Genomic DNA, 72089 nt, shown 5'->3' with positions numbered 1-72089 from the left:
AACCATCATTTGGGTAGGCAAATTTTCAGTGTGCTTTTTACCACTGCTTGTGGAGTCTTCAGAAAAATGTTTAGTACTTTTTATTATAAACTTCCTCTTATAGATGGAGAATCAAAGAAGGTAGGATTATGTCTAAAGTCTTACAATCTGAGACGTAGGATTAAAAAGATTTGTTGCTCTTTCTTTTATAACATATATCTCTAAAATGCCTTCTAATTCAGAAAATCTGTGAGTACAGATCTAAAAAAGCAGGAAGCCATGAAAAGGCAATTTGACACCATTCAGGGTTGTGTTATGAGAAAGAGAGAGGGCAGAGAGAGAGGAAGAAAACAAAAACACAAAAGAAAAAAATATAAACAATGTACAGAAGAATTATGACAAGAGGCATTTTCTTCACCCTGGCTTTTACTCAAAAAATTAGCCATTCCAATTTATCTTTTTCTGTAGAGAAGTAGAGGCACACGATGAAATTGTAATAAATGTTCAGGATGTTACAGATAAGGTAAAGATCTCAGACTAGTAAATGTTTTCAAAGATGAATAGCAGACGGGAAACTGTAAGCCAATGTAGATTTTATTATTTTTTAAAATTTCATAGCTGTTTTTACTAAAGTATTGTTGATGTACAATATTTTATGTTACAGTGTACAAGGCAGTGATTCACAAATTTTAAATATTATACTCTTTATAGTTATTATAAAATATTGGCTGTAATCCCTGTGTTGTAAATATATTCTTGTAACTTATTTTATATAATAGTTTGTACCTCTTATCCCCGACCTCTATATTGCCCTTCTCCCCTTCCCTCTCCCCAGTGGTGACCACTAGTTTACTGTCTATATCTGTGATTCAGTTTTGTTTATGTTATATTCAGCAGTTTGCTGTATTTTTTAGATTCCACATGCAAGCAATATCACATAGTATTTATCTTCCTCTGTCTGACTTATTTCACTTAGCATAATGTCCTCCAAGTTCATCCATGTCATTGCCAATGGCAAAACTTCATTCTTTTGAAAGGCTGAGTAGTGTTCTATTGTGTGTAGCTGTGTGTGTATCACGTCTTCTTTTATCCATTCATCTGTTGATGGACACTTAAGTTGCTTCCATATCTTAACAGTAGTAAATAAAAGTGCAATGAACACTGGGGTGCATGTATCTTTTCCAATTAGCATTTTTGTTCTCTTGGTATATATATATGCAGGAGTGGAAAAAGCTCATAAAAACTCAACATCAAAAAAAAAACCCAAATAACCAGGTTAAAAAATTTGGCAGAAGATCTGAATAGACATTTTTCCAAGGGAGGCATGCAGATGGCCAAAAGGCATATGAAAAGATGCTCAGCATCGTTAATCATTAAAGAATACAAATCAAAACCACAATGAGATATCACCCCACACTTGTCAGAATGGTTATCATCAAAAAGAACACAAATAGCAAATGCCAGCCAGGATGTGGATAAAAGAGAACCCTTCTAGAGTGTTGGTAGGAGTCTAAATTGATGCAGCCACTGTGAAAAACAGCATGGACATTTCTCAAAGAAACAGAAACAGAACTACAAGTGACTCAGCAATTTCACTCTTGGGTATGTATCTGAAAGAAACAAAAACACTAACTAAACAGTTTTAGAATCCTTCAAAAATTTGAGGCAATTGATTGCAAACACCTGATTTTACAAATGAGCAAATGGAGAAGAAAGAAGAAATGAACTTTTAGTACAAGTGGAGAACAAGAACTAGGTCCCAAGTCCTTGGCTTTCCTGTCTGTCATGGCATTAAAGTCATCTACCCATTGCTTGAGTTTAAGGAAAAGACACTCAACCTCTCTTGGCAGCACTGTGTGCCAGGCACTGTGCCAGACAGTTTTTAGGGCAATCCAGAGCAGCCCGCGTAATGCTCACCTTAGTCTTGTTGAATAAAAAAGTAAACACTACCTAATGTAGTTCTGAAAAAGGAAATCATATCTCACATATCTACTGGAGCTGTTTGATGAGCTTGGTAAACCTTGTGAACATGGAAAGCCAGTGGATATATACTTTATAAAAACTCCTGCTGTCTTTTGTCAATTTTCTAAAGGAAAGCTCCTTAAGCGTGGAAAGAACACAGGAAAAAACTTCATGAATCTTTTTGTAAAGTATTGGTAAAACACAAGAAACAAATCCTACATAAAAGATATGCTTTTCGAGGGAGATGGGAGGGGGGATCGGGATGGGGAATAAGTGTAAATCTATGGCTGATTCATATCAAATGTATGACAAAACCCACTGGAAAAAAAAAAATAAATTAAAAAAAAAATATGCTTTTCATATATGTTATGGCAACAACAAGAAAAAATCTCTAGGATATTGATACTGGAATGTATCATTTTTGTTTCAGAAGAATTATTTTGAAAATGGTGCAAAGTTTGCAGGTGGAACTAAACCTTTCCATGTAGTAATATGCCAAGCCAAGGTGAGTAAATTACAGGCTGTGAGACCAAGCAGATATCTAGCTTGTGAGTTTCAGTGTGACCTCGTGTGAGAAATGCATTTAGAAAAAAAAATAAAAACAGATGATTTTTGTATGATTATGGGTTCACTACCTGTTACAATCCAGAACAGGAATGTTGGAACTGCTGCATCCGTTGCCTTAAATATCTATTCCATGTGCTGCTGTCGCTGCCAAAAGACCAGCAATTTTCTGGGCATGATCTGAAAAGATGCTGGGAATGCACAGACAATATTATTATTTTGTGTACAAAATCATGATTTGGCCGCAGCTGGGATACTGTTTATAGCCCTGGTGTACTCAGCAAGAGATATATGTATGACAGAGCTGAAGGAAGTCCAGAGGAAAACCTGAAAACAATCATGGGAAAGAAAAGGAATTAGCATGAGGATGAACTAAAATAACTGTTTGTCTACAAATATAAAGATGATGATAATGTAACATATGCAATGAGATAAAGACAAACATTGAAATTCAAAGGTAGGTCTCCTCTCTCATACTAAGCTGGGAACTTGAATGAGACCGTGTCAAGGAAATAAAGGTATTGAAGAAAGCCATAATTCAAAAAGATCCATGCACTCCAATGTTCATAACAGCATTACTTATAATAACTAAGATATGGAAGCAACAGTGTCCATTGATAGATGAATGAGTGAAATGATATGGTATGTAAACACAATGAAATACTATGTGGTCACAAAAAAGAATGAAATAATGCCATTTGCATCAGCATGGATGGACCTAGAAATGATCATACTAAGTGAAATAAGTTATAGAAAGGCAAATATATGTGGAATCAAATTTAAAAAGATGAAACGAACTTATTTACAAAACAAAGATAGACTCAAGGACATAGAAAACAAACACAGTTATCAAAGGAGAAGGGGAGGGGGGATAATTTAGGGGCTTGAGATTAAAGTATACACAGTTATATTTAAAATAGGTAACCAACAAAGACCTACTGTATAGCATAGGAGCTATACTCAAAATCTTGTTAACAACCTATAATGGGAGACAATATTTAAAAAGAACATATATATTTTTATATATGTATAACAGACTCACTTTTCTATACATCTGAAACTAACACAGTATTTTAAATCAATTATATTTCAATAAAAAATGCTAAAATAATTTTTTTAAAAAAGGAAATAGAAGTACTAGCTTTGGCTCTGCTAACAACTAGCTATTTGACCTAGAGGAGTTTCTTTACTCTTTCTGGGCTTCACTCTATTCATCTCTAATCTTCATAAAGGGATTAGGAAAGATTAAATCCAATCTTGTGAAACAATTATTTATTGAGAAACTACTATGAACAGTCTGAGAGCCTGAAAGTTACAGGGCCCTAGATCTGCGATCTGCACCACTAAAAAACTCGCAGTCTAGTATGGAATAAGATTTGTTGTAATTGTTCTTTGTTTTTGTTTAAATACAGATTGGGATCTGTATTCACCACAGAGGAGCAACAAGCTGAGATGAAAGCCTTGAATAAAATGTATTATTTGCTCAGTCATATCTGACTCTTTGCAACTCCATGGAATGCAGTCTGCCAGGCTCCTCTGTCATGGGATTCTCCAGGCAAGAATACTGGAGTGGGTTGCCATTTCCTCTTCCAGGGAATCTTTCCGATCCAGAGACTAAATCCAGATCTCCTCCACTGAAGGCAGATTCTTTAGCATCTGAGCCACGAGGGAAGCCCACTCTACTTAAGAAAGCAATCCCTAAACTCAGGGGCCATGAAGAGCAAACAAGTCTTTGTTTCTGTTTGGAATATCAAATTCAGTGACTTCCACTTAGAAGGAACCTACTAAATAACTGAAATATAATTTAAAAGATGAGTAGAATTGTTTTCCTGTCAAAAATGGACTTGGAGAAATCATTTATGCTTGAGGGATTTGCATAAGCCAATGTGTAGAAGCAAGAAAGTGTAATCTTCATAGAAGGAAGAATGGCATGGTTTGGCTATTGTATAAAACATTGTGTGTGAGGGTTGATAGACTGGGAACACAGGTAGGAGCTGCTTGAATTCCCATTTCATGAATATATATAGGGAGACATTTAATGTTTATAATCATAAGATTAAAGTTGATTACATGATCACTTCATGGCAAATAGATGGGGAAAAAATGGAAACAGTGACAGACTGTATTTTCTCAGGCTCCAAAATGACAGTGGACAGTGAATGCAGCCATGAAATTAAAAGATGCCTGGCGCTTGGAAGAAAAGCTATGACAAACCTAGACAGCATATTAAAAAAGCGAAGACATTATTTTGCCGCCAAAGTTCCATATAGTCAAAGTTATGGTTTTTCCAGTAGTCATGTACAGATGTGAGAGTTGGATCATAAAGAAGTCTGAGCACTGAAGAACTGATGCTTTCAAAGTGTGGTGCTGGAGTTTATTTCAATAGCAAAGTTAATACTTATGAACCTCCCAAATTAAAATTGTGACATTTATCTATTCAATTTATTCACTCATTAATTCACCTGGGGAACATGTTAATACCAGGGAGCTTCTTGAACACCCTCCTCCCAACCTCGGGGATTCTGATTTAGAAGAACTGGGGTCGGGGGGAGCTTAGGATCTGCCTTTATAATAAGAACTAGTGATGATTTTCATGCAGAAAAAATATAGCCCACAGTTTTAGAAGCACTAGGTGAGTATGATTTTCATTTATAAGATGAAAAAAAATGAAATTACCTAATTCAGGGACCATTTCAATGACCAAATCAAATCTATAGCCTGGTTGATCTGATCAACTGTGCAGAAACTGGCCATTACCATGGCAAAGGGGAGGGGAACATTCAATAAAAAATGATTGATTCATTGTTCATGTTGAAGATGAATGCAGACACGGGTTTTGTTTCAAGTGATTTGGATGGAAACTAAAAGCTCTCTAAGCTCCAAGGAAATGTATGTTTTTATTTCTTTGGATAATTCAATTGCCATCACTGTTTTAATAAAATGGATATAAAACATAGATCTGATATTCTATCTTTGTTTCTCAATATAATCTTGTCCTAGCTTTGGTCTCATCGTCCCCCCCTCCCCATTCAGTAAAGTTGGAAAGAGATTGATTAATTCCTTGTTTTCTTTGTTGCCACACTCCCCTGCACTTCTTGATTGCTGCTGGGACAGGAACTAAGAAAATGACACCAGGACGAATGCTGCTGGGGCATTTCCAATCCATTGGAACTAGGAACTATTTGAAATCTTGCCAGACAGCTAGTCCTCAGGAGACAGGAACTCCCTCATTTAATAAAAATGACTTTTTTTTTTAACTTTATACAGAGACATCATGTTTTCAGCACTTGGTATTTAAAAATGAATCATTGCGATGATGTTTTTCAGATATTCAGATTATCTTGGAGTACCTCATTAAACAGAATAATCCTTCTACATACTCAGAAATTAGAAAGTTCTAGGTTCTAGACCCAGCTCTGCCCTAAATATAAGCAATCTAGAACAGAGTTTTAACAGTGATCCCTTGAGGGATCACAGGAGGTTCTACATAAAGAATATCAATGCTGGATAGAAACTGAGAGATTATTCGACCCAACATCTGAAGAATTTCATGCACAGAGGAACTTAGTGGGCTACAGTCCCTGGGGTCGCAAAGAGCCGGATACACCTGAGGGACTAACACACACACACACTTAGGCATACAGATGAGGCAGCTAAGGGACTGACCGCGGCAATTACTTCCCCAAGGTCACTTGGTTAATCGTGACTTTTGCTGGGACAAAGACACAGGCATCTTGACTCCTCAATCCTGTCCTGTTTTCACTGCACCTCACAACTTTAGGGGATCAACTAGGAAGCACAGCAAGTCCCATTTTAAAAATGAAGAAGCAAAGGCTCAAAGAAATGAACAATTTTGCTAGCAACACATATCTCACGCTAATATTAATGCAAAAGTAAACACTAATACCCTGCCAATGGAACAGTTCCCATATGTCAGGAGCACTGCCAAACACTCGACGTGCATTCCCTAATATTCCTGACCTGGTGGTCTTTCTTATTTACTGCTCAGTGCATTCGAAATGAATCTACCATCTCCTGTGAATGGCATAGTTATGTCTCAAGTTTCTTGGTTCTTGATAAAACAAGAACTCAAACTAACATCTTTTAAAATCAAGACTTGTGCTTAATTCACAATAGCATAATATATACTTCCCGAAATGGTTTAACCAAGAAACAGCTTTGGTTTGTGGTAGATGTTTCACATCATGGAGTCTGCCCCTTGTCTCTACTCTCTCTTACCATCCCTACACAGGAAGCCTTTAGGAATGATCAATGAACCCCACCTTTTTTTTGTTTTGGTCTTGCTGCATGTGGGATCTTAACTCCCCCACCAGGGATCACACCCACGCCCCCTGCAGTGGAAGCCCAGAGTCTTAACCACTGAACCACACGGGAAGTTCCCCCCACCCCCCTTTTTTTAATCCAAAGCATTTTCTTTCTCATGCTGAGTCCTTTGTGTTGTGTGTTATTTCTTCTAGAAGCAAAGTTTCCGAGAAAGACTGTCCCTCCATATTTTTTAAAATATCCACTCAGGGCTGCGTCTATGTGGACACATTAGTACTAGGAACAATGAGTGGGCCTGGAGAGGATTTGCAGATGCATCCAGAACACCTAGAAACTTTATTAGGATAACAGGTGGAATCTATTGACCAAATAGGGGGTTCAGAAACTTGGGGTTCTGAAACCACTAGAGTTAAGAAGCCTCTGCCTATTAATTTCCCCCCATGGCTCAGCTTCGGTATGTGAGGGGACTTAAATGAAGGATTTAACAACAGGACACTTAGAGGAATCCTCAGGAAAATTATTGGAAAATGTGGGATGTTTTGTTACCATTGACAGCGAAGCTTGGGAAGCATTTTTGAAAGTCTCCTGAGTCACCTACAGCAGTGACTATCAAACCTCTTGCCCCAAGGACCTCTTCGTTAATCCCAAACAACAACAACAACAACAAAAATGAGTTAAAATAGTCACATTACTTTACATCTTTGAAATATCTTTAATCTCTGACTTAAAACAGCTATAGTTTCAAATACACTTCTGCAATCAGTCTTATACGTAATACATTATTCTGGCTGAAGGATATGGGGAAAAAAACTGGATTGATTCAGATATGTAGTTAGAAAACAGATGAGTATTTTAAAAACCTTTTCATACAATTGAGGATATTTGTCTTCGATATTATTTTGAAACTCAGCAAGTAGATCCTTACAGATTTGTTGCAGTGTCGAATCTGAAACCATATCAGTAAACTTTTCATATTCTGCTACATCAAAATACATTGGTCTCTTGCACTTTGAGTGAATTTTTCACCCACACATGATTGTGAAGAAACGTGCATTAGTCATTTAAGAAAATATTGGTTCCTTGAATAATGCAGATCTTCCAAATGTTGACATATTTCATTATCCAATAATAAAAATGACTCATTCATTAATATCACTACCAATTTCATCAAGAAAGTCATTAAATATTGGAAAGTTGTCAAGGATACTGTAGCAGATACAAGTTTTCCAGAATGCTATTATTTTTGTTTGAATGCACAAATATTATTGGCAAAAAATACTGTCAGTTGTTTTCTCAGAAGTGACAGGCTTACTTCTTTCATTTTCAAGGAAATGTCTGCTAGATATCCAAGTTTCAATGACCATTACTTGTTGGTCAGTAGTTCCTTCTAGTATGAATGATGTTTCATGAAAGGAGTGACAAATTCAGTTTGCAACTCAGATCCCTTTGCCTGGAGACAACTGTCATATTTTGGTATGCATTTACATGTTTTTCATGAACTTTTCATTTGTCACACTTACTATATAAAAACATATACTCCAGGATTAAGATTTAGTATTTTTAATAATTTATATAAGTAAAATTTTTACTGCTTCTTCACGGATATTCTTAAACTGGCTTCCTCCTTTTTCCCTCCTCCTTCTTCCTCTTGTTTTTTTCTTCCTTTGTTATTTCCCTCCTTTCTCCTTCTTCCCTGCCATCCCTCCATGCCTTTCTCTCTTTCTTTTACAAGTGTGAGGTAGGGAAGAATAATGACTACTAGTCCAGTTTGGTGGCATTGCCCTGATTTATACTAAAGCACCAATAATTGGCCCAGAATTTCTTGTGTACCATCACTGGAAATGCAAAGACAGTAAAAAATAATACTTTATTGTTATTATGAAAATAGTTTGAACCCTACAGACTCCCTAAAAGTGCCCAGAAACAAGAGGTTTCCTTAGACCACAATTTTTTTTCATTATATAAAAAATAAAATCGTGGGCAAATGCAATAGGATTTATCCATGTTGCAGCATGTATACCTGTGGTGGATCCACGTCAATGTGTGGCAAAACCACTACAATATTGTAAAATAATTAGCCTCCAATTAAAATAAATAAATTTATATTAAAAAAAATAAGCACATTAAATGTAAAAAAAAAAAGTTTCTTCCTTTTTAAGGCACCATAAAATTCCATTATATGTATATACCATATTTTACTTACTCAATCAGAAGTTGGATTCAGCCTCTGTACCTTGACACTGAGCTAAATTTGATACAGAGTTTTAGGTGATGTAGCAAAGAATCCAGACAAAGGTCCTTATAGTCAAAGCTATGGTTTTTCCAGTAGTCATGTATGGATATGAGAGTTGGACCATAAAGAAGGCTGAGCACTGAGGAACTGATGCTTTCAAACTGTGGTGCTGGAGGATACTCTTGAGAGTCCCTTAGATGCCAAGAGATCAAACCAGTCAATCCTAAAGGAAATCAGTCCTGAATATTCATTGGAAGGACTGATGCTGAAGCTGTATTCAGGACTGAAGCTGAAGCTCCAATACTTTAGGCACCTGATGTGAAGAGCCGACTCATTGGAAAAGACCCTGATGCTGGGAAAGACTGGGGGCAGAAGAAAAAGCCGGATAACAGAGGATGGGATGGTTGGATGGCATCACTGACTCAATGGTCATGAATTTGAGCAAGCTCCAGGAGACAGTGGAGGACAGAGGAGCCTGGTTAACCGAAGTCCATGGGATCACAAAAAGTCAGACAAGACAGTGACTGAACGATAACAACCACAAAGAATAGCTTTATCGCTTTGTCAGGCAAAAGGGTCCACAGTGGGCTAATGACCTCAAAACTGTATGACCCAGCTTGGAGAGGGTAGTGAGAAATTTTATAGTAGTGGTTCAAAGAGGGTATGATCACGTCATGGCCATTCTTCTGATTGGATGGTGGTGAGGTTAAGTGGGAGACAGCATCATCAACCTTCTGGTTCCAACCGGTTTGGAGCCTATGCACTTGCAGGCAGCATACATCATTAACTCTTAACTTTTCCTATCTGGTGGGGGTTTCAGTACCTGCAAAACAACTCAAAGATATTGTTAAGTGTATCCCTGGATGGGGAACCAGGACCTTGCCCCAGGGCTGCACTATAGTTACTCTATTTGTTTCTCCCTTGTATCATATCCCCTCCCTTCCCTAATTAACAATTGCTTGACTTGGACCTCAGTTCAGTTCAGTCCCTCAGTCGTGTCTGACTCTTTGTGACCCCATGGACTGCAGCACGCCAGGCTTCCCAGTCCATCTCTAACTCCTGGAGTTTACTCAAACTCATGTCCATCATGTCGGTGATGCCATCCAACCATCTCATCCTCTGTTGTCCCCTTCTTCTCCTGTCCTCAATCTTTCCCAGCATCAGGGTCTTTTCCAGTGAGTCAGTTCTTCGCATCAGGTGGCCAAAGTATTGAAGTTTCAGCTTCAGCATCAGTCCTTCCAATGAATATTCAGGACTGATTTCCTTTAGGATAGACTGGTTGGGTCTCCTTGCCGTCCAAGGGACTCTCAAGGGTCTTCTCCAACACCACAGTTCAAAAGCATCAATTCTTCAGTGCTCAGCTTTCTTTATAGTCCAACTCTCACATCCATACATGACTACTGGAAAAACCATAGCTTTGACTAGATAGAACCTTTGTTGGCAAAGTAGTGTCTCTGCTTTTTAATATGCTATCTAGGTTGGTCATGACTTTTCTTCCAAGGAGCAAGCATCTTTTAATTTCATGGCTGCAGTCACCATCTGCAGTGATTTTAGAGCCCCAAAAAATAAAGTCTCTCACTGTTTCCACTGTTTTCCCATCTATCTGTTTGACGTGATGGACCGGATGCCATGATCTTAGTTTTCTGAATGTTGAGTTTGAAGCCAACTTTTTCACTCTCCTCTTTCACTTTCATCTAGAGGCTCTTTAGTTCTTCTTCACTTTCTGCCATAAGGGTGGTGTCATCTGCATATCTGAGGTTATTGATGTTTTTCTTGGCAATCTTGATTCCAGCTTGTTTCATCCAGCCCAGCATTTCACATGATGTACTCTGCATATAAGTTAAATAAGCAGCTGGACATTAGGGAAGGTCATAGAGGCTGCTTGAAGCCTATATCCTGTAATCAAAGACATGGGGGACACAGGAAGGCTTTCACGCCCAGGAACCTCACAGGGCCCTGCTTCACATCAAACCCGTTCATCCACTGATTGACACTTGAGTTGCTTCCACATTTTAGCTCCTGTGAATACTGCTGCAAAGTCGCTTCAGTGGCGTCTCTTTGTGACCCTGGAGACTGTAGCCCACCAGGCCCCTCTGTCCATGGGATTCTCCAGGTAAAGATGCTGGAGTGTTGCCATGCCTTCCTCCAGGGGACCTTCCCAATCCAGGGATTGAACCCTTGTCTCTTATGTCTCCTGCATTGGCAGGCAGGTTTTTTAACCACTAGTGCCACCTGGGAAGCCCCAGCTATTGTGAATAATGCTATTATAAACATAGATGCAAATTCTTTTTAAGATAGTGCTTTTAATTCTTTTGGGTATATACCCAGAAGTGAAATTTCTGGGTCACATGGTAATTCTATTTTTAATTTTTTGAGGAACTTTTGTACTGCTTTCCACAGCAGACATACCATTTTTCATTCCTACCAATGGTGCAAAAGGATTTCAATTTATCCACATCCATGTCAACACTTGCTATTTTCTCATTTGTTGGTAACAGCCATCCTAATGGGTGTGAGGTAGTATCTCATTACAGTTTTGATTTCTACTTGCTTAATGATTACTCATGTAGAGCATCTTTATATGTGCTTGGTAACTATTTGTTTTTCTTCTGAAAAAAGTCCATTCAAGTCTTTTGTTCATTTTTAGATCAGGTTGTTTTCTGTTATTGAGTTTTAAGATATCTCCAAATGTTCTAAATAAAAACCCTTTATCATGCATGTGATTTGCAAATATCCCCTCCCATTTTGTTTTGGTTTTTTATTCTGTTTATATTGTTTTTGATGCATAATTTTTTTGAAAATTCCAAATTGCCTATTTTTGTCAGTGCCGCCTGTACCTTTGGTGTCGTACCCAAGAAATCATTGCCAGGTGTGAAGCTTTTATCCTAGTCTTTCTTTTAAGATATTTACAGTTGGAACACTTAGGTCTTTCATTTATTTTGAGCTATTTTTTATATAAGATATACAGATTTAATTTCATTTTTTTATGTGTGGATATCCAGTGTTTCCCAGTACTATTTGTTGAAAAAACTGTCCTTTCTCCAGTGACTCCTCAGACCATATTTAAGAGTTGCTTAAGTACACCATCTATTCTTAAAATGTCTTCTTGGCAAATACATTACAATCATTTATTAACATTCTTCTTTTAATTCTAATAACTATCCTTAACATGCATCAATTGTAATAGTGCTTTCATTCTAGCGTGAATTAGTTCATAAGAGACCACTACTCCGCTACTTGTAGTAGTAAGTCCGCATGGGCTCTCCTTCCCACCTTGCCATTATTCAGCTGTAAGAAAATGACCGGCCATTTTTCCTCGCTGCACCTCAGTTTTCTCTTTTGCAAAATAAAAACTTGAGCAAGAACAATGACTTTCAAATGTTTCTCAAACAGCAGAACACCTTAAAACATGAGTCTTCCTTATAGTAAATTGACAAAAGTACAGGTGCTTTGATTGACAAAAGAGTGTAGCACCCAGCCCCTCTCTATCATGCAGTTGTTGAGAGATGTTTGTGAAATCTGAAGAGTCTTAAGAACACAGTTTAAAAAAACCAAAGGAGAGACGCAAGCCCGTCTCCCTTCTGGACAAAAGATATCATGGGTCTGTGATGTCAAGTACACTCCGCAAAAGCAATGAGAGCTTTAGAATAAGTGTAGAATTTTTGGTATATCAGGATATTGGGAGGTAGAATCTGTTTGGATGGAAGGAAATGGGAAAATCTGAGAAGCCAAAAGAGAAAATGTGATGCAACTAATTGTAAGCATAAGGGAGTGAAAATAAACAACTGAGGGGGAAAAGGCTGAAACAGGAGGGAAGTGGGCAGGGCACAGTCCTTAAGGAATAACCTAGCTGTCTGGATAGACATAAATTAGTTAGAACCAACTAGGTCCAAGATGGTAGAAGATTTGACTTCAGTAGACCTTGAACCTTGTTATACACTCACTGTAATGCTTTATCATCTAAATGACAGGCTCCATGACAATTCCACACTAACCACAAATAGCCAAAAAGTGGACAGTGGGCTAATCCCTGGAAATCTCTGCCACTCTCCAAAATAGTTCAAAAATAATCCTCCTACTCATTAGCCTATGGAATTACCCAGTCCATAAAAACTAACCACCCCATATTTCAGGGCCCCTCACCTTCTGAGATGGCCCACACTCTTTCTGTGGAGTGTTTCTCCCATGACCACTCTCACTTTCCAGATGACCTCATACCCTGAGGCTGCTCTCAGCGTTTGAGACTGACTGCATTTTGTCTGTGCAATGCATACCTCTCAAAATAAATCCACTTCTTACTTATCCCTTTGTCTCTCACTGAATTCTTTCTGTGACAAGACAAAGAACCTGAACTTCAGCAAGTACTGAGGACAGGCGTGCGATCTCAATTAAAGACAAGGGTTTCAAGTGTCAATCTGAGTTTTGGTTGAGTTCAAGTCCCAATCTGAGTTGTAAATTTCAAGATGCCTGAAGCAAGAAGGGAGGCAGATTGTGGATGAGAACATCTGCTTCATGGATTTGCCCGGGTCCACGTGACCTGGGAAGATACCCTTGATAAGTCAAGTAGAGATGTCATGGGATCATGGTGGTCTTCACAAAGGGGGAATCCCAAACCTAACTGAGGCTAATTTGAACTTTAACCCTTAGCCAAAGAGTCTGAGGTTGGATTAATCACACTTCTATTCAGCACCTGGTCAAACCCTGCCTCCCTTCAATCATTTAATTCTTGAGCACAGACAGCCTGGCTCTATCCTGTTCTCAACCCCACTTTCCTATGCCCTCAGCACATAGTCCATGTACAAACACAAATTTCTGTCTTTCTTTTTTCTTTCCACATCATGTAATCTACAAAGGAGACGGGTGTATGTGGATTTTAAAAAAGAGATTTGCTCAACTTTGAAGGCACTAACAAGAACCGGGGTAACACGTATGGAATAATTAAAGCTGCTATGATCTTCTGCGTTTCAAAAGCCTTTTAAATTCGTGTCATCTTTGGTCAACAGCTTTACAGTTCTAACAAGCAATTTTCACAAAGCGCTATTAAGGGCCGTAAACTTTATTTTCTTCTCTCTATTTCTCCCTAAAACATTGTTTTGGGTTGCACTGTGGTGAGGAAGTATGAAGACAGTGTATCTTTAAATAATAAAGAAACCATTTTAATATTCTCATAAAATCATCCCCTCTGCTCAGCGCTACAAACTTTAACAGCCCAGCAGCCAGAGAAGCAAGCAGGGCAAACAATACAAGAGTCATTATTGTAACTAAATTAGACCGTTTGTTTTCTTTCCCTCAAATCAAATTGTGTAGGAGCTGCTTTATTGCAAAACAGACATTAAAATTCCAGCAAGACCTCAGAGAGAAAGTAATTTCTATTTTATCAGTGCTGTAAAGCTGTCTTTATGTTCTGAAGCAGGAAATATTGCAAGGATATTTATAGCTTCGGCTCCAAAGCCAGTTTGAATAGAAATGTTACCGCGGTCGCTGGAGCTGTCATACTGCTCGTTGGAGCAGGGAATTTTAGTGAATTTGTGAATTACTGTTTCAGTCTTGACAAGTCTCTCAGTGAGGCCGGTGTGTGTCTGGTGCTGTTTGGTGGTTTGGGAGATAATGATTAAAGACTTGGATTTGCTTTAAGAGAAGATTTAAATGATATTCTACAGCTAATCAGTTTTGCTCATCAGGTCCTTCTAGCATAAAGACAAGGCTTTCAGACTTGGCCATCCTCAGCCTTGGGTGGCCCTGCAGTGAACTTTCCCCAGCCCCCTCCCCCTCCTCCCTCCCCCTCCCCCCATCTGCCCTTGACCTGCCCATAAGGTGTCCCTGCTCCCCTGTCTGTCTGAACCGTTTACCAAGATCTGACAGTTATTTACCATCCTGCTTCTCCCCTAGGTCTGCTAAAATGATTCATCATGGTATCTTGCATTTATCTTAAATCTTCCTGTGAAATGTGTCAGGATTCCACAAACGGTGATCCTCACCATCAAAGTGGAAGGGGCCTTAGCTGTTTTACGGGAGGACGCACTAAAGTCTAGACGTGGGGAGTCTTCTGACTAAGGTCACATGGTGCTCTGGAGAACAGATGGGCTGAGCGCTCAGTCCTCTCGTTTTAGCTCAAGTACTTCGCCACTGCCACTTCCATCTTGCACCAGTAAAAAGCAGTTTCATGACTGAGGTCTAAACAGACCAGCGTTTGAACAATTTCATCTGAGTGTGGGGCAATGAATAGAGACTTTTAATAGTTCTGGGGCCACCCCAGGCTACGAGGCAAGACAAAGCTCTGCTGTGCCGGAGAATATTGCTGCTCTAAAAGTCAGTGGCCGGGGGATGGGGAGCTCATGACTCACCCGGGTCTTGGGAATGAAACATACCATGGAAGCGTGCGGTGTTCTTCTAATAAAGCTGTGCAAAAAGTAATCATAAGAGCTATGCTTTTGGTTTGTGGGTCAAAGATTTGATTTACACCACATCGCTCATCACCTGACCACTGGGATCAATAGCAAAGTTAATTTCAAGTTAAGCCATCCCTCAGGGAGTTTTTTTCCCTAGAACCATATCCTAGAGAATCCCTTTGCTCTATGCGGCAAAATCTGTACTCTCTGCTCAGAATCTGCCATTTTGGTGAGAGCTGAAGATGCTTTTTTAGTCTCCCTAAATTGAGACAGAAATAGCAGCCTTGGGGACTGTCCCAGCTTCAATGGCTTGACCATTCTTATCCGGTTTTTCGATGCACCCACATCCTTGACTTGTCATTGACTCAGAGAACATGAGGGCTGCGAAAGGACTCTAGAGACCATCTGATGCAGTCCATCAATTAAGATCAATTAGAAGAGAAGTCTTTTTATTCAGACCTTGTGATCTTCCATCTGTACTTGCAGTGTCCAAAATAGTAGACAGTAGCCACATGTGGCTATTCAGCATTTGAATGAAGCCATTCCAAATTGAGATGTGTTGTAAGCGTGTAGACAATAAACCAGATTTCAAAGACCTGGTAGAAGGAAAAAAAAAAGAATCTAAAATATTTTATTACATTGATTTCAAATTTTTATATTAATTTCATGTTGAAATGATAATATATATTGGCTAAGACACATTAACATCTTTTTCTATTTCCTTTCTGAATGTGGCTACTAGAAAATTTTAAAGCACATATATGGACCACATTATATTTCTATTGGGTGATGCTGTGCATCTTTCCATCTTGAGTATAGGCTCATGATTAAAGCAATATGAGTACCTAGATGTTCAAACCCTTCCATGAAGATTCAGCTTGATTCTGGTCAGGCTTTCTTCCTATCAGCTGTTTGTTTCCATGTGTTTAAAAGCCCAAAGAATAAAGTCCTGCCCTATAGCATGGTGCTATGCAGAGTTATCATCTTCCTGTCAAAGTTTGGAGGGTTGGGGGTGGTTTTAAAGGTATCCCCTTTGATCTGTACTTCAAATTCTCAGGGCATGTGTGCTAAGTCACTTCAGTTGTGTCTGACTCTTTGTGACCCTGTGGACTGTAGCCCACTAAGATCCTCTGTCCATGGGATTCTCCAGGCAAGAATACTGGAGTGGTTTGCCCTGCCCTCCTCAAGGGGATCTTCCAGACCCAGGGATCGAACCCACGTCTCTTATGTCTCCTGCATTGGCAGGTGGGTTCTTTACTATTAGCGCCACCTAAGAAGCCCTCAAATTCTCAGTAGGATATCCCAAACTAGAAAGAATTATTGCTTTTTTCATATCTAATTCTAGATTTTTCTAATTTTCCACTCCTGATTGTTGGAATAAGCTTAATAAAAGATGCATTAAACATAGATTCTGTAATTACTCAGTTTTAAGAGGAGATCTCTACCATCAACCAAAGCCTATTTTCTATTAATATTTCCTTCTATTTCCCTTCAGATAGACCTCTTGTAATGGTTAAGTTGGTACCCACACATAGCCTGCATATAATTTAGATTTCCCTTTTTCCTTTCAAACTGAATTCTTTCTCCTTTTATAATTTAGATACATTTGTTATTGAAGTACTGCTAGATAGAGATATAATCCTTCCCCTTTCAAAATTGGCTATTTGGCCTTAATGACACCAGACTTTGTAGATAATTTGGCAAGGACACTGGCTTGAGCAGTATCTCTGGTTCTAAAAAATTAGAAATATACTTTTATTCAGACAGACTCATATCATGGGCCCATGGAAGTGATTCACAGACTTGTCTGCACTTAGAATCACCTGATGATGTTTCAAAGAGTCCAAAGTCCAGACTGTATCCAGGCCAATCACATCAGCCTCTGGTGGACAGACCATAGGCATCAAAAACTTCTCAGGTGATTCCAATGTGCAGACAAGTTTGGAAAGTCCAGGCTCATCAGACAGCCCAAACACCAAATATCTGCCAGAGTGCACACCCATTTAAATTGGATTAACGTTTTCTCTCCCGGAGGGTCACTGTGCCTCTTTTCTTAATAAGCCCACATCACTTATTTTTGTTGTTGTTATAACAATGGACAGAGTCTAAACTGGGAAAAAAAATAGAGCAGATAGTGTATGTAAATTAAAAGCACAACTTTTATCCACTGATTGCCAAGAGATGTTGTCTCTCGTGGTATCAGAAGATATAAACTGAGCAGAAATTTAAAAGAAGATGGAATATGAAAACGTCGTTATTTTTTATATGTGTGTGCTAAGCTTCTTCAACCATGTTCAACTCTTTGTGACCCTGTGGACTGTAGCACACCCAGGCTCCTCTGTCCATGGAATTCTCCAGGCAAGAACACGAGTGAGTTGCCATTTCCTTCTCCAGGGGATCTTCCCTACCCAGGAATCGAACCAATAGCTCTTACATCTCCCACTTTGCCAGGTGGGTTCTTTACCACTAGGCAACCTGGGAAGCCCTACTTTTTATATACAAGTTTCAAATTTCATTCCTTTGAGTTGGACTTCAAGTCACATTCCTTACCCAGATGGTACCTACGAACACCACAAGTTGAGATAAATTCCTTGAGATTCTGTTGGCCACATTTGTCTTCGTTCTTACTGAGGTGTTCTGAAGTCTCAGGTGGCATTCCAGAGGCGGTCATAATGCTGGAGTCAGGAGCAGCTGAAGAGAACCACTTCTGGGAGATTTCCTCCAGAAAGGACCTCTGTGCATAAGGAAGGGTTGATGGGGTAACCACCTTGAGGATATCATACCAGCACATGTACCTGAACAACTTGTCAAGGTCAGTAAGCCTGGTGGGGTTCTGGATTCCCACTTGTTTCAGCTGCCATTGAAATTGTCTGTACAAAGAAAGCAGAAACTGGATGACAATTAGAAATTATCTACAATACATATGTTAAATGAATGTGTTAGACCTCCCAACATACTCTAAAATAGTTCCTATTGGTGTTCTCTCAGGACATAGATCCCTGTTAGTTAAATACATATGGGAAGAGATGAGTCTAATGTTACATTAGGCTATCAGTCTCTGCTTTTCTGTAAATACCTGTTCTTCTTAAACAGAGAGCTTGAATCTTTTAAGGAGAATGCACTAAATGCCAATCAAATATACATATGAATGTATGTATCTAATATGCATTATACAATATATGTATTTACATTATATACATTAAATGATATATATTGCACACAATATAATTACATATATATATAATTGGCCCTAGTGTAGAAACCTACACTCTACTCAGGAACTGTGTTTCTTCTTTACTCTAACACAGTTACCACACACACAACACCTCTGATACCAGTTGTATGGGGTTTTTTCCCACACCATGTCACTCTCTGCAACACCAGCAAGGTCTACAATTTAATTCAATTGTACCTGGAGATAGCATCAGATTCCACCAGATTAGCGGCTCAGTCCCGTAAAACTGCCTCCCCCCATTTCCAATGCTATGCAAATCCAGATTGTTATCTGTGCTTCTGACCTTCATGCATGCTTAGTCGTTCAGTCGTGTCTGACTCTTTGTGACCCCATGGACGGTGGCCCGCCAGGCTCCTCTGTCCATGGGATTATCCCTGCAAAAGTACTGGAGTGGGCTGCCATTTCCTCCTCTGGGGGATCATTCTGACCTAGGGATCAAACGTGTCTCCTCTGGCTCCTGCATGGCAGGCAGATTCTTTACCACACAAGGAAAGCCCCGGGCTTCTTTCTGATCTACCAGCTGTTAATCAGAGGTTCCCATGCTCCTTCCTCCTCAGGTCCAATTAATGTGCTAGAAAAGTTCACTGAATTTGGGAAAAAACTTTACTTAATATTTACCAGTTTATTATAAAAGATGCAGGTGAACATCCAGACGGAGAGAGGCATAGGGGAACACGTGTGGGAAGAGGTGTTGTTTCTATGCTTTCTCAGGCGGCACCAATAGCCAAGTACCTCCAGGTGTTCACTGACCCAGAAGCTCTCCAATTCCCCTACTTTGGGGATCGCACAGAGAGCATCATGTAAGAATCATTGATTATTAACTCCATTTTATCCCCTCATGCTCTCTCTGAAGGATGTGAAGGGATGCTGAAAATTCCAAGTTTCTCTTCATGGCATGTTTTTTCTGGTGGCCAGCCTCCATGAAAGAGCCTACCCTCATTAGAACAAAAGACACTACTACCCCTCAGGAAAGTTCAAGGCAGTTTGAAACTCTGTACCAGGAACTGGGGTCAAAGGCCAAATATGAGAACAAAAGATGCTTCTAGTGCTATAAATGATCACTTAGGGAATTATAAAGGTTTTAGAAGTTCTGTGCCAAGAACTAGGGACAAAGATCAATATATATATTTTCCATTATCTCACAGCACTTAATGCCAATCAAATTTTAAGGAGCATGCATTAAGTGCCAATAAAATATACATATTTGATATGATATATAGAATATGTACAATATTAAGTGCCAATCAAATACACAGCATATCATCATATATTATATATAATTTATATAACTCGTGGGCTTCCCAAGTGGCTCAGCAATAAAGAATTCGCCTGCATTGCAGAAGCTGCAGGAGACACGGGTGGGATCACTGGATCAGGAAGATCCCCTGGAGGAGGGCACGGTAACCCACTCCAGTGTTCTTTCCTGGGGAATCTCTCAGAGAGAGAAGCCTGGAGGGCTACAGTCCATGGGGTTGAAAAGAGTTGGACATGACTCAAGCGACTTAGCGTGCACACATATTTAACTTTCATACAATATTATATATAATTTGGTCTTCATAATTACCCTACAAAGTGTATTTTATCTTGCTTGTTTTACAAATAAGCATTGAGGCTCAAAAGGATCAAGGAAATGAAGTTTCTGTGATTAGCAAGGCATACAATCAGAGTGTGAAGCCAAGTCTCTCTGATTCCTGGACTTATGCTCTTTTTACTAGGTTGTGCTATCTACCAAAAGTGTGCTATCTACCATCAGCTTAATGGGGCAGAATTGTGTGGATGGAGGCAAGACGATGCTGCTGCTGCTGCTAAGTCGCTTCAGTCGTGTCCGACTCTGTGCGACCCCATAGACGGCGGCCCACCAGGTCCCCCGTCCCTGGGATTCTCCAGGCAAGAACACTGGAGTGGGGTGCTACTGCCTTCTCCGCAAGACACAATAGCAGGGTAGGAATGGGGCTTTCCATGAAAAGATACTCAATGCTACTTATTTATTTTTTTATTTTCTACTTTTGGTTTGCAATTGTGCATCATCACCAAGGAAATAGAATCCGGATTCTGTTAGTTGTTTACACAGCTTTTTACAAGTGCTCTCCTGATTCATGATCTATCAGGCCTCTGAAAATTAACATATTTTCTCCTGAGGCACAGGAACCTCATGTTGGGACAGTGTGGGAAAATTTTTGAAAATTAAAAATGTTAGGTTGCACGTTGATGCACATACACTGAAACTGCTTAGGTGGTTGCCCGCCTAATCAGGGGTTGCATCATACCCCATACCCCTTCCAGACAGCTAAATTCTTAAGGCTCCCTCCTGCCCATTCATTCGATCAATGTGTGTGTGTCTGCGTGTGTGTGTGTTTAGTCACAAAGTCATGTAGAACTCTTTTGGAACCACATGGACTGTAGCTTGCCAGGCTCCTCTATTGATGGGATTTCCCAGGCAAAAATACTGGAGTGGGTTGCCATTTCCCTCTCCAGGGGATCTTCTCTATCCAGGGATCAAACCCGCATATGCTGCATTGCAGGCCGATTCTTTACCACTGACCCAGCAGGGAAGCTATATATATATATATATATATATATGTGTGTGTGTGTGTGTGTGTGTGTGTATTTTTAAATTTCTCCCATATGCCAGGTATTTCTCTTTTGTGCCATCCCCTTCTCTAGGGATGCAATGGTAAACAAAATGGTAAAAACTCCTTGTCTTTTCCATTTTCAGTCTTAACATTTAATAAGGGGAGAAGGGCCAGTTGAAAAGGCATACAAGTGAAGTAAAGACTATGCCAGACAGTGATAGGTGCTGTGGAGAAAAATAGAAGAGGGGTATAAGGAGCTGTGCGTGTGAAGACAGCACACAGTTTAGCTAGCTAAAGTGTGAAAGTGAAAGTGTTAGTCCTTCTGTGCTGTTCTCAGTCACTCAGTTGTCTTCGACTCTTTGCGACCCCCTGGACTGTAGCCCACCAGGCTCCTCTATCCCTGGGATTCTCCAGGCAAGAATACTGGAGTGAATAGCCATCCCCTTCTCCAGGAGATCTTCCCAACCCAGGGATCAAACTCAGATCTCCCACATTTCAGGAGGATTCTTTACCATCTGAACCACCAGGGAAGTCCTTTGCTAGCTAAGGATGACCTAAAAAAAATGAAGGAGCAAATGGTCAGATGTTTGGGGAAGTAAGTTCCAGGCAGAGGTAATAATACAAGTAAAGTCTTCAAGGTGGGTGTTTTAGGTTTAATGATGCCAGATCATGTAGAGTCTTGAATACTATTAAAAGGGCTCCACCTTTTATTCTGAGTAAACTGGTTGTGATCAGAAGAGTCACATGATTTACTATTTATGAGGTTACTTTGGCTGTTATATGAAGAATAGGCTCAACTCAGTTCAGTTCAGCCCAGTCACTCAGTCATGTCCAGTTCTTTGCAACCCCATGGACCACAACACGCCAGGCCTCCCAGTCCACCACCAAATCCTGGAGTTTACTCACTCATGTCCATTGAGTTGGTGATGCCATCCAACCATCTCATCCTCTGTCATCCCCTTCTCCTCACACCTTCAATCTTTCCCAGAATCAGGGTCTTTTCAAATGAGTCAGTTCTTCGCATCAGGTGGCCAAAGTATTGGTTTCAGCTTCAACATCAGTCCTTCCAATGAATATTCAGGACTGATCTCCTTTAGGATGGACTGGTTGGATATCCTGGCAGTCCAAGGGACTCTCAAGAGTCTTCCCCAACACCATAGTTCAAAGGTGTCAATTCTTTGGTGCTCAGCTTTCTTTATAGTCCAACTCTCACATCCATACATGACTACTGGTAAAACCATAGCCTTGACTAGATGGACCTTTGTTGGCAAAGTAATTTCTCTGCTTTTTAATATGCTGTCTAGGTTGGTCATAACTTTTCTCCCAAGGAGTAAGCGTCTTTTAATTTTATGGCTGCAGTCACCATCTTCAGTGATTTTGGAGCCCCCCAAAAATAAAATCTGCCACTATTTCCACTGTTTCTCCATCTATTTGCCATGAAGTGATGGGACTGGATGCCATGATCCTAGTTTTCTGAATGTTGGGTTTTATCCCAACTTTTTTACTCTCCTCTTCACTTTCATCAAGAGGCTAAAGAAGAATAGGCTAAAGGTGGGCAAATTCAGACTAAGAAAAGCTCTTGCAATAATCCAAAAGTGTTGGCAGTGAGTTGGGTTAAGAAGAGCTGTGGGAGTGGCAAGACATAGTCAATCATTTTCTGAAGATACAACCAGCAGGACCGGCTGACAGATTGGTCATGGACAAAGTGAGAGAGTATTAAAGATAGTCCTGTGGTTGGAGCCCTGAGCAACTGGAAGGGTCAAGTTGTTATTATCTATGATAGAAGACACAGCAAGTGCAACCAAGTTTGGGAACTATCAGGAGAGCAGTATTGAAAAGTTGCAATTTGAGGTGCTTTTTTGGACATTGGAGAGCTGTAGAGAGCTGAGGCAAGAGTTCTGCCAGAGATTTAAAATGTGGAGTTGTCCTGATGGCACCGGAAGCTGTGGTACTAGAGAAACACATCAAGAAAGTGAACAAGAAAGAGGAAAGTTACAAAGACTGAACTGTGCACACTCTGATGTTTGGAAGCCATTTGAATGAGTAGGAACTGACAGAGGCAACTGAGGAGGTTTGTGGATACAATTAAAAGGAAAACAAGAGGGAATACTGTCTTGGAAGTCAAGTGATGCTAGATGTTGCTGATTGGTCAAGTAAGATGCCTGCTGAAAATGGCTATGCTGGTTATGTTCATGACATTGAAGTGAGTCTGGAGACCTGGATTCAAACACTGACTTCATTGTTTATTGGTTTGTGACCTTGGGAAAGTCACACCTACAGGAAGCTCAATTTCCCCAACTATGGAAACTGATTATTATAAAGATGAAATAAGAAAGCTAAAAATGTGCAGTAGAATTAGAACCTAGCACACAGCGATTACACAACAAATATCAGTTGATTCTGAATCGAGTCTTATATATTTATAGTTCAGTTATTTGCTTATTTTGTTAATTGACTGATTTCTTATGCTTTTAACATGGCCTGCACAATCAAGTCACTGCTACCTGACTCCTGCTCCCCATCCAGTTTGAACTCCTAAGCACTCCTCCTAGGTTTAGTTCTGATACTACATTGTTCCCTCATTCTGTTGTAGCTAACTTGATTGCTCTGAATTTCCAAGTCACTCATTCAATACTATTTTTGACTACCTACAAATGAGCCCCTGTGCTAAACATTGGCCATGACCCCTTGCAGCTCCAGCCTTTCCAAGTCACCCATGAGTTCTCTCTGATAATGTCAGACTCCCATTCCTGGTTTCCAGAGGTTCAAATAAAACCCTGATTACCACTTACTAACCCTGAACTATTGAAGAAATTACTTAGTTTCTTGAGGTTCAGTTACCTTCTCGAAGAAGTATAAATATAAATTGCTATGCTGAGAGATAGGTGTTGTTCATATTGTGAAAAAATGATACCAAATATGTGAATGGTCTTAGTCTTTGTCACTTAATAGTCAGTTACATAGTAATAATAAGAATGTTAATTTCATCCCTCTGCCCACTCTATGCTACTACCTCCCAAGACGTGGTGTTAAGTTTCTGGCATTATCCAGATGAAACTCAGAGAGTGAAAGATGGTGCACAACAAATTCTCACACACTGTTTGAGACTTACACTGTTGGATTAGCTATCCAGCATTAGTTGCTCCATCGTGTCTGACTCTTTTTGACCCCATGAACTATAGCCCACCAGGCTCCTCTGTCCATGGGATTTTACAAGCCAGAATACTGGAGTGGGTCTCCATTTTCTTCTCCAGGAGATCTTCCCAACCCAGGGATCAACCCGCGTCTCCCACATTTCAGGCAGAATCTATACCATCTGAGCCACCAGGGAAGCCTGGATTAGCTATATCCATTGAGAAACAAATCCTTAGTTAATAGCTGTCTTAGTTATGAAAATAGCCTGTGTGCATGTGCAAACACACACACACACACATGTACACACACACATAAAAACAGGCAAACATCAATTTTGGTTGGTATATTGGAAAAAAACTTAGAAGAAAAATCAGATGATAATTCAAATAAGTTTTAGCTAGGACTCAAGTAAAAAATCCTGAGGCAAAACCCATACTTCATGCATAGTTTAGCCCTGTGTTTTCCTATCTCTGTTTCTATTTTCTCTCTTTACTCTTGACCTTGGCCAAAGAAAGCCACAAACTGAAATCCAGACCTATGCCTAGTCCTTACCTACTGTGTATACATGTCCCGAGGAGGACTTAAAGATAGCTTCAGAGTAAAGTTACGGGTCACCCAAAAAGATATACAGAGGAGAAAATAGTTTTATTTATTTTTTTTGCAGTGATGAAAAGTCATACTCTTGCCATGAAAAGACCTCAAATTTTATTAGAGTGCATTGTTATAAAGATATTTTAAGGAACTAAGAATAGATGATTTTTAAATAGCAAGATATTAATATTTTGAAAAATAAATCTTGTTTTTTTTTAATTAATGATACTGCTGAATTAATTCCTAATCAGGTTGACTACTTTTGATTGATTTGGTCTAAAAATGAACTTATGGAGACTTAATTACACTGTGAGATCAGGGTATGCTTATTGATTGTGCCTTTGACATGATTAGCTGCATTAGATTTTGATGTTCTCATCTCTCAAAGATCAAAACTAGGATTGGACTTTCTCTGAGGGCCATTAGTCATATGCTCATGGCACGTGCTCAATTTTTTTCATTATGTAATAGGTAGAGGAGACTATTAAAAAAGCATTAGCTTTATGCCACTCAGAAATCTATTTTAGAAATGTGTCTGATGGAAACAGACCATATCTCTCCCCCTAACCCAACAGATGCTTAATAGACATGGATGGAATTGAGAAGGGAGCATTTTTATGGAGTGTTTCACTCTTTACCATCCCCTGTTGTACAACAGTGGGGCTGGAGCCCCTTCACAGGTAATCCTAAATCCCACATCACCATCTTTGGTCTAAACGCTCTAGTCAGCCGCTAAAGACAAGGGCAAATACAGCTGTGGTATTTTTTGAGTCCAGGCTCCAGCCATGCGGCAGATCAAATCCCTGTGCCCTGCAGCCAGCTGGGGACTCCATCCATTTCAGTCAGCACAGCATCACTCATAACTAGAAGAACGCCACAGAAAATATGGGAGCCGGGCGGCAGTGACAAGGGGAATGAGATGCAGAGCAGTGCATGCTGGGAAGTCTTGGCCTTAATTAGAATGTGCATGTACAGTATTTATCTTTCACTCAAACCTATAAATAAGGCCGGCGCTTTGGCCATTACTGATGTCTGCCGTCATTTCACAAGGCCTCTGTTTTGATGGAGCACCAGCTGCTGCAAAATAATATTTCTTTCTTCTCTCATCTGCATCTACTTCTGATGGAAACCTCTCAGAGACTTTGAGAACTATGACTGGAGAGGAGGAAAGGGGTGGACATCAACTTCTGAGAATCTAAGTAAAAATTGCTCTTTGGGGACTCTTTGCTGTAATAAGAGACCATAAGATGTAGAAAGAAGCTTACAGGAAATAATCAACACTCCTGTCCCCAAAGAGGGCCTTCATTCTCAGCATCCCTGAAGGTATTTTTCCAACTCCTCCTTGAATTATTTTTAGGGATGAACCATTTACCATCTCCAAAGGCAGCCAACTCCAACTTTGGACACACTAAAATCTTTTTCTTACTACTGAATAAATCTACCTCTCTGCCATTTATCCCTATCGATCTGAATATGAACTCCCAGATGGAAACATCCTAAATGTCCAAGGCACTTACTCAGTTCTCCTATGTGATCTATATGAGTAATTATAAAACCAAACATAATTGTTTGGTTTCCTCTCTGACTGAAAATAAATTGTAAATTCATTAAGGGAAGAAGCTGGTCTGTTGTTGTTAAATTCAGTGTTTCGTAGTACATGTACACAGCAGGTCTTCAGTAAGTAATTAATAATAATTAAATCACTTTAATTAAGATAGAAAAGTCACCTTGGAACCTCACTTCCAAAGGTTCATGTCTTCTCATAATAAACACTTTTGTCTTCTAGTTTGGTTTTCTATGGGTGAGGATGTCAGGTAGGCATATGCTCACCATCACTCTTAATGAGTGGTTTTTCAGAAAGTTGTGGTTGGGGCCAAACACTAAACCACCTCTCCACTTTCCATGCCTGAGGAGATATCGTCAATTTCTCCTTGAAATACACTGCAGGTCATTTCTTGTCCAGCTAGGCTCCTGGACAATCATCTGCCATCCCTATCATACTCAAAAAGAAAATAAAAACTAGGTCAAACCAATGACGAGCTCTCACACCCAACCTCATTCCCAATGGGAATTTCATTACCTGTCTCAGCGTTTCCCTTCACAAATTGATGTGCCGTGAATGATACTCAGCCTGCTGTTAAACCCTAGAGGGTAGGAACCTTACTGGGCTGAGGGCTTAGACTTTCCTTTTCCCCTTTACTGCAGCCATGATAAAAATGCACCCCTTTGCTCAGAGAAGTGGGAATATAAGTATATTCCCCCAAAGGCTGGGGGAAAAGAATTATAGATTTCTCATGGAAAAACTACATATTTGACAAGGAAAGACAACTATTTATACAAAAAATAATTTATAGAAGAGAAAGCTGACATTGAATGCTTCAAGCTTTCAGATGATGTTACATGATTCTTCTGGGTGCTAAAATGCCAAACAAAGGTGCATAAGCTTTGGAAAGTCTTTCAAGGCAACTATGCAATACAAAGTCAGGAATCCTGGATCTGGAACAAAGTCAGGAGACCTGGGTATAATTATTTGCTATCTATGTGCTCTTGAGTGAAAATCTGAACCTTTTTCAAAATAGGGGATTTAATAATGATTCACAACAAATGAGTAGCAGCAAATTACGTCTTTACCTCCAGCAGTGTTCTAGCTGAGGTGTTGAAGCTGAGGAGATGAACCAACAGACCTATGTGTTTTTTCAGGAGGATGAGGAAGTCATACAATCATGGACACCACACAGTTTGAAGATGATACTTCAAACTGAAGTATTGTGAGACGGTGCAGAAGTCCTCGATGAACGTGAGGTTATGGAACAGTTGAGAAGAATAAAGAGTGATGCATCTTGCAAGGGTGAGTCTCAGAGCAAAAGGTACTTCTTAGAACACAGTGAAGGAGTAATTGCTTGGAGAAGAGAAGGCATCATTGAAAGGATGTTGAAAATCCCCAACAGAATAAGTACTGAATTGCCTGGAATGTGATATACTTCATGAATGGCAGAGCTGAAATTTGAACCCAGAGCCAGAACTCTTTACATCTACCCTAGACCCCAGTGTTCCTGAGTAATTGCCAGGATCCACTCAAAGTTAGGGAAAGAAGAAATGGGCTGTGGAGGAATTACAGATATAGAGGAGTTTATTTACTTTGAAACTGGGATTCAGTTTGGAAGAAAAGGCACCTGAAGTAGGACAAATTGGTAAGAAGGAAAAATACACAAAATTTCATAATGACAAGACTAGAATGGAAAAGTAGATAACCAGTGAGGCTGGAATTTGGTGGTAGTATTTAGCAATAGTATATGAAAGATGGTGGATTTGATTGGCACCAAAGCTTGGAATATCCACAATAGCGTCAATGTAAAGTCGGTCTTCTATTGACTCCGGCTTATCTTTGGTCCTAGTTCCAAATTGAACTCTAGTGAACATTTGCCAAGATGCTACAAAAAGATCCTTCCTGGATGCCTTAGAGAGAGGAACCTGGGGTCTTTGTAGCTGAACAGGACTCGGGTCCTTTCTGATGGTCTTGGTGGCCATCTGCTGAAGTCAGGTCATCATTGGGGCTCAATATTTGTTATCATCTGTGATGTTGGACACAAAGAAAAATATGGGATAGAACTTCAGAGAGATGGAAGAACCAGCCAAATGAACTTGTATGCTTTGCAGTCTGCTTGGGCTCTTGAAGCAGCAGTTTTCACTATGGCTTGCAGGATGATATCAGACAGAGCACAGAAGGCTATAAACTTTGGCTTTCCCCAAGGCAGGCTGATATTTTGAGGACAGATCACTCTATCCTGTGTGTTTCAGCGTGTTACATTGGGAGAAATGGGGTCAAAATAATGGAATAAAATGTGTGCATCCTGCCCTCCTTCTCCCCATTACAACATACAACCCCTCTCCTGCATATACATACCCAGTAAAACACGGATCCTTGTACTCCCTCTATGTCTGTGTAGATGAGATCAAAGGCATAGTTGGAGATGTTCCCATTTGTTGAACTTTGGATCATTTACTTTGGCATGGCTGTATCCTATAGTGGGTAGTAAATTGCAGATTTCTTATTTATTTACTTGTTTATATTATTGATTACTTGCTTTCTTGCTTGATTGCAATCCATTATAGGCTGAACACAGTTAAAAATTCAAAAGGCTACAGAGAAATTCACGGATGAAGCATTGATTATAAATTACCAAGTTGATGTCAGATATTTGAGTAAGATCCTCTAAAACTGATTGAAAAGTGGACCTTCCACAACCTCACTGTGAAAAATATATCCAACCTGCTTCTCTTGTTGGGCAGGGGGCGTGGGAAGGGAAAGGGTCTCAAGGAGAATAGAATCCCATCTAGAGTATCACTGGCCATAATAAGCCATTGAAACCAGGAGTGTTTGCAGAGAGACTTGAGATCAAGATGCAAAGGTCAGCAGGGATCAGAATTCTGGGAGGTGCCAACATGAAGCACCAGGTCTGGGCTGGTGCATCGAAGAGGACCTGGGTGAGTTCCAGAGATGAGAGGTCTTGTCAGACATCAGGGTCATTTAAAGATATCAAAACTAAGATGTTCATAAATACTTTAGATAATTAATAAGACTCATGTCGACAAATCCTATATTTTTAATGAGCTAAACCAAGTACTAAGCCCAGAAGGACAAGAACATCTCCAAAGGCATTAACCTGGAGTACCACACCATCCCAAAAGGCCACTCTGTGTTTAAAAACAAAAAACAAAAACAAAAACTAAGGAATTTAGAGGGGAATAAGATAAAACAAGAAGATAAAAACTTTGTAGGAACTTGATAGTTTACAAAGCATTTTCACACATAGTTTCTCCATGGGTCAGCGTGAGCCAGCGTGATTTACAGGCCTGGTAGAATAGGAATACAATGGGTTAAAGAGGTAAAAGGCCCAAGTTCTTAGCCCAACCTTGCATCTGTGTTGTTAGACCTATTTTCTCTTTTTATTTCAGTCTCTTTTTCTCTTCATTTCAACTAGGACTGCTCAACCTAGCACTACTGACAATTTGGACCAGATGATTCTTTGTTGTGCAAAGTAGAGTGCTCAGCAGTTTTTCTGTTCTCTACCTGCCAAAGTCGAGGAGCATACCCGCCCCCACCCCTCCACCAGCCTCGACAACCAAAAATGTCTGAACATTGTCAAATATTTCCTGAGGGCGAAATCACATTTGGTTGAAAACCACCAATATAAACAAACAAACAAAACAGAAACATCTCTGGTTGTCCTTGATGATCCCTGGGCTCACTTCCATCTTTTGCGAGAACTCTCTGTAGATCATGTAGCATTTTATGACTGCCCAGACTTTAGTTAAGGTCACTCATTACTTGCTAGATGCATAATAACAGCTAAGTCCCTTAATTTAGCTGAACCTCAGTTTCCTTGTCCGTGAAAAGGGAAGAATAATAAGATCATCTCCAAGGTTGTAGTGAGAAGATGATACGAGATAACAGGTAGAAGACTCAGAGAGACATGGATACAGGACCATTTATCATTGTTAGGTATCCTTTTTACTGTTACCATTATATGAGAAAGTGGTTGTCTTTGACTGTTTGCTATGTCATCCTCTCTCCCTTGTAGGAATAGGAAAATGAAGATGACAATTGCTTTCCCCTCGGGAGTTGTCAGTCCATTAGGAAACAGAGGCCTGTCTATGAATCACTGTAACACAGGGCATCAAAATGACTGCCAGCAATGAACTAGAAGTTGCTGCTGCTGGGTTGAAAGGCAGAGAAACAGATGCCAGGACCACACTGATATGTAGATGTGTGGTGCAGAGTCACCTGGGAAACTCTCAGGAGTTCTGGATGATGTATCTCAAGATCAAAGAGGTCTGGAGAGAGTCCAGGGAAGGGTACCAAAAATGATAGAAAGTATTAGGACTCTGCTGTCTTAGTCTGGGGAGGTAAAAGCAGAAAGAAGTCAGGATTAAAATCCACCAAAGTATGAAAAGTGGTTATTTATATTCAATGCTCCTTTAAATCATTAATAAAAATGGGTTGTTATATTGTGTGTTCTGTTGCTCAGTCATGTCCAATTCTTTGCAGCCCCATGAACGGTAGCCCACCAGGCTCTTTCTGTCCATAAAATTTTCCAGGTAAGAATATTGGGGTGGATTGCCATTTCCTACCCCAGGGGATCTTCTCAACCCAGAATCGAACTTGAGTCTCTTGCATCTCCTGCATTGGCAGGCAGATTTAATAAAAATGTGTAGAGCAGAAAAAATAGTACTGATGGCTCTATTTGCAGGGCAGGAACAGAGATGCAGATGTAAAGAATGGACTTGTGTACACAGCGGGGAAGGGAAGGGTGGGATAAATTGGAAGAATGGCATTGATATGCACACATTTCCATGTGTAGAATAGGGAGTGGGAAGCGGCAATACAGTACAGGGAGCTCGGCCTGGTACTCTGTGATGACCTAGAGGGGAAGGATGGGGTTGGGGGTGGGATGGAGGCTCAAGAGGGAGGAGATATATGTATATTTATAGCTGATTCACATAGTTGTATGACAGAAACTAATATAACAGCGTAAATCAATTATGCTTCAATTAAAATAAATAATTTAAAAATGTATAAAGTATCTGCACAAATCTTGGTTTTATAAACCTTGCTAGGGTTATAGAAATAAACAAGTGCAAATCTTTCCCTCAAGGAATTCCAATTTAGAGAGGGAAACAAGTCTGCAAGCAAGTATTTCCAAGATATCAACAGAATATCTAATGGCCTTATGACCAAACTATAGTGGGAAGTCAGAGGGAAGAGTCAGGGCCAGAGAAGCAAGCTTTACAGAGGACATGATTCTTGGTTAGTGCCTTAAAGGGTGAGCGGAATTTCCATAGAGAAGGAGGGCATCCAAGGGTGAGAGAAAGGGAATTCCAATAGCATGAACTTTGTGGATGTTGGAGCAGATGTCCTGGCAGCAGCCTGCTTGGACGGTTCCACAAGAGCAAGCTTCACTTTCTCTGTCCTTCCCACTTTGGTGATGAGTTTTTGCTCACATCTTCTGCATTCAGCTCCTAGATTTTCTCGCATGAGCACCCTGCTCAGCCTGTGCCCAAGTGGATATCAGCGGTTCAGAAAGCTGCCACCACCAGGGGCAACCCTGAGCCAACAGGAATATGTGGGTAACTGGTCACGCTTCCCTCTATGGGGTGGATATTTGCATGAGGCACTCTGCGTGCTTCTGGAGTGAACCACGGGGCAGAGCCTCATTGCCAACAGCAGCAGCCTAGACGACCCTCCTTCCCTGCCTCACTCTCCACAGCCCCCCACATCCATTTCCTTTGAAATATCCCCAAATAAACAGCTGGCACCCAAATTTTCATCTCTGACTCTCTATTTTGGAGCAGCTCAGACTAAGATATGGTCAAGAGTGTGACTAAGGAGAAACCATCATTTCTCACCACTTCTTGAATTTCTCAAGTTATAACCACAGTATACCATGGAACACTTTCGGTCAGAGAGACTTTTCTTCAGAGAGAGCTGAGCTAATTACTAGCTTTGTGATTGGCTATTTAATCAATATGAGACACAGTTTCTTTATCGACTTCTTATCTTCTAGAGCTGGGAAAATACGTGAAATGGTTATCTAATGTACTTAATCTAGATTGAACATGGGCATGAACATCCTCTTAAAAATCTATCATATCTGTTATAGTAAAGAAGTTTGATACTACCTTACACAGCGACTGATTTTTAACTTTAGCTTTGGCTTTATACAAACAGCAACTTAGAAAGTCCTCGATAGTTACCATACGACTTTGAATTTGGCCCAACTTATGACACGTTTGGCCAAAGAAAGGATATTTCCCCTTCAAAGCAGGCCTCTTAAGTTGTCAGTACTTGAATTCTTTTTGGAACTCATCTTTGGGCTAGACTTCTCAAAGTTGATTTGCATGACACATTGAGAAAACCAATCTTATTAGTTTATGGTCACAGCTCATTTTTGATCTAAAAGGCTCATAACCAGCTTGATCAAGCACATGAATCCCTCAGCTCAGCTCTTAATGATCTTTAACTGTTTCAAATCAAATTTTCTTTCAGTGGGAAAAAAGTTTCAACTATTGAGGAATTCAAAAGAACATATCATAACAGACAGCAGATAATTTCTAAAAGTCCCCCAAGATTTGGGGCATAGAAGCCATAGAATCATAATTTTAGAGCTAGCGGGAATTTGAGAGAGGACCAAAGCTCCTTCATTATAAATGAGAAAATAGAGAGTAGGATGGGGAAGTGATTTGAAAAGGGACACACTTTGTAATCAGTAGTTGACTCACAACTAGGAGCCTGATTACCTAGCTTTTAATCCAGCATTATTCTAGCTACACCATGAATTAGTAGCATAATAGAAAGATGGATAGTTTTTCAAAGTCAGTTCAGTTCAGTCACTCAGTCATGTCTGACTCTTGGCAAGCATGCTAGGCCTCCCTGTCCATCAACAACTCCTGGAGTTTACTCAAACTCATGTCCGTAGAGTTGGTGATGCCATCCAACCATCTCACCCTCTGTCGTCCTCTTCTCCTCCTGCCCTCAATCTTTCCCAGCATCAGGATCTTTTCCAATGAGTCAGTTGTTCGCATCAGGTGGCCAAAGTATTGGATCTTCAGCATCAGTCCTTCCAATGAATATTCTGGGTTGATTTCCTTTAGGATTGTGTGGTTTGATCTCCTTGCAGTCCAAGGGACTCACAGAAAGCTTCTCCAGCACCACAGTTCAAAAGCATCAATTCTTCGGTGCTCAACTTTCTTTATGGTTCAACTCTCACATCCATACATGACTACTGGAAAAACCATAGCTTTGGCTAGATGGACCTTTGTCAGCAAAGTAATGTCTCTGCTTTTTACTATGCTGTTTAGGTTGGTCATACTTTTCAGAGTAACTACACTAAAATGGATCATGCCAATTAGAATACATAAGTTCATAAGGTATTATGTATGGTTCTGAGTAAGAAAGGGGTTGAAGAAGAACTTAAACACATTTGTCACTGATAAAACCATATGAAGCTGTGAGCAAAGGAGATGAATGCCTTTGCTTTAGGGCTGGAATCACGGATGCTAACACTGTACTTGCCCCTAAGGATACAGATGGATAGTGGAATGCTGTGATAATTGGTTAAGGATTTATTGGAATATGGCAATTCCTTTTTTCTGTATCCTGGTATTTGTAATACACACACACACCCCCTCTTCTCTTCCCAGTAAGAAGCATTGTCTTCACTGTGATAGAGAGAAAAGGAACAGTAACTTTAGGTATTTAGTTTTAGATGAAGCTGTATGAAAGTAAAACTTTAGATTCTCACTCTCAGAAATAACTTCCTAAAGTTTAAACACACACACACACACACATATATATATACACAAATACATATTTTATTCAATCTCATTTTAAAAAAAACCTCTGTCCTAACTACAAAGGCATTGAAAAATAATTGATTATTTTAATTGTGATCCTTTAAGGTTGGTGAATTTAAGGTTCAATGGATGTGAACTTGGGCAAACTGTGGAAGATGGTGAGGGACAGTGAGGCCTGGCGTTCTGCAGTCGGACACGACTGAGCGACTGAACAACAAAAGGTTGGTGATACACAACTCATAAAACAAAGAGATGACTGTTATTTCTCATGGGGATTCTATAGGAAAATAAACGCCCTAGTAAAAAGTGGAGGTAAATAAGGTTAACTGCCAGGTGACGCCCTGGCGGTACAAATCTGGCCCTCTCTGTTCTACACTAATTGACCAGATTAAGTCAGTCATCATTTGGTTTTCATGCTTTCTTTGTTTCCATCACAGTCTTTTCTCTCAGGCCATAATTACTAGTTACCAAGGTCTCATTCAATTCAGTCCAAAATCACACCCACAGCTTAATTAAAAGCCGTACAGTTTAAAAAAAAAATTATATAATAACATAAATACACATTATAAAGTATACAATACTCATAACATGCTATAATGTATATATAACTATATATAAAATGTTATGATGCCAGACATCATAATAAGTTTTCAGGAATATAAAAATTGAAATGTCACCATCTGAGCATCTGACCTGGTACTGTTTAACTACAGCCGATTGTGAAGGCTTCAGGTATTCTGAAGAACAAGCTGTCATCGAGAAAGGATACACTTGCCTCCTCCAAAACTCCTCCTCCTCCAACCTCCCACTGTCTCTAAGCCATGAATTTCCGTGCCTAGTGGAGCCGTTTATGAAATAACTGTCTCTATTGATTTCTACATCCAATACAGGTATGCTTGCTCAGCTGCCCGTCTATTTACTGCCTCAGGCAGGACCATTGAAAAAACTAAAGAGGAGACGGGTGTGTGCATGTGTGTGTGTGCATGCCCGTGTGTGTGGAGGGTTGTACATGGAGGTGTATGTGTATAGAAGTGATATTGAAGGGAGGAATAAGGATTCCAATAATTCCTCTTCGGTAGGAAAGATGCAAATACAAAGCATGGCTTGTGGCATTTCCCCAAAATGCCAAGTGTGAGCTTTGCTCCCTGTTTAGGGGTTGTCAGGGAGCAAAGGCCACTGGCCTTCTGTTTGGAAGACCTTGCTCTCCCCAGGTGCCACCATTTGCCAAAGCTGTGACCCTGGCATAATTATCTGACCTCTCATCATTATTTTCCTCATGTATCAAAGTTAATGGCTTACCACCTGTCACTTTATAGGGAGATGCTCAGAATCATGTAGGGGAACTCCTTTGAAAGCGCCTCAGAAATTACAGAGCAATGTATAATTAAAGGCTTAGGTGTATTAGAACCTCTGATATGGAGGCCGTGGTCTGAGAAGGGGATCAAGGGAATCGTCACCTCCAGACTTTCAGAATCATCTGGTTCTCTGAGCTGTCTTTGACCTCTAGCATGAGTTTTAGGGTTATCTTCCATCCTTTTAGGTGACTGACTCTTGCAGACTATCTATTTTACAGTAGACTCTGGAAGCTCTCTACTTCTAGACAACTCCACAGACACCGTTTCTCCAAGAGGCTTTGAAGAATGATCTATGAAGGATGCTACAAAACATCTCAGGATCAATTGCTGTAATTATCCTCTGAATAATTTTTTGCCATTATTCAGGCAGTACATATTGTACATGAAAGGCTATGTTCAGCCAAACCAGAAGCTTGCTGGATCTGGGATTTACAGCTTACTGTGTAAGAAGATTTAGAAGGCAACCCCTAGGAAATCCATCTGGAGATTGTTGAGAGGATAAAGGAAAATATAAGTACTTTTAATCTTAATATTCTTTATGCTCTGCTCATTATGATTAGATATATCTTCTAGTTAAGCCCTTAACAAAAATAGAACTGGCAGTGAAAAGACTATTTATTTTCTTTCTATTGCTAAGGGAAAATAGCATGCATAAAAATAATAATAACAATATAAATGCTCCAATGCTTAGCTATTTAGAGAACCATCCAACGTAGCTCATTTACTAAGTTTAGAGAAAAAAGAAATCTCTCTCTAGACTAAACCTGAGTAATGAAAAAACACAAGTTGACTTATTGTCAATTCCCGTCTTTGGTAGGCACTCAAACACTCCCTTTCTTTCTAATATAAAAGAGAAAGAAAATCACTGAGTTTTCTGTTTCTGTCTCCTACAAGCTCTAAGTGTGGGGAAAAAAAAACACAACTGTCTGAAACAGGCAGGAACACAAGGCCTCTGAGAGAGATCATGAGAACTTCTTTTCCCATTAAGATTATTATTGAGGCAGGTTAAAGGGGAGAATAAAATCCAATATATTTGCTGTGCATTGGTCATTAATATAAACCAGCTTTGGCTCAGAGGAGACAGTAAACACAACTTTTCCAGACCTTCAGCACCTGGGTGATAGGCCATCAGTGGCTAGACAATAATGCATTTTAGTCGTAAATTTCTTCTGAGTCATGGTTGATGGTTCTCTCCCTGAAAACCATACAGGCTATCCAGGATCATATCAAGGCAAGTGTTAGCACATAACTAAGGTGCTCTCTGTTATTTTTGCAAACAGATCCAGGAAAAACAAAACTCCAGGTTATAAAAGCAATAACAAGAAATGATAAGTTTCTGTAATAGTACAATTCATTTCAAAGGTTCCATTAGTGTCCATAGGGGTTATTTAGTTGACAACACTGGTTTAGGCAAGGCTGCTAAAATGCCCTGAAATGAAATGGTTTCGTTACAGCAGCTGAGGATCATCACTCTGTAGCCAGAGATATACGTTCTGGGTTTGAATTCAGGTCGGTACCCTGCTATCCCTGGAAGAATGAATAATCTGGCTCCTAGACACACAGAAAGACTGAAGGTTTAAAATGCACAATCTCAACCTTTCCCAGTCCCTTTTCCAGAATCGCAATGGGTGAGATTAAGGATGATAACAGGGAAGGTTGAAAAATAAAGCAAAATGAAAGCCTATGACATGCCTACTGGTCTGAATAACCACTAACTTCAGCTGGATTCAAACATTTTGGTATACTCAGCTTCCCAACATGCTCACTTTTTCTCCTTACTTCCTGGGGGACTTGGGAAGGGAAAAAGAAAAAAGGGAAAGAGTGGTTCATAGTAGAATCATAACGTTGCCGAGTTTGAAAGAATCTTAGAAAAATCATTTAATTCAACCTGGTGAGATGACAGTCTAGGTGGGCTGAGTCTTTCTTACACACTCATGATGTCTGTTTAGTACAGGTCCAGTTTACTGTAGGAGCTTAAAACATATTGACTGATTGAAGGGGCCTTCTCATTTTGTAGATATGTAAATTCAGTGCCACAGAGGTTAAATGCCTTGCCCAAAGTCACAAGGCTAGATAGTGGCAGAGGGGAGACAACAGCTCAGATCTCTCAGTTCTTTGCAGAAAGAGAACACATCTTTAAAGGACCAAAGATTTTATATTGTTTCCACATGGCAGTCATAGTTGTCTACTATACAGAATTATCTTTCTAGTTCAGGGTATGTAGCTAAATCCTAGTAAGAAATTTTATCATCAAACTGGGAGATTCATGACTTCAGCCAAAATGGATAGTTCTGGAAGTACTTCCACGTTTCCTTATCTGGACTGTGTGTGTATGTGTCTGTGTGAGCATAATTGAGAAATTTCTGACAGTAAGACATTTCTTAGTAGATGAACATCAGATAATTCCATTGCCAGGTAGACTGTCATGCTTTCTTGACGTGAAAAGACTTGGGCATTTTGCTCAATCTTTCAAAGGGCCAGGGTGTTCCAAAGCATTAAATACATACCAGTGCTACCAAAGTGAGGGAAAAAAGGCCTAAAATCTGTGCATAATTGCACACATCAAGCTAATTACCCAGAAGCACTATTAGTTAATGAGATTAGCCAGGAGGCCCATCCAGCATGGATTAATCAAAGAATAATGCCAATGCACCTGCAGCAAAAAGGCACCTGATCTCTAACAAAAGAAGAGTTTGTCCATGTACAGAAACATGACTCCACACTTATTTTCTGTCATCCTTGTGTTTTCTTTTAAAACAAAAATTTCCTTGGGTTAATTCTCCAAAGAAGGCTACAGTGGACTATAAATCCCATAGCTCTGTCACTCTAGACAAAAACACTCAGCTGGTGATTCAATTTCTTCATTAAGAAATAGAAACACTCATAACCTATGCCCCTCTAATTCACAAGATTGTGGAAAGGTATTTGTGGAGCTATATACAACCTTAGCTCAAAGCAAAATCTTTGGTGCTTAAAATAGCAAAGTAGTCAAATGGCCCAATTATGAAATATCTAGCTGGCATTTCCCTTGTCTTTCATCAGGGAAAATGTTCACATCAAGGAGAACAGACGTTAGTGTACAAGATATAAATAACCTGCCTTCAAGAGAATGGCAAATAATTGAACAGGAAAAAATACAAATAGCATTTAAAAATATTTCACCTTACTCTCAAGGAACTGTAAAACAGTTCAAAACAGGAAAAAATATCTCACAACTGTTAATAGAAAAAGAATGTCATTCATTCAACCATTTGCCAGTCACCAATGTGCACTATGGGTTTCTCTGGTGGCTCAGACAGTAAAGAATCTGCCTGCAATGCAGGAGGCCTGGGTTCGATCCCTGGGTTGGGAAGATTCCACGGAGGAGGGCATGGCAACCCACTCCAGTATTCTTGCCTGCAGAATTTCCATGGGCAGAGGAGACTGGAGGGCTACAGTCCATGGGGTCACAAAGAGTCAGACATGACTGAGAGACTAAGAACAGCAATATGCGCTATAAAGATGCAGTGGTCATTGGTTCTTTATGTCCCCAAGTCACTATGTAACTTAAAAATTCTTTTATGCATAAAGCAAAGAAAAGCTAAAGAGCTTCTTGATGAAAGTGGAAGATGAGAGTAAAAAAGCTGACTTAAAAGTCAACATTCAAAAAACTAAGATCATGGCAACTGGTACCATCACTTCGTGGCAAATAGATGGGGAAACAATGGAAACAGTGACAGACTTTATGGTTGGGGGCTCCAAAATCACTGCAGATGGTGACTGCAGCCATGAAATTAAAAGATGTTTACTCCTTGGAAGAAAAGCTATGACCAACCTAGACAGCATATTAAAAAGCAGAGACATTACTTTGCCAACAAAGGCCTGTCAAGGATATGGTTTTTCCAGTAGTCATGTATAGAAGTGAGAGTTGGACTATAAAGAAAGCTGAGCACCAAAGAATTGATGCTTTTGAAATATGGTGTTGGAGAAGACTCTTGAGCGTCCCTTGGACTGCAAGGAGATCCAACCAGTCCATCCTAAAGGTGATCAGTCCTGGGTATTCATTGGAAGGACTGATGCTGAAGCTGAAACTCCAACCTTTTGGCCACCTGATGCGAAGAACTGACTCATTTGAAGAGACCCTGATTCTGGGAAAGATTGAAGGCGGGAGGAGAAGGGGGTGACAGAGGATGAGATGAATGGATGGCATCACCGCCTCAATGAACATGCGTTTGAGTAAACTCTGGGAGTTGGTGATGGACAGGGAGGCCTGTCATCCTGCAGTCCGTGGGACCGCAAAGAATCAGACACAACTGAGCAGCAGAGCGGCAATAAATCATCTATTCATTCAGCACATTTTTACTAAGTGCAAGTGTGAATCGGCCTCCGTTCTCAGTGCTGGGGGTGCGGCAGTGAAAAAGGAGACCAGCCATCACTGTATTTATGGAGTTTCTGTTCTAGTAAAGAGACCAATGTGGATACTGTTCTCCATGGAGAACATAGCTGAGAGAGAGGAGGCTCATTGTTGGGGTCATGCGCTGTGAAGAACCAAAATATCCTCCTGTCAGTCTTTCTTTAGGGTTAAAAAAAAGGAAAGCTTGGAAGTCTATAGGGATCAAAACAAATTTATACTTAAAGGAAGTGGTCAAATAAAAAGACAAGAGCAGCCAGCCAGTAATATTCTGAAGAAATGTGTGAGCCATCAAACTCCTGTCTCTCCTTCTGGTGTCTTTATATCCAGTCATCGTCCTTAAGTTATAGAAACTTCATCCATTTGGACCTGCAAACTGCTTTTTTCCCCAGTGGTATCTGTGCACACAGCTACCCCAACTCAGCTGCCCCGTGTTATAAACACAACATGTCTCCCCCATGATGCTACTCCTGACGGACAGAATTGCTGATCCCAGGCTAACTCCCATACTAATGCAGCAGGTCCTTGGATTCCATTTTCAGCAGGTTCCATCATACCAGAAATGACATCAGCCTCCTCCTCGGAAATAGGGAATAGTCATCTATTTTTTTTTAGATGTGGAAATCAGTCATGACGTTTAGGTATGCAATTGGACGGTGCCAGAGTCCATATCAAAATACTAGCTCCATATCAGAATACTAGTTACTACTTTTAAGTGAAAATGAATGCTCTCTTCCTCACACTATACAATTTTACGAGGAACTTAGATGGGCATCAGATACACCGATTATGCAGAAAAGAAGACGGGAAAATGGAAGAATCCTAAAGACAAACTTGGTTGATTTACATTTATGCCAAAGGCTAGACCTCTGTGAATTTGTCTGCCTCCCTTCCACTTTGCCACCATAGAAGATCCAATGATTTTCATAATCCTTTAACTTTATTCATTCTTTCTAATGAATAAGTCCTTAACTCATCCCAGTGAAATAAATGAAATAGTTACTATCAGCTTACTTGATGGTCCTTATTTATAATACAATGTCTTTTCTTAAAAGAAAAGTTCTTGAGCTAATACATTTATGTCGGGGATTTTTTTCTAACTAAATAAGATGAACCCATAGGTTGCACAGCCTTTCTGTACAGAATCTAAGTTTTGAGACACTCTGTGATGACGATTGCAAGCATTAACAAAGGTATTTTTTACCATTTCCTTTATCCTTCGGGTCTCCTCAGATATTTCACAAGGAAGAAACTGGCATGTATTTATTTCCATCAGTCTCTCAACCTCCTTGCGTGTCTCTAACATCTGCATTTACTGTACTTGAAGAAGAGGTTAAGAGATCAGAAATGTGGAAATTAACCTGCCAAGAATGTAAGGTAAATACAATCAGCGCTGGAATAAGGAAACAAAACAAAGTCAAACAACGAGAAAAGAACAGACCTCACTAAGGCTTTGTTTCTGCCTTGAAAAATCTGGAATTGCAGTTTGCAAATGTCTTCTACAAGGGCGGTAAAAACTTGTCAGAAATGTAAAACACCAGCCCTCTCCCCATAGCTGCTTTTAAAAATTGCTCTTTGATTGAATCCACAGGGAGCAGCAGAGCCAAGGCAATAGGCCTTACACAATGAAATACTTAAATACGACTGAGGAAGGTCTAGCATTTGAAGCTCTTGTAGAGCAGAATTTATTCACAGTGTTTTAAAAGGTGGAGAAAGAGGTGAGATGGTGGAGGAGGGGGAAGGGAAGGGGAGGGAAGAAGTGGGTTGGAAAGGTAGGGTTGGGGTACACAAGAGCAAAGAATGGACAAAAACATTTTTAAAATAAAATAAAATACCCTCAAGTCAGATTCCTTTATATAAACCTTTGGGGACCCAATAAAAAGCTGGGACTAAATGAAAGTGTTACCAAAGCAGATGGAGAATAACATCAGAAAATCAAATGACACATTTGAAAGGGCAAAACATCAATATTACCTAAAGAACTGATCAAATGTGTCATTTCGAAATGCACACCAAAGCAGCAAAATCATGAAATGCATTAAAACGGCGAACTGGGGAATGGAGAGTGGGCGCTTGGCTGTCTCCTGCCACGCAGAAAATCAGACGTTGTGTGCCAGAATACATGAATATAAAGGGAGCCAGGTTGTTTTTATACACGCTTAGAAATTGTCAAAGTAAATAAATAAATAAAAATGACGGCCATGCTTAAGAGATGCATTTGTTCCAGGCTAGGAGACTGCAGCAGGTTTCCTGGACAGACGTCCTGATGCTGCCTCATCAAGTGTTCTCTGCCTCTGAGCTACAGGAACTCCTTGGAGGCAGCTTCACAGGTGGGAGAAGCCCAGGTTAAATCCAGGAGCTCAGGACCAAGACTATTTTTTTTTTTTAAATCATGGGAGCTATTTGATGACTAACTTATCTGTAGGTGTCACCTAGCCCTACTAAACTTGTCTGCAGTAAACGTCTAATCATATTAACCAAAAGCACTGGTTTGGAGTTGCTAAACGCAAGCTCTGTATTGTCTAGATTAAGAAAATGCTTGTATGTTACATCAGCGGGCCAGCCACGTATCAGCAAGTGACATCACCGTCATCACACATGTTCTCTGAGAATTTTGAAAATGTTACCAGAAAGCTCCAATTTTAAGACCATCTGTGATGGCAACCACAAACACAAAACATAGGGTTTTGGGGTTTTTCTTCATTTACTTGACCCTATCCTTCAGGAATCAGGAAAATTTAGAAAAGTCTTTGTTGGATTCAGGCTGGGAAGAACTGGGGACAGGTCTCCAGCGTGTGCTTTTTTTGAGCGTGTGCTCTGTCCTCTGACCATAGTATTACCACATAGATAAGGGGAGGAACTTTAGCATTAAACTGACATGGCGTTAATCCTGGCTTAGTCACTTATAAGCTATGAGAATGTAAGCAATTTACTAAATCCCCCTGAGCCTCAGTTTCCCCATCTCTAAAAGAAAGATAATGATGGTAACTATTTCATGGAGGTTGTTGGAAGGATTAAGTAAAATAAAGCATGTAAAAGATTTAATAAGTGTCTGGCATAAACACTAAGTAGATGTAAGTTATTAAATTAGATCATAAGCTGAGGAACTAAAAGGGACATGTTCATTTATTATGAATCTCTTTATAAGGAATTAGTAAAAGCAGGTCCAGAAAGCTGAAATGACTTGCCAGAGCAACAATGCTGTAATGAGCTAGAGCTTTCAGTGCCTGCCACTTCCCTGTTTTATATGTTCACCTTTCACATTCATTCTTTGCCTTCACACAATTTCTGAGATGTGGAAGATATTTTTCCACACTATTCATTAGCTCGACCTTGAATTTCCTTCTTTTTCTTTTAAAAAATGTGCTCTTATTTAGTAAGAATAAACCAATACTCTTTAAGATGCTAATGGCTGATACTGGTGTTAAAAAACCCATACGCCTCCCTTCCAGGGATATTTCTGCTTCAGAAGACTCAGAATTCTGATGGAGAGGATCTCAAGCACTTCCTGGGCATGGAAGGAATGCAGACGTTTACTTCCCTGTGGAAGACCTTCCTGCACCCTCTTTAAATGAGGCTATAATGTCACCATAGACCTCAGCTTCAAGGGACACCACTAAGTTTTCTGAGAATGATGCCTTGATAGATGTGAAATGCAAAGTCCATGTGTAGCCCACATATAGGTCATGCAGGAGATAGTGAGACACCACCTCTCTGTCACTAGCTCTCAAGTTATGAAAGACTGAAGCAGTTGCCTTCAGAAATATTGAAATGAATTCAAGTTCCTAAGGTAGATCAGTGGAACAGAAGGGAACAATTTCACTATCTCAATATAAAGTAGACAGAAGATTTCTTTAAAATCCAGCACAGAAATTTGAATGTTTCTGATTTTCTGATAATAGAAAATTGGGGAAAGAAAGAGAAGAAAGAAAAATACCTGGAAACCCTAAAAGAAAACAATAATTCCTGTTGAAAGGAAGTGATTGACCTATATCTTTCAAATTGTAAGCTTCCCTACATCAGAAGTTGGTTGAGACACCAGAAGGCCAAGGATTCCATGGTCATTTTCATGAGGTTCTCTCGGACATCAGATCTGTAACTCAGGATGCTCCAGATTCATCCATATTGAGTAATGTCATCTTGATTAAGAAATCAAGACCAGAAGTCCAACAACAACTGAGACTATGTTGGGCCAGGATGACCAGGAGGCTGTACTTACAGGAAATGGGACTGTAGTCCTGTAGTGTGTTAGCTCTGCCCAAAAAAAGCTTCCCTGCAGAACTTGCTCCTTCCCTGATTTGATCAGCATTTCAGCAAGATCTTTCCTGACACTGCATCTAAAACAGTAATCCCACCCCATACCACCCCAAGACGCTTGTCACCCTCCCCTTTTCTTGCCCTCAGTACCATCTGACATAGTAAATCTCTACTTGTCTAGCAGTTAACTATTGCTCTGTGGTAGCTGGAAAGACATCTTCCCCAAAGATATTCACATCCTAACCCCTGGAATCTTCAAATATATCTTACATGGAAAAAATATCTTTGTAGATATGGTTAAATTAGGATTGTCAAGTTGAGAAGATTATCCTGAATTATCTGAATGAATCCTAAATAAAATCACATGAATAAAATGGAGGTAGAAGGATAATCTCACACACATTGAGCAGCTGAAGACACTGCAAAAAGAGATTTGAAGGTGGTGGCCTTGAAGATTAGAATGATATGGCTACAAGCCAAGGCATGCCAGCAGCCAGCAGAACCTGGAAGAGGTGAGGAAGCTGTTCTCTCGTAGGACCTGTGAATGAACAGTGTATGACCCTCCAGCACCTTAACTTTGGACTTCCAGCTTCCAGAACTATGGGAGAATAAATTTGTATTGTTTTTAAACCACTGGTTTGTAATAATTTATTTTATTAATAGCAATCATAGGAAACAATGTCTTCTTCTTCACCGGATTGTAATCCCCAAGAGGAAAAGGACTTTTTTCTCTTTGTTCTCTATTCCATCCTCTGTGCCTAAAATGGGTCTGGTACATACTAACCACTCAGCATTTACCTTTGATGATGGGCTTCCCTGGTGGCTCAGATGGTGAAGAATCTGTTCACAATATGGGAGACCCGGGTTCAATCCTTGGGTTGGGAAGAGCTACCTGGAGGAGGAAATGGCTATCCACTTCAGTATTCTTGCCTGGAGAACTCCATGGACAGAGGAGCCTGGTGGGCTACAGTCAGAGTTGGACGTGACTGAGCAATTAACACACACTTTACATTTGATGAATGAATGAGAAAAAGGTATTTGTATCTCATTTGGATCCTAAGTTTCAGTCTTTTTGCCCCTCAAAAATAAAACAACTTTGAAGAGTTGGCATTTAAGAGCCTAGTATTCACTTCGTAACTCAACAACTCACTCATGACATAACTAGGCCTACTTAAAAGAATCATTTCAGAAAGATTTTGCCCAATTAGTAAGTGGGACAGCTGGGTCTAGAAACCAGGACTTTGGCCCTCAGCCTAATAATCTCTCCAACCGTGCTCTGAAAGCCTCATTTAGACACAGGTTCTTCTGGAGAAATTCACAGAGCTGGGACTGAAGCAAGACAGTTTTCCAGAGGTAATGCACACTAACCAGTCTCACCTCTTCATCTATCATATCTCTAACACATTTCTACGGTAATAGTTAAGGCCAGCTGCTACCACCCAAGGCTGGTTCTACCAATAATAGATTATTATAATATATGTAGCTAATAGGGCTTTTTCTGTCATAATGTGGCAGGACTAGATGGATCTCTGTAATAAAAACTAAGAATCTCTTGCATTTATATATTGCTTTTTCTTTCTAAGTGCATCCACATCTGTTATGTCATTTTCTCATTCTGATACCTTTGGGAGAGACAGATCGGTTTGGGGTACAGCTCCTTTTATTCAGATATAGAAAAACTGGCAAGAGAGTATGGAGTGTTTCCAATGATCCTCCCTGGCAAGTGGGCATAATCTTGTCTTCCTAAGTCATGGGACCTTGTTAGGATCAAATATGTAAGGTGGGGTCCTAGAAAAGGATAGAGGCTTACACATACAATGGGATACTCTTCTGAACCAGCTCTTGGTTTAGAATAAAAAATTAAATTCTGGGACTCTTGTCTGGCAAATTACAATTACCTTTCCCCAAGCTCTATGTGTATCTCTCTTCTCTTCTTGGCATGTAAACTTTATGTTTCCACCAAAATCAGGATGTTAACTTACTAAGCTGATGTGAAAAGTATCAGTGAACTCTAGCTGTCAAACCACCATTAAAATGAGAAGAAGAACAAAAATCTCACTTTGATTAACTGTGCATACATGCTATGTCACTTCAGTCGTGTCCAGCTGTTTGCAATCCTAAGGACTGTAGCCAGCCAGGCTCCTCTGTCCATGGGATTTTTCCAGGCAAGAACACTGGACTGGGTCGCCATCCTCTAGTCCAGGGGATCTTCCTGGCCCAGGCACTCAACCTGAGTCTCTGGTGTTGTCTTTTCTGTTGTAGGTGGATTCTTTACCTCTGAGCTGAAGCAATCATAGAGAGAAAAATTAATATACTTACAGTCACCTAGTGTTTTCTCCATGTCTTCCATAATCTGCTCGGAGGAAGACAAGTACATGATGACAACCCAAGGTTGTTGATTATCTTGGGCCAAGACAATCAAAGCCAGATTTGAGGGAGATGGTTCATCCTATTTCTAAATAGTTCCTGAAACACGTTGATATTGTTAAGAGAAAATGTGGGAACCACGCCAATGGGAAAATCTTGGTTACCAAACTTACTAAGTGCAATTATTCCAAAATTATATTCCTGACTTCTTTTCTAGCACAAATTGAGCAATTTTAAAAAGGAACACAGAACGTTTACACCTTTTTAGAACAAAATAAGATGTCGCTCTTATAAGCCATTTATTCCTAATTGCACAATTGCTTTATCATGTAGCACTTGCTGAGAAAAGATTATAAGGCAAAGAATAGACTGATTTAAGGATTTTTATTTCCTTCCTCTCACAAAAAAAAAAAAAAAAAAAAAAAAAAAAAAAACACTAGCAATACAATTTCTTTTCTCTCTGGAATTCAAAAATGTTAAAGTATAGCAAACGTTCCTCATTTCTGGATAATAAAATAATGGTGTAATTAACAATTGGTTAGCACAGCATCACAAGAAATTGTTGAATCTACTTGTGAATAGAAGCAAAAGTCGTGCTATTTTAAGGAATTTTGGAATGGGAGTTAATTACTATCTAGCCTAAAAACGGAAATAGAATTCTTCCAAAGTGCATACTAATCTTAGGGGGCTCTTTTGGTGCTTAAAACTGCTACTCTGACTCTGGGACTGACAATACTGTACATGGAGCCAGTTACGTCTTGGAAACTCTTCTTCCAGGATCCAGGACTTGGCTTCTACTCTCAGGGACCTGCAATGACGCTCCTGCTGGCTCCTCCAGGCCACTGTCTGCGGGGCGTGCAGGCTGAAGAACAGAAGAGTGACCAGTCTAACTACGGGCCAGAGAGCACAGACTGGGCTGGAGAGGACTGGGCTCCATCTCTTCTGAGAACTGTCTGTGAAACCACACCCTTCCCCAGGCAGGACTCACACCCAGCCAAAACTCAGTTTGGGACTTGAATACCAACTCCTAATCCCTGACTTAGGAGGGGACTCGAATCCACTGCCTTTGCACTGAAACCTCTCACTGGGGTCAGAACTTACTGAAGCTCAGGTTCTTTTACCTTGTTGCAGAAATTAAGTGTGAGGCAAAGTGACAAGCAAGGAGTGAGCTGATTAGCATAGGATGCTTGTGAAGACACAAGCATCAAAGGAGCGCAGCCCGTGAAGAAAGAGAGCTACATGTTTATAACCAGAGAAAACGTGGGTTTGGGAGAAGACCACCCTTTTCCCTCATTTTTGGACAGAGGTCAAGGTTTATGTCATTAGTTTCTGCTTTGACACTATATGGTCTAACAGGAATAGTCATGGGGCTATTAAAATCATTTTTATATTAGCAAAAGGGGTGTGATATACACTACAATATGGTAATCTGTTTCAAGGTTTCAGTATAATGTCCCTTTTCACCTGTTTTTTTCCCCCCCTTTCACCTATATTCCTATCCTGGCTACATGCATAAATGCTATTCTTCAAGGACCATTAATTCCCTGACTTTGTGTAAGATTCAGACTCCACATCTATTGTTTTGTGTTTTAACTCTCAGGATTTGTGGCTTGAGTGTGCCTAGCACTTGAATGCACCTGGTCTTCCTTCAAGCTATTGTAGCTTGTAGTTCGTTATTGGATTCTTCTCTTGAGCGGTTATTAGCTTACATCAGTGGCTCAAACTCCCTTTTAAATCCCCTCTCTGTCCCTAATAGGATTTCTAAGCTAGCTGTTTAATTATCCTACTTTATTCGTATAATCTAGAGCCATCCCTCACCTGGACTATCGAACTAGCCCCTTGAATGGTCTCCTTATCTCCAGTCTCCTTTCTGCAGGTCCTTCCCACAGCAACTAAACAGGCCCTTCTAACATGCAAACCTGATTACTTCTAGATTGCCTGCATGCATGCTCGGTTGCTCGATTGTGTCCAGCTCTCTGAGACCCCATGGGTTGCAGCCCACCAAGCTCCTCTGCCCGTGGAATTTTCCAGGCAAGAATACTGGAGTGGGTTGCCATTTCCTCCTTCAGGTCATCTTTCTGACCCAGGGACCGAACCCCTGTCTCCTGAGTCTCCTGCATTGGTAGGCGGATTCTTTACCGTGGGGCCACCTGGGAAGCCCCTTGCTTTTTGATTAAAATCCCTTAAAAAGTTCACCTTTTCTTTAGGATCATATCCAAATGCCAGAGGATGGACATTCAAGAATCTTCTCCATTTTGCCCTCATCTGTCTTCCCAGATCCCCTGCTTCCATTCCTCACTGTTGCTCAAGCCACACAGATGACAGATTTGCGTGCCTCTAATCTCTCTGCCTGGGAACAGCTTCTTCTGTGAGCTATTCTGGCAAAGCCTACTCATTCTTCAATTCAGTGTCACCTTGGATTCTAAGTCGCCAAAAGGGTAGGTGCTACATCGTCCATCTTTGTGAACATCGCAGCATGTAACTTGCTTGGCTCACCAGATACATTGTAACTAATTGTGGGAAGAAAAGAACCTGCATTTCTTACAAGAGGAGCCAGCCTCCTTTATTTACCTGTATCGCTCTTTTACTTGATTTCCTGTTCCTTTAGGGTTCCCCCCCACCCCGCCCTTTCTTTTTCTATTTTCTTCAGCTGGCATCCGGGTGGGGGAGGATGGGAAGAGATTTGTAGTTGGCGAGCCTGTGGTGCAACCGTTGCCATATCTGCCTCTACTGGAATTTCTCCTTCATACCCTATTGAGTGCGTCTGTCTCGGAGGCCTGGGTTGTGACAGCTATTTAATAAACCACATCAACAGCACACAAGGCTTAAGACAGGAGGAGAGTGAGAACCTCACATTCCATTTCAACGTCGGCGATAACCTCTGAATTCCATGTTTTACCATTTTAATACAACTGTTATTATTTCTCCCATCTCCCCCCACCCCTGCCGTAGGAGTTTCCCTTCTTGCCTTTTGCTCTAGGGTTGGTTTTGTATAGTCAGCCTCTATCCATATGCATGAGTTTACAGCTGCGCTAACACTTCAGAAATCTGATCCGTCTCCCTTTCTCTTGCCCCATCCCTTCTCCACGCTTTGTAAAATCTTCCCTTGGCAGAGAAGAGGCCACATCTCTTCGCTGCTTCTGCCCTGCCTCTCCCCATTCAATTATGGAGATGCATTATAGTCGAGTGTGGAGGTGGTTATCTTTTCAAGGGCCTTATGTATTCCCATTCATTGGGAAGAGAGATGTGTGTGTGGTGGGGGGGGGGGGGGGGGCGGGTTGTGCAAGGGGGTGGTGCCTGCCATGATTAAACCTTCTGGAAAGCCAGCTTCTGATCCAGACCTTGCTTCCAGCTGTGCTAGTTCCAGGCAGTAAGAAAGGCATCTTCACATTTACAACAGAAGAGATGGGTAGCGAATCTTCAGGCACAGCATCACCCCCAAGAAGAGTTCCATTTTCCCCAGGCATGTAAAGGCAATCTTGCTGTCTCTCCTGGGGTGGGGTCGACAAAGCTGAACCCCACCAGCAAAGAGCGCGCGCAGGAGCACGTGCAGCTTGAGGAGACACCTGTTTCCGCCGCCCCACGTGACCCCTCGGTCATTCGTCATTTTCTGCAGCGCACAGCGGAACCGGCCGGGACAGAGAGCCAGACTGCTGGTGGAGGCCCGGCTCCAGGCAGGTGCTGGCATCCCATCCAAACAGGCTGAAATGAGGTTTCAAAACTACCTGTGAGCGAGAAAGATGAGGTGGAAAGTCGCTGATGCCAGCAAAAACACCACAGTGATAGCTGATCGGGGAAGGGAGCGCGGGCAGACGGAGCTCTTTAAAACGTTTAAAACGTGCTCTTCCTGAAGCCTGTGGCTCCCTTGTCTCCCTCAACTCTCTCTTTTATTAACTTCGCCTCTTTTATGAGTAGTTTAATAAAACTATTTTCTAGTCTGTGCGGGGAAGATCGTAAACACTCCTGCTTTAGAAAAATAATAAGATTCCTAGGATATCCAGAAGAGAGTGAGCAGCCGGGATGGGGGGGATGAACAGTCAGTGATACCGCCTAAGGGCTCCTGTTATCTGGAGGCCTGTGTAAGCCAGGCAGGAGGGTCCCTTCTGAAAACCCCACTGACATGCTGTGAAAGAAGGCATACTTTTTTAGGCCTGGGAAGGAAGGTAATCCTTTGTGACTCCTAATTTAATGTGTTTATATCCAGTGACTTATCATCTAATCCCTGGGCTTTGCCTGAGGTCACAAGAATCCTAGCTCATTCCCTGTGCAGAATGACGTTGGACAGGGAGAGGCAGTCTGGTCTGAAAGCCCACTCTCTGCTCTGAACTGGCAGACCACCCAGAGACCCTAAGACCCCTTGAGAGAGTTAATGAAGGAGTTGTTCTCTCTCCCTGACACCCAATATCTAGTTCATCAGCAAATCCTGTTGGCTCACTTTTAAATATATTCCAAATCAAATCACTTTTATTATCTCTTCTGTTATCACTCCAGTGTGTGTTAGTCTCTCAGTTGTGTCTGACTCTTTGTGACCTCATGGACTGTAGCCCACCAGGCTCCTCTGTCCATGGGATTCTCCAGGCAAAAACACTGGAGTGGGTTACCATGCCCTCCTCCAGGGAATCTTCCCAACCCAGGGACTGAACCTGGCTCTCCTGCATTGCAAGCAGATTCTTTATCTTCTGAGCCACCAAGGAAGCCCCAGGTGTGGTCCAAACCACCCTTATCTTTCATCCATACTGTAATAGGGAAGAACAAATCTAAACCCCTCCCACCCCCCCCACCCCCCCACCCCCCCACCCCCACATTGGACCTATTTCTTTTACTTTTAACACTTGCATTCTATTGCTTTTGCTTCCAGTTAAGAATATTGCCTATAGCCTAAGATACATAGAGTAGCCCATTCTCAAGGCTCTGACCTTTAAGGGTATAATGCTTTTCTATTCATACAGAGATAAAAGTCATAGAACAGAGAATAGCATTTGCCTTGTTGGAATTTTACAGGAACATCATGTTCTGACCTGCGTGGACTAGCTGCAAGAAAAAAGGATTCTGACACCAAGAGGTTTGCAACGACCAACCACACCTCCTTCCTTTTCAGTCTAAAAGAAGTCTGATTTCTGACTTGGGTAAGATGGTTCTTTGGGACATGAGTTCACCCGCTTCTCTGATGGCTGGCTTTCCAAATAGTCACTATTTCTTGCCGCAACAACTTGTCTCTTGATTTATCAGCCGATTGTGCAGCGAGCTGCGCCAGCTTGGACTGAGTAACGTTGGCCACAGGGGCCACAGCCTGATCTTTCTGCTTTGTGCCCCCCCCACCACGCCACCTTTCTGTTTATGCTCCACAGCAGAGCCCACGAGAGCTCATGGGGTCTCCCACAGCCACCACTGGATCCCAGGCCTCTCCTTTGCTTCCTGCATTTTCTACATAGGCCCTCTCATTCACCGTGAGTCAGCTGTCTTGGCCTCTTGGAGAGGTCTCTGCAGGAATGGCAGGACTGCCCCACCTCGGGGCTTTTGCCATCATCCATGCCTAAGCCTAGAACACTGCCCAGACATTTTCATCATCCGCTTCCTTTGAGTCTATCCGAGTCCCACCTCCTCGGCAATACTTTTCTTGATCACCCAGCTTAAATCTGCAATGACCATGCCAGCATTCTCTATCCACTGTATCTACTTTATTTTCTCTGTAGCATTTATCAAAGCCTAACACATAATATATTTAATCCATTCCCGGATCTGTCCATTGCATAAAGGCAGGATTTTTACCTGTTTTGTTCATTGTTGTATATCCTTAATGTCTAAAAGAGTGCCTAGCACATAATATGTGTTTAATATGTATTTTGGAGAATGGTTGTCATGTCTATTCTTTGGTTAAAATTCTGAAAAGTTGGGAGTAAAGGTTACCTCTGCATGCATTGATGGTGTGGGGCACAGAGATTTCCTGGGGCTCCAGGAACCAGCTCTCCCTGTGACATGGGTATGCGGTGATTGGGTCAGAGAGCTTTTCTGATCTCTCAGGAGTATGGGTCAACTGCTGACCCAGACCTTGGGAAGCTGGTTTTCAAGTTTAAAAGAAGAAAATAAAAAATGTACCTACTATAGTCCTATCATTCATGCTTAATGAAAAAATACCTCTCAATAGTTGGGGAGAAAGCTTTGTTTAACTCTGTGACACCATTCTGGAACAAAAAGCAGCTAACCAGCAAGAAACAGCATCACCGCCCTGGCTTTTCCACTCTCCTTTTTACTGCTGTGTTCTTGTCACTACAGGACCCTCAGCGTGGCCTTGCAGAGAGCAGTGAGGACAGAATCAGCTGCTGAAAGACATACGTGAAGCCATTCAGAAGGAGATTTTATAGCATGGATCCTCAAGGCTTTACTGGGAAAGCTCAGGAGTCAAAGACTTTGCATTAATTGTCCTGTCCTAGCTGCTTTTCCTTGATACTCACATTTTATCATTGGATAAAATGTCTAATCTCCTATTCTACCTTGTTGACCCAGCGATGAGCATCACAGCTCAAAGTCTAGAACCTGGACCTGCCCTTGACCTACATGACAGCTTCTCCACTTGCTGCTCTTTAAAATTGAAGAATAGAATTGACCAAACTCTATCCACACCAATACAAGATCTCAGCATCTGTTTCAACCTGGAGTTCCAGAGTCTACAGAGGACATAGGGATGGTATGGTATTGACTCTTAAGGGAAATGATTAGAATTAAGAGCTATCCAAACTGACAGCATCTAGAGATAGCTATGGTAACCAAAGAGAAGGTCTAGATGTAAATGGTCTAGAGGTGACAACTGAGCGAAAGGAAACAGAAATAAACACTAGGACTTGAAGGGTGACTTAAAAAACAGAAACCTGGAGCCTGAATCTCCTGCATCCTCTCTCTTGGAAGGTAAGGGATCTGTTAAAGGAACTAAGTATATTCAGACAGGAATAGGCAACACTTAGCTAAGTTTGGGACAAATTTAATGAGCGATATTGATGGACATGAGTTTGAGTAAATTCCAGGAGTTGGTGATGGACAGGGAGGCCTGGTATGCTGCGATTCATGGGGTCACAAAGAGTCGGACACAACTGAGTGACTAAACTGAACTGGACTGATAGGGTTGTCATTACTTAAAATTCTGAGAAACCTGTGTGTGGGTAAGAAGCAACAGTTAGAACATTACATGGAACAACAGACTGGTTCAACATTGGGAAAGGAGTATGTCAAGGCTGTATATTGTCACCCTGCTTTTTTACAGGGTGTAACCCTGCAGATTACATCATGCAACATGCCAGGCAGGATGAAGCACAGCTGGAATCAAGATTGCCAGGAACAATATCAACAACCTCAGAGATGCAGATGGTACCATTCTAAAGGCAGAAAGTGAAGAGGAACTAGAGAGCCTTTTGATGAGGGTGAAAGAGGAAAGTGAAAAAGCTGGCTTAAAATTTAACATTCAAAAAGCTAAGATCATGGCATCTGATCCTATCACTTCATGGCAAATACATGGGGGAAAAGTGGAAGCAGTGGCAGATTTTATTTTCTTGGGCTCCCAAATCAATGTGGATAGTGATTGAAGCCATGAAATTAAAAGATGATTGCTCCCCAGAAGGAAAGCTATGACAAACCTAGACAATGTGTTAAAAAGCAGAGACATCACTTTGCCAACTAAGGTCTGTACAGTCAAAGCTATGGTTTTTCCAGTAGTCATGTATGGGTGTGAGAGTTGGACTGTGAAGAAGACAGCGCACCAAAGAATTGATACTTTTAAACTGTGGTGCTGGAGAAGACTCTTGAGAGTCCGTTGGACTGCAAGGAGATCCAAACAATCCATCCTAAAGGAAATCAGTCCTGAATATTCATTGGAAGGACTGATGTTGAAGCTGAAGCTCCAATACTTTGTCCACCTGATGAGAAGAGCCAACTCATTGGAAAAGACCCTGATGCTGGAAAAGATTGAAGGCAAAAAAGAGAAGGGAGTGGCAGAGGATGAGATGACTAGATAGTATCACCAACTCAATGGACATGAGTTTGAGCGAAAAAAAAAAAAAATTCAAGACTAGCAATCATGTGGTAGACAAAGATTGGAATGAATGCATTTGGAAAATGGAGCTAACAGAATTTTAAAGCTACCACATTTTGCTATCATCCCTACTTTAACAACTGACTATTCTGCTGCTCTCATCAGATTTCAGTCTGTGCTCTGAGAGCTTTAGTGTTTACAAAACATGGTTATATACACCATTTCATCTTGTCTCTGTCTCTCTGGTTACCAATGGGATAAAAGAAAGGAATTATTTCAGTTGAATCCCAAAACATGACCTACTGGTCCCCATTCCATCTGCTTATGGATTGAGTTAAATATTTTTAGTGCAAATAAACAGATTCCCTGATTTGCAAAACACTTAGCCCTAACTTCTGGCCATAGGATAGAAATCTTCTGTTAAACAGCGAATTCCTGGGGGCAGGAAGCTGAAGCGTGTGACAAGGACATCCTGTTTATCCCTGTAACTCGAACTCTGCCTTCTCCTTCCCTGTCTGCTAACTCTCAGCTGATACTTAGGGAGCATATCCCAGGTCGTGCTTATCTTTCCTCTTCATAGAAGAGGAAGCTAATGAAGACTCCCCTGACTGAATTTTGTGTTTAAATTTCCCCAGGTGAGACTATAAGTAAAGAAACCATGAGTGGGATGAATAATAGTCTCAGGTGCATGCACCACGATTTGAAGGGATCTTAGAGGCTTTTCATGTGCTTGTCTACAGTCACGTGATGTTACATCTGCTTCCTGCATGCCTCCTCCTTTCCCAACCCACACCAAGACTTCCTGAAATGTTTCCCGCTCACACACGCGGCAGGAGAGTGTGCTCAGATCTCCACTGGCCTCCCAGCCCTGGAGACGCACACAGAGCCCTGCAGGAGAGCAGATGCCTTTGTCTGGCAGGAGCAGACTTCCTCATCCCTGCAACCGCCACACAGCGGCCCTAGGGCTCTTCCGCTCTTGCTTTCCCAGTCCCCCTTGCCAAGGTCCTCAGCTTTGCAGGCTGCTTCACTGCTGTTCCAGATGTGGATGCCCACTGTGAAATGCCAGCCTCTGTGTCAGAGGCTGCCTCCCCAAGCAAGGCTGAGCACCGCAGCAGTCGTGACAATGCCTCTCTCCTCCGTTGACGATCATCCTTTCTCAGCTGGGAATGTCGAGAGTACTTCTTGTCCTTCCTCTCCGAGAATCAGAGCTCATATCCCATAGTCTTATTGTGTGCTCAAGTCGCTCAGTCGTGTCCGACTCTTTGTGACCCCATGGACTGTAGCCCCTCAGACTCCTCTGTCCATGAGATTCTCCAGGCAAGAATACTGGAGTGGGTTGCCATTTCCTCCTCCAGGGGATCTTCCTGATCCAGGGATCGAACCTGTATCTCTTGTATCTCCTGTATTGACAGGCGGATTCTTTACCAGCTGAGCCACCTGGGAAGCCCAACCAATTGTCTATCTGGACTCAAACACAGCCCAAGGCATTGGGTGGAAGGAAGACACCAGCTCTCACTACCACATTGCCCACGCCCCTCATCTGTGACCCTGGAAACAGCTTTCTCCTTAACAGGTAAGGAGGAGTAGAATTTGCTACCCTAAAATGTCTCTTTGGTAGAATTATCTCGAACTGATTATTTTTAAGAAACTGCAGTTACAGAAAAAGACCTGGAAAATGGTTAAAAATTACTCTTTTGTAAGACATGTATGTTCATAAGGGAAATTCTTCTGTAAGGATGTCTCCTTGTCTGTACCAGAAGCAAAGAATGCTTCTAACCTTCTAGAAACTTTTACCCACAGAGAAGGCAATAACTTATATCTGCAAAACAACCTTATCCTGTTCACCATGCTGACATGGGTCAGTTCGGGGAGTTACTCAGTTTTCCTGGGGATGTCCCATGTACACAGGAGGAAAATGTGTCATTTGTCTTCTCTTTGTTTTTCTGTTTATCTGTCTTTTATTACAGGGGGATCTTAGCCATGACCCTAAAAGGAAGAAGGAGAAATTATTTTTCTACCTAACGCAGGCCTCTCCCTTCTCATTGAATCACTCACTGGAACTGCTGTCTGAGGAGTGACTGGCTCCATAAACCCAACCAAGGAACCAGTTGGCTGCAACATCCTCTCAGGCTTCTGACAGTGACCCGCAGTCCTTCAAACTGCAAAGCATTCATCCTCTCCTCCCCACCCCACCCCATCTGTACGATCTGCAACACTACTGAGGACCCGTCTTCAGACAGGTGATAGATGAAGCAGAGCCCCCGCACCTCTAACCCCCATGATTCATAAATCATGGACTTTCAGATGCAGCCATCAGCTCTCCTGAACTTCCACTGCTTTTCTTAGGCATTTGCAGAGTTTTGTCAGTAACCTAAACAACTGGCCTCCAGGCTTGCCCCTTTCTGAAAGGATCAATCCAGGGCTATTCTAAAACCAAACTTGCTTAGAATAGCAAGCTCCTCCTCCTGGAACTAGCTGCTCTGAATGAAAAGATAAGCTCATGTATTTTCATTTCTCCTTGTATATGACTTCCTGTCTTGCTTAAGGCTTTCTTGAGAATCTTCCATGAATCCTGACCCATTTCATTTTCAAAGTTTTCCAGGATTTTGAGAATTAATCATTTTTGGTGTTCAAAGGTGCACAGGAAGCACTACGAACAGGCTAAGCAGGTGAAATGTTCTGATATTCCCCAAAATGGAAACTGTAGGAAATCTTACCAAAGCACTTGCTTCCTCTGTCAAGGCTCAGCCCTCCCATCCACAAGGTGTCAGCAGGATAATCTGCAATAATGATGTTATTCGAGTCCAAGAGGAAACAAATGGGCCAACAGTGAACTGGATAACTAAGGAAGATTCCTTCCTCATGGTCCTGCTACCGAGTTGGTCAACTATACTTCCACCAGTGTCCTAGACCTAGCTGAGACCCGCTGTCTCAGCCAGGGAGGTTCTTTTTCTGATTGGATTCCTGCAGTCAATAACAAAACCAATTCTGAGACTGGAAGAGTGCAACCTTTATTCAATGGTCGAAGGATGAAGAAGCAGGAACCTAGTTTGCAAATCAACTTCTCAACCCATTTCAGGTGGAGACACCAAATATATAGGAGGATGAGGGAAAAGGGAGGGAACTGGAAAGAGTGGGAGGAACACTCATGAATTATCCAAGAACAGGGGCATGGTTTGGACCCAGAAATGATGCAATTCTCCTTTTCAGTCATTGCATGGGGTTTTTCAGATGTTGTCATGGCAATCGTCAACTGTCAGGGCACTGGTGGGTGCGTTATTTAGATGCTAATACATTACAATGAGTGTATAATGAGGCTCAAGGTACACTGGAAGTCAAATCTTCCACCATCTTGGACCTAGTTGGTTCTAATCAGTCCTTATTTTTCCTTTTTGCAGCTTCCTCCTGAAACTTGGATAGAGTAATTGGTTCCCACATGAGGGAGAGGCAGGGGTAAGATTCTTGGGCAAAGAGCCTTAAGAACAGTCCTTCAGAGAGATGTTTTTCTGCCTGGCTGTGGCCTGTCTGCATAGATTCCTTGTTACCTGGAAAACCGATGAGAGAATGAATAGCATCATTCAATGAAGTGGAAAAAAGAAATCAACAGATCAGCCGTTGTCCTATTGCATTTCTGCCATTTACTTCCCTAAGAAAGCAGCAGAAAAATGGCATTCCTTACTCCTTCCTGTAAGTCCTAGAACAGGTAGTCTTCACTTCCCAAACAGAGCTCCTGTATTTAAGTCCAATGTGGAAGCCACTTAAGAACACTCTGTCCTTGATTCTGATCTTTCCTCCTGTCAAAGTGACGGTGACATTAACAAGTGCGCACAGAGGGGGGCTTTGTGCCAATTAACAATTTCTCATTAGCTTAATTAGGGGACACATGTTTTTAATCACAGCTAAGAAAGTGGAATGATTGAAGAATTGATTCTGAGCTTTTGAAAGCATCCCTGGCAGTGCCTGGAATTTAATTCTGCAGATGTGCTTGAAAAGAGACAGAGGTAGAAAAGAGACAGCCTTAAATGGCATGGCCTCACTGAACATAATAGGAGAATACCAGATAAACAGAGTAAGTGTTTCCGTTTTGGATCTGAGACAATCTTTTTCAGGCTCTCTGAAGAATGAAAGGCCTTGCCCTCTCAGTTATGTTATATGAGATATCCGTGTAGGACAATTTTCTTTTCGTTTCCACTAACTCTTTATCTCTATGTTGCAAGTAAACAGGTCTGATGCTTGTGGAGATGTTCAGATAATGTGGGTAGTTTAGATGCAGCTGAGGGGAGCTGATAGTTGTTCTAGTTGAATTGAGTGTAAAATTTGGACTTCATGGATTACCTGGGAAGTCTGAATTTGCAGAACCTTTTTACATCAGAAAATAGTTTGACTTATGGTTTTGCATGCTTGTAACCTGAAGGTGGGTAACTGTCATGGTCTATATATCACCTAAAAGACCAGTCATTCAGACCATGCAATCCATGGGCTCTTGAAAGAATTTGTACTACACACAACATTGATTTAAGCGTCTATCTTGTTTTTCGTTCTACACAAGGCAGTAAAGTCATGATCCTTATCATTTAAAAATGTAGTAGGCTGAAGTTTCACCAATTATACTTTAATAAAGTATGCAAACAGATTCCTTCTCTGTAAAATGCAGTCTTTATTAGTATAATCCTTTTGAAAATAATTTTTTTTAATTTCAAAAAGCAATGTATTTTAATTGAATACAAATTGGAAAATTCAATAAAAACAAAGACGAAAAAAGTTACATAACCCCACCTACCCAGATGTAAGTGCTATTTACATTTTAGTGTATAGCCTATTTTACACTATATATTTTCTAACACAGTGGAATTATGTTGCACTTACAGCTTTAAAACATGCTTTTTCACTTAGTATATCATCATTATCTCTCCACATCATTAAATATTCTTGTACAGCATGATTTTTAATGACTGCATAGTATTCCAGCTCATGAATTTGTTATATTTATGATCAGACTTAATGGATATTTCCATTTGTGTTATTATAAGCAATGATAAAATGGCTGTGCTTGAATGTAAATCTTTTCAAGCAGCTATGATCATCTCATTTGAATACATTTCTAGAGGTGGAATTGCTGAGTCAAAAATTATGTGCATTTTGAAGACTTTGGAACATATTGTCAAGTTTTTCCTCAGAAAAGATTCCTAGAACCAATAATTCACATCCCTAGAACCAACAGCATGGGAAAAATAAGTAAAATTCTTAACAAATACAGTACAAAAAATGATATCTCACCATTATTTTTACTTGTAATTCTGACTACCAGTGAGATCATATTTTCTCTTGCATAATGAATGCATTTCTTTTTGTAACTGTTAAATCATACCCTTCTCTCAGTTTGCTCTTGGGATACACATCTTTGAATGTTCAGTTGTAAGAGTTATTACATATTGAACCATTTTCAAGTATCCTCAACAGTATCTTCCTTCTAGCTTGCTACTTGCCTCCCCCACCCCCACAGATGGTGTGTTTTGTTGTTGTTGTTTTACATAAAATTTTGATGTTATCTAAATTAAATTCATTATTCTATGATTTATCTTTCTTTGTTTTAGTGTTTGGAAAATGTTTCCCATTCTGAGATTTTGTAATCATTATAGTTTATCTTTTCCTTTTTTTTCTTCTTTTAAAAATTCATCTGTAATTTAGTTTTGTATGCAGCACAGGTAGTGTTCTCTCTGTTTTATTTTTTCTTTGAAAACTGCCAATGCACCCGACAGTATTTATGAAATTATTCAGGATTTCCCTAAATATGTTCCAGGGAACACTATTACTGTATGATTTTGAAATAGAAAAAAAAAAGTTTAGATACTTATATATTTGAGATCTGCTGAATAATCCTCTTCATTAAGATTCACATAGCATATTTCCATTTAAAGGTTTCCAAAAGTCCTGCAGAATAAAATACCTATTTTATCTTGCTTTACCTAGAATTATACATTTAGCTATGCAATCCTTGTACCAACAGCATCTGTTAACATCAAAGAAATTAATGTTCCATAGAAGACAAAATGAATGTAAAACTTGGAAGGTCAAGTAGCCACCTTTATCAAATGCTAGTGTTTGAAGAGGTCCAGCATGCATGTAGTACCCTTGGGTTCTAAATAACTTGAGAATAAGGATCAGTAGGGCAGATGGGCATCAACATATTACCTTTATTATTGGCAATAGGTATATTAGAGGATGTGACCCTGTTGGGAGAGCCAAATGGGCCCTGCTAACTGAGCATCAAAATTCAAGGTAGTTTCTTAGTCCTCTCTCCAAGGACTGCCTTCCCAGCTAGGACTTGAAGGCTGGAGGCTGTAGCTATGCCCAAGAGGAAAAAAAAAGGGAGTTCTGAGTCTAGCAAGCCTGTTTTGTCCTTTTGAATTCTACTGATTAAGTCAGTTACTCCCTTTTCCCTTGATGTAAAGAGTGAGATGCTAGAGCAAATACCTTCACAAGGGATCCAGGGAATGGAGAAAAAGACATTCCTCATTCACATTGCTCTACATCCACTGGGTTTCATCACATGGAGTAATGGTGTGGCTGTCTCCCCAGGGAGGAGACCTATCAGGAGAACTCTGTGTCTACCTTCCTTAGGCTGTTATCTCCAACACTGGCCTCTACTCTTTTGAGCCTCTTATCTGGAGAGAGCTTACATTTAGTTTCCAGAAAGCTCTGAAATGGATCAAAACAGTACATGAATCAAATCAATTTTGAGCCCTCCCTCCATCTTGAAAACTCCCTATTTTATTTCCCATCCTAAATTATATCTAGCTACATTGTCCCATATACATTATCAAAGATTCTGCTAGGAGACTAAATACAGCATAAAGCTGCTCCAACAATAAGACAAATAAAAGACTCTGATAATAAAACACCAACAACATTTAGGTGACCCAAATTTGATACAAAACCTTCCCCTATTTTCAGACTTCCAAGGAGTTAAATCCTCTGGCAAATGAAAATCCAAAAATGTTAAAACGTGAAGTCAGGATAAAACATGTTCTCATGCCATTTTTTTTTTTTTTTACTGTTTATCTATTAAGTTTTATAATAAGTTTAGCTATCATCTAGAATAAACTTACTATATTCTTCCTCAAAATTATCTTAGCTACAATTCTATAGGCTCTTCTAGAAAAATGTTAAGATCATTTTATCTAGTCGAAAGTACAAGTAGCTTGTATTTATTTCATAAAGTTAATTTTATTTATTTCATAAGTTAATCTGAGAAGGAATGACTGCATTGGGTTTTTCTATGCAGAAACATGAACTAGCTCTTAGTAGAAAAATGTTCAACTATCATTAGATGCTCTATTCATTCAAATAAATGTGTTAATCACAAAAATCAGCAAGCATAAAAGGTAGCCAGAGGTGTAGGAACTGTCAGATAGCAACAATTAAATTTGATGCAATGTAGAACCAAAATAGTGACAACTTAGGGAGGAAGGCCTTAGCTATATAAGACACAAATCAAATCAAAGGTACTTGAATAGTGTGTCCCTATTATTAGATTTTATTTAATTTTTAATTAAACTTAATCCCCTTTATATAGGAGAAATGAGCTAATTGGGTGAAATGAAAGCAGTGACATATATGGTATCTGAAGAAAGAGGTGGCTAAAGAAATAGGTTATAGGTTCCTTGATCTATTTATCTGCCCAGGTGCGCGTGGCCAGGCCTGTACAACCATCTGTTTGACGGACCTGTCAGTCCCGTACCCTTGTGGATATCTACAATATGAAGATCTGAACTAGATGACATCAAATTGGTTTCACTCTCTTTTGCTGATGTCATACAAGTTATATGTCTGCAGAGTATAGTAAGAGCCTGGGTTCCAAACTGTGATATTCTTGGTTTTATCTCAGCACTATCACTTGTTAATTGTACGATCTGGTGGAATTCACTTAGTCTCTCTGTGCCTCAGTTTCTAAACCTGTGTAACTAGATAGGAAGGTGAAATAGTACCTGCTTCAAAGATTGTTGTGATAACTAAATGGATCAGTGGATGCTTCTTACTTAGAATAGCATCCTGCACAGAATACATGCTCAAGAAATGTTAGTTGTTATTTTTATTTTTGTAATTGTTCCAACTCCCAAAGAGGTGAAAACCTTTTCTGCAATTCAGCAGCTCCTGAATTTTGATTTTTTTTTTTCATATCTTATTAACTCTTATGGTATCTTTCCACACTGCCTCCAAACAAAGGTGACCACCTTTTTAGGCACCAGCTACCTGTACAAGATGATAGATGTGTGGTAAATTTAGGACAGGCTTTATTTATTTTGGGCTCCAGAATCACTGCAGATGGTGACTGCAGCCGTGAAATTAAAACATGCTTGCTCCTTAGAAGAAAAGTTATGACCAACCTAGACAGGATATTAAAAAGCAGAGATATTACTTTGCCAACAAGGGTCCATCTAGTCAAAGCTATGATTTTTCTAGTAGTCATGTATGGATGTGAGAGTTGGACTATAAAGAAGGCCGAGCGCTGAAGAATTGATGCTTTTGAACTGTGATGTTGGAGAAGACTCTTGAGAGTCCCTTGGACTGCAAGGAGATCCAAGCAGTCCATCCTAAAGGAAATCAGTCCTGAATATTCATTGGAAGGACTGATGCTGAAGCTGAAACTCCAATACTTTGGCCACCTGATGTGAAGAACTGACTCATTGGAAAAGACCCTGATGCTGAGAAAGATTGAAGGCAGGAGAAGGGGACAACAGAGGATGAGATGGTTGGATGGCATCACCGACTCCATGACCATGAGTTTAAGTAAGCTCTGAGAGTTGGTGATGGACAGGGAAGCCTGACGCACTGCAGTCCATGGGGTCTCAAAGAGGGACACAGCTGTGTGACTGAACTGAACTGAAGAATAGGACAGCATCTAAAATAGTTACTCAGCTTCTTCCAATTTATTACCCAATAGGGGAGTTGGAAAAAAAACTTCTATATTAAATGCAAAGTTCCAATACCCATCTTTTGCATTAATTTTGGGTGTGATGATTGCTGCCAGACAATTGTAGACAGTGAAAAAAATCTGTGATGGTTCCATAACTCTTGGGTGGCTTGGCATTAGCATTCCTCAGAAAAATTTATGTCATCATCTTTGTCAGGAAGTCTGATGTAAAGCTCAGGATTTTGAGAATTGCTGGAAATTATAATGAGTTGGGGGACGATTGTGTATAATGTTCTTAAATACTTTAGCTGGATCAAAGATCCGAACCTCAGCTGCATGCTACAATTACCGGAAAAATTTTTTTTTAAATGTAAATGCCGCGCCTAATCTAAACCAATTAAGTCAACTCCCCCTGGGGCAAGGTAGATGCATGATTTTAAATAATCTTTGACTCCATGGGACATACCCTTGCTAATATCTTTGATAGTTCTTTTTCCATGTGTTTTCCCCCAAAATCCAGAATCTTTTCACTCTCCCATGTTACCCTTAGAATTCTCTAAGACTTTTGGAGTTAGAAGACTCTAAAATTTCATTATTTCTCAACCTCTGCCCAATATTTCACCCTCTGGAAGAACCTGATCTACATATTCCTTGGCAGATGAGCATCACTAAATGATTGAATGCCTTGAGTGACTGAGGACTTACCACCTCTTGATGGGGTCAATTGCTCACATGTATCTTTTTATGTTGCTACAAAATATGTCCCTGGAACTAAAATCCAGCTAGTCCTAGACTTCTCTCTAAAAACTAATGAAATAGACCTAATCTCTCCCACTAGTAGTCCTATAAAAGCTTAAAGGAATCAGTCATGTCCTTCCTAAGTTGGTTCTTTGCCCTTAGCAAAATCAGATTCTACCACTGCTCCTAGAATGATAAGATTTGTAGACCTCTCCCAACCCAGTTTAACTTCCTAGGAACATTGTATAGTTGGCCAAATCATTAAATGCAATACCCTAAATTGAAGAAAGCATTCTAAGGGTTATCTGAGAAACCTCATACACATGTACTATTCACTCTAAACTAAGTGGAAACTCCTCTAGATGAAAGTTTTAAGGGTTTAAAGTCTTAAGGATGTAAAGGATATAAGGATTTAAATGGACCTTAAAGACTCTCAGATGCATATGTCAAAAGATTTGCATCTGGGAAAGTAATGTTTTTATCCATAAAGTGAAAGTCACTCAGTCGTGTCCACCTCTATGACCCATGGTGAAGGAGTCTTTTGGGCCTAGAAAAGAGAACAACAGTCTCAAAGGCCCCTTGCTGAATCATCTAACTTCGGAGAAAACAAAGCATAACTTTAGTTCCATCCTGATGCTCCAGGCCAGCTGCATCTATCTGGGACTTATCACCCCCTGTCCGGAAACCTACCACCCCCTACAGCCGCCCAGAAGACTTATCACCCCCTGCCCAACTACAAGTGTCATCTCAACAAAAGAATACTCAAAATATCCCACCTGATTGACGTTTCCCTTATCGCTTCAACAAACCTCCCTATAAGTATGAAGCCTCCCTGATCCCCTTCGGCGCTCAGCCTGGTCGCTAGGCCGACTGTGGCCCCTCCTTGCCTGAATAAAGGTAACCTACTTCTGTTGAGGTCGTCTTTCCTTTTCTGCCTCGCCAGAACTGTACCTTACATTTTTGGTGCCGAAACCCGGGAGGGGGCGAGGCACTCGTCTCACTCTCTCTCACTCTCCCTCCCTCTCACTGTTTTCCCCCTTTCCCCCCCCCCGGAGTCTGGGAGCGCAAACATCCTCCGAGCTCACTTCTCTGCCAGGGCTCTTAAGTTCCCCTCGGGGACGCCTAGTGCCTCCGTGAGCGGTGCAAGTCTTGTGCTAAGACTTTATTGATGATTTGCGTACCCCCAGGCCTCGGCTTTACCCCCTTTTCTCTCTCTCTCTGACGACCTCCAGAATAGGGACCTCTTGCCATTCGACCGCTCTGCATGCAACACTCCACTCCAGCCGGCCCCTAGATTAAGGTAAGATCCGATCCGGAAGGAGTTCTAGAGGCGCCCTAGAATTCAGTCCTCTCCGGGTCCCAGGGACCCCCGGCCCAGGGCCACTCTGTGGGCGACGGTGGGGGACGCTCCACCTCGACACAGAGCTCTCTTCTCATAACTCCTATTGCGACTGCAGGTGACGACTCGAGTTCCCAATAGGAGCCTCTGCTTGCCTTTCAATTATGGGGTCTGGCCACTCTGTCCCACAAGATTCCCCTCTGGCCTGTGTTCTCAAAAATCTCAAACCACTCTCACTCACTGAACTCAAAGCTAACCGCTTAAAGCAACTCTGTACACAGATTTGGCCTCAATATCAATTAGACAATCAAGACCGCTGGCCTGAGGTCGGCACATTTGACTTTAACATTCTCCAAAATCTCACTGATTTCCTTAAACGGAATGGCAAGTGGTCGGAGATCCCCTATGCCCAAGACTTTGGGGCTCTTTGGAGCAGGCCCTCCCTATGCCAGGCCTGCTCCACCCACGAAGTCCTTCTATGCACCTTTCCTCCCAAGCAAAAGGGCTCTTCCTCCTCAACTAACCACAGACTGCAACCTTCTGCACCCCCAGAGTTCGACCCCGAGGACGAGCCCCCTCCCTACCCGCCACCCCGCCGCCCCTCTCCTTCCCCTTCATCCAACTCACCTACTGGCCCCGAAACCTCTCCTGACTCCCCCTCAGCCCCGCTACCCCATATCCCTGACTCCCCCTCCCCCCTTCCTTCCCCCCCTGCCACACGGTCACGTACCCAACACATGTTTCCCCTAAGAGAGGTCGCAGGACCAGAGGGCCCCACCCGAGTCCATGTGCCATTTTCATTGTCAGATATGAGCCAGATAGAAGAAAAGTTAAGATCATTTTCTGAAAATCCTACCAGATACAGAAAAGAATTCCTGAGACTCTCCCAGGCCTATAACCTCACATGGAGTGACATATATTATATCCTAAATGCCACTCTCACCCCAGATGAAAAAGACCGTATCTGGCAAGCGGCAAAAGCCCATGCTGATCATTTACATAACCAAGACCGGGACAGCCCAGTTGCTGATGAGGTGGTGCCTCAGTTAGAGCCCCACTAGACTTACCAGCCCGGTGACCCAGGTATCAGGAGACTCAATCATATGATCACCTGCATTCTAGAAGGAATGCAGAAAAATACTCATATCCATGTCAATTATGATAGAGTCAGGGAAGTCACCCAAGGGGCAGACAAAAATCCAGCCTTATTCTTGGCACGCCTCACAGAGGCAGTCCAAAAGTATACCAACCTAGATATCACTACCCCTGCTGGGTTACTGTACCTTCACGTTCAGTTCATCAGCCAATCTGCCCCTGACATCAGACGCAAGCTTCGCCAACTAAAAAAGGGCCCTGAGACCCCCTAGAGAGACCTTCTAGAAGTAGCCTTCAAGGTGTTCAATAATAGAGAGGAAGAGGCTAAGAGAGAAAAAGAATGTGAGAGAAAAGCTAAATATGCCCTTTTGGCAGCAGCAATTAAAGAAAGAAATCAGCCTGGCCCAAGTCATCCCAGAACGGATCTTAAGACTCCCCCCGGACCCTGCTTCCGATGCAACCAGTCAGGACACTGGGCAAAGGCATGCCCAAACCCGCGGCCCCTGACAAAAGCATGCCCAACCTGTGGCCAATGGGGACACTAGAAGATAGACTGTCCCCGAGAGTGCCCTGGCACCCCTGGGGAGGTCCCCACCTCCCAGACCTGGAAAGTAGAATGTCCACAGGGATGCCCTGGCGCATCTGAAGAGACCCCCACTTCTCCCCAAAACCCCAGCCCAACTCTACAAGAATTGTTCCAATGATGGGGCCCGGGTTCCAGCCCCCCGCCCCGTGTCTTGAACACGAGCTCGGAACTTAGGGTAGACGGGATAGTGGCCGGAAAAAAGACCTCTTTTAAAATAGACACGGGAGCCACTTTCTCTCTCTTAACTTCCTACTCTGGCCCAACTCAAGACTCAGAAATCACAATCAAGGGGGTCTCTGGAGTTCCCCTAAGGCCAAAAATCAGCCCTCCATTACTCTGTCAATTTAAAAAATCAACCCTTATACACTCATTCCTTATAATGCCTCAGTGCCCAATGGCACTTCTAGGGAGAGATTTGTTATCCAAATTGAGGGTCTTTATTACCATACCCCCCCTCGATACAGTCTCTATATTCTGCATGCAAATGGCACCTGGACAGTCCCTATCCCTCACCCCTGACCTTCCCTCAGATCTACCTGCCTTAGACCCCCAAGTCTGGGACACTGATCACCCCTCAATAGCCAAACATCATCCCCCAGTCCACATTACCCTAAAAGACCCCTTGACTATAATCACCCAACAACAGTATTCTCTCACCCCAGAGGCCCACAAGAGACTTAAGCCTATCATAGACCGTCTTCTTCAAGCCTCTATCCTAATTCCTACCCATTCACCACACAACACCCCTATTCTGGCAGTAAGAAAGGGACCAAACTCTTGGAGACTGGTCCAGGACCTGAGAAAAATCAATGAGGCTATTATGCCGACATTCCCAATAGTCCCTAACCCTTACACCCTTCTGTCTACCATACCCCTGACTGCAACCCACTTCACAGTATTAGATCTCAAAGACGCTTTTTCACCATCCCCCTCCACCCCCTCTCCCCACCTCTTTTCGCCTTCACCTGGCAAGACCCTGAGACTCACGTTTCCCAACAGCTAACATGGACAGTTCTCCCCCAGGGGTTCAGAGACAGTCCCCACTTTTTTAGACAGGCTTTACAAAAGAACCTACAGACTCTCAACCTAGCCCCGAGTCATCTCCTCCAATACGTAGATGACCTCCTCCTTTGTAGCTCAACCCGAAAACTCTGCCTCCAACATACTGCCAAACTCCTTGGGGCCCTGAGATCCTGGGGTTATCGGGTATCCCAATCTAAGGCCCAAATAGTCCAGACAAAAGTCACCTACCTAGGACTTTCCATATCCCATCAACAAAGAACTATTCCCCCAGATAGAATCCAGGCCTTAATTAACTGTCCACTTCCAAAAACAAAAAGGGAACTCCTGTCTATCCTCGGCCTCCTAAATTTTTTCCGTATCTGGATCCCCAACTTCTCCCTCATTGCAAAGCCACTCTATGAGGCAACTAAAAGATGTCTAAATGAGCCCCTCTTTAATCATTCCTCGCTGGCCAATCCTCTTCACCAACTCACCCAGAGCCTCCTCCGAGTGCCAACTCTCCATCTGCCAGATCACACCAGACCATTCTTTCTCTTTGCACATTCCAACCAAGGACAGGCCCTGGGGCTTCTATGTCAGCGGGCTGGAGACACCTGGGCTCCCACAGCCTATCTATCAAAACAGCTGGACATGGTGACCAAGGGGTGGCCTCCCTGCATACAGGCCATGGCTGCTATCGCAGCCCTCGTACCCGAAGCAAATAAACTCTCTAGACATGCCCCTTTAACAGTCGGTTCTCCACACACCTTCCGAGACTTGCTGTCACATCGGGCTTTCCTCTCCCTTCCCCCTTCCAGGGTACAGGTCCTACATGCCTTTCTCCTCGACCCTCCGCTCTCATTCTCCCCCTGCTCTCCCCTTAACCCCGCCAGCTTATTACCCATGTCCTCTACAACAGACTCCCTCTTACATAGCTGCAGCCTAACAGTAGATCTTACCCAAAACCCCTTCCAACATGTAACAGATCAGCCCATCCTAGACCCAGACACCCCACACTGGTTCGTTGATGGCAGCTCTCAAAAATCCCCACCGTTTGCAGCAGGATATGCCATCATCCAGGGGGACCTTCGTCACAATCATAAAACACAGACAATTGAAGCTTCACTGCTGCCACCTCACACCACCTCCCAACAGGCAGAACTGATAGCTCTCACCAGAGCTTTAACTCTGGCTAAAAATCTAAGGGTTAACATCCACACAGACTCCAAATATGCCTATAACATACTTCACTCAAACATCCTAATATGGAGAGAAAGAGGTTTCCTAACCCAAAAGAGATCCCCTATTATTAATTCAGACCTGATTCACAAACTTCTAGAGGCAGCACTCTTACCAAACAAAGCCGCCGTCCTCCACTGTAGGGGACGTCAAAAGAAAAGTCTCATATCAGCCTACAACAATGCTGCAGACCAAAAGGCAAAAGAGATAGCACTGTCCCATCCTTCCCTCCAGTCCCCTGTCATCTTAGCTCTGACTCCACCTGACCCTCCCACCACCAGAGAAATCCTCTCTTATCTACACTCACTTTTTCATCCCTCATCCAAGACACTCCAGCAGTTCCTCCGTAACCACTTCCCCATATCCACTGCTGACCAACAATATTTAGATAACCTTACCCGCTCCTGTCAAACATGTCAACGTACTAACCCCAATTCCAACCTTAAACCGACATCCTTTCCAACCCATCAAATGCGAGGCAGCCTCCCAGCACAAGACTGGCAGATAGACTTTACTCATATGCCCCGGGTCCGGAGAGTCAGATACCTACTAGTCCTTGTAGACACCTTTTCGGGATGGGTAGAAGCATTTCCCACTACAAACAAAAGAGCCCACACAGTGGCCCAAATCCTCCTCACAGAAATTATCCCCAGGTTTGGGCTGTCTTCATCCCTACAGTCTGATAATGGCCCAAAATTTACATCCAAGGTCACCCAACAACTTGTCCAATTCTTACAGATACCCTGAAAATTTCACATTCCATACCGTCCCCAGTCCTCAAGAAAGGTAAAAAAGATAAATAAAATAATCAAAAAAACCCTTACCAAATTAACCCTCGAGGTACATCTGGATTGGACTAAACTTTTACCAATTGTTCTCCTCAGAATACGGGCTTTGCCCAGAAAGCCCCTGGGGCTGAGCCCCTTTGAGGTGATGTATGGAAGGCCCACGCTCCCTCCTGGACTCCCCCCGAACCTCCTCCCACACCAAGCTTCCTACACTCCCCTCTGCTGGCGCAACTCCGCAATGCCCTCTGGAGATACGTCAACCACAATCTGCCTGCCCCTGACCCCCAAGCCTCCCTGCCCCCTTTACAAATTGGGGACATGGTCTATCTGTCTGATAATCCCCAGGGTGACCTAACCCCAAAGTGGCAGGGACCATTCAAAGTCATCCTCCTTACCCCAACTGCAGCTAAACTCGAAAAGGTCACCTCCTGGATACACCTCTCTCGTCTAAAACGGGTCACCTCTAATCCTGCGCTGCCCTCCTTAAATGACACCTATCAGGTCTCCCTCACAGGACCCACCTCCTTAAAATTCACCCGGCGACAACCCCTGTCAACCATTGGAGAAAACACTAACTGACCTGGACTCTCTTCAACCTACAACTGTTCCTGACCCAACTACTACAAGACCTCTAGATCAGCGCCCCAACAAGAATCTCCTTCAAAGACCTGACTACACTGGTGTCTCAACTGTGGCTCCAGAGAACCTTCTACAACCTGACTCCAGACGAAATTGATTTCTTTACTCTCATTCTCTACATCATTCTACATCCTAATGAGCACTGTTCCTCCTCAGATTCAAACAACCACCAACTTGGGGCCTTCTGCCCCTCACCCTGACTGGCCTCTTCCCGTCTCTCTAACTATAACTGCACTCTTAATCTTAATCCTTGCTATAGGCCTAGTAACTGTCTCCCCTCAAGACCTTCTCACCGCAAAAAAGGGAGAGACCTGCCTTTTCCTAAGAAAAGACTGCTGCTATTTTGTTAATGAAACAGGCATAGTCCAGGGCCAAGTCAAAGAACTTAAAGACAGAATTGAACGCCGCAGAAAAGAGTTACAAAACCTTTACATTCCCCAAAACCTGTTCCAACAGATACTCCCTTGGTTGCTCCCTTTCCTGGGACCATTGGTACTTAACATTCTATTCCTCTTATTTGGACCCTGTCTCTTTAATCTCTTTCAAAGGTTTCTCCAAGAACGGATTCAGGCCATCTCTCGAGATCAGGTCAAGACCATTATTCTTCTCGAGAGCCTCACCTCAAGCTCAGAAAAAAGAGACTGTGGGCCCTAGGACGATCCTCCATTCCAGACCCAAAACCGTCGCCCCTATCCAGCAGGAAGTAGCCAGAGAGATACGGCGCCCTTTTTCCCTTTTTTTTTTTATGATTTCAGGGTCTGAAATGAAGGAGTCTTTTGGGCCTAGAAAAGAGAACAACAGTCTCAAAGGCCCCTTGCTGAATCATCTAACTTCGGAGAAAACAAAGCATAACTTTAGTTCCATCCTGATGCTCCAGGCCAGCTGCATCTATCTGGGACTTATCACCCCCTGTCCGGAAACCTACCACCCCCTACACCCGCCCAGAAGACTTATCACCCCCTGCCCAACTACAAGTGTCATCTCAACAAAAGAATACTCAAAATATCCCGCCTGATTGACGTTTCCCTTATCGCTTCCACAAACCTCCCCATAAGTATGAA

This window comes from Cervus elaphus, chromosome 14, assembly GCF_910594005.1.
Source record: "Cervus elaphus chromosome 14, mCerEla1.1, whole genome shotgun sequence".
Lineage (NCBI taxonomy): Eukaryota > Metazoa > Chordata > Mammalia > Artiodactyla > Cervidae > Cervus > Cervus elaphus.
Note: the sequence above shows the minus strand (reverse complement) of the source record.